Raw genomic sequence first — 72,089 nt, 5'->3', positions numbered from 1 at the left:
CGTTACTGAACGCTCATGCACAATGGCTGTAGGCTCATGCGTCCTTTTGCGGAGGTGACAAACCTGGTCAGTCAAACCCAAGGCAACATCATCGACCTCATCCCATATGCGTTTTTTTCTGGAGCGTGCCCTGCGAAGAGTGCTGGATCAGGCCGTAGATGAGCATGAAGAGGAAGAGTTGTGGTCACCATCACCACCAGAAGCAGCCTTGTCGTCGTCGATTGCTGGACCTGCGGCAACGCAGAGAGAGGAGTCTGAAGAAGAGGAGTCAGAGGAGGAAGGTGGTTTTGAGGAGGTGGAAGACCAACCACAGCAGGCGTCCCAGGGGGCTTGTTGTCACCTTTCGGGGACGCTTGGTGTTGTACGTGGCTGGGTGGAGGAAGAGACCTTCAATGACGTCAGTGAGGACAAGGAACGGGACATGGCTAGCTTGGTATCCAACCTTGTGCAAATGGGGAGTTTGCGGTTGTGCAAATGGACTGTTTGGGGTTGCGTTAAACGGGGAGTTTGGTCTGTCAGAGTTTGGTCTGTCACTCTGAAGCGGGCGTAACCCTTACACTACCTAAACGATACAACATCATACCTGATCGTATACACACACTGGATGTTTTAAAGCACGTTATTCCAAACAATTTAGGAATGTTAGGTGATTTATGCCCTTTATGGATTAAAACCCGACTCTGCGTCAACTACGTAATTTTCCATGGGAGTTTTGCCATGGATCCCCCTCCGGCATGCCACAGTCCAGGTGTTAGTCCCCTTGAAACAACTTTTCCATCACTATTGTGGCCAGAAAGAGTCCCTGTGGGTTTTAAAATTTGCCTGCCTATTGAAGTCTATGGCGGTTCGCCCGTTCGCGAACATTTGCGGAAATTCACGTTCGCCTTTCGTGAACGGAATATTTTATGTTCGTGACATCTCTAATCAACATGCTTATTAGGTTGCCCTCGCTCCTAATGTTTTAGAGTGTCAGCTCAGCAGCGGGACCTCATCCATAATGTTTTTAGAGGGTCACCACCAGGCCTTCACCCATAATGTTTTTGAGGGTCACCAGCAGGCCCTCAACCATGATTTTTTAGAGGGTCAGCTCAGCATCAGACCCTCACCCCTAAATTTTTAGATGGTCAGCTTGGCAGCAGGCCCTCGCCCACAAAATGTTTTAGATGGTCAGCTTGGCAGCAGGCCCTCGCCAACAAAATCTTTTTAGATGTTCAGCTCGGCAGCACGGCCACAACATTTTTTAGATGGTCAGCTCAGCAGCAGGCCCACGCCCACAAATTTTTTTAGATGGTCAGCTCGGCAGCAGGCCCTCACCCATAATGTTTTAGATGGTCAGCTCAGCAGCAGGCCCCCACCCACAAAATATTTTAGATGGTCAGCTCGGCAGTAGGCCCTCAGCCATAAAATATTTTAGATGGTTAGCTTGGCAGCAGGCTCTCCCCCCTAATGTTTTAGATGGTTAGCTCGGCAGCAGACCGTCACCCCTAATGTTTTAGATGGTCAGATCAGCAGCAGGCCCTTGCCCCTAAGGTTTTAGAGGGTCACCAGCAGGCCCTTGCTCCTAATGTTTTTGAAGGTCACCAGCAGGCCATCAATCATAATTTTTCAAGGGTGTGTATGATGCCCTCCTTTATGTGTAATAAAGGGTGTGTTGGAGTGCCGGTTCCTTGTAATTTTTGGCAGCTCTTTCCCTTAGTGCATAGACTTTATGAGTTTAGGAGTCCCACTACCTGAACAATTGTACCACAATGTGAATGAGGCTCTCCTTTATGTGATATACAGGTTGTATCGGAGTGCCTCTTCCTTGTAATTTTTGGCAGCACTTGCACTTTATATACAAGTAAATATACAGGAAAGAATGTTTACTAACAATTTTTCATCTAAAATCGATTTTATCTTCGGTTTGGGGCGTATTATTGTCAGTCTGTAAAAGTGGCGTACTACTCAGACAACATTGTTTCCAGCAGCGACCTGGGAGTCCAAGATGCATCCCAACATCCTCCCCATGCTGCTCCCGAACCATTTCAGTGGTGTTTCCATAAATTTTTGACCTTTTACTATGAACCTGACAGCCTCTCCTCTTCAGAGCAGGGGGTGCCTGTTTTAATGCTCGGGTTCTCCCATTAACTTCCATTGTGCATCCCGAGGTGTTCTACTCGAGCACTCGAGCACTTTGGTGCTCGACCAACACTAATAAGGACCTTATTATATTAGATCAAAAAAACTAAATTAGCTCGAACCATGGCTCAATGTAGAGATGGCAACTACAGGGAGTGCAGAATTATTAGGCAAGTTGTATTTTTGAGGATTAATTTTATTATTGAACAACAACCATGTTCTCAATGAACCCAAAAAACTCATTAATATCAAAGCTGAATATTTTTGTAAGTAGTTTTTAGTTTGTTTTTAGTTTTAGCTATTTTAGGGGGATATCTGTGTGTGCAGGTGACTATTACTGTGCATAATTATTAGGCAACTTAACAAAAAACAAATATATACCCATTTCAATTATTTATTTTTACCAGTGAAACCAATATAACATCTCAACATTCACAAATATACATTTCTGACATTCAAAAACAAAACAAAAACAAATCAGTGACCAATATAGCCACCTTTCTTTGCAAGGACACTCAAAAGCCTGCCATCCATGGATTCTGTCAGTGTTTTGATCTGTTCACCATCAACATTGCGTGCAGCAGCAACCACAGCCTCCCAGACACTGTTCAGAGAGGTGTACTGTTTTCCCTCCTTGTAAATCTCACATTTGATGATGAACCACAGGTTCTCAATGGGGTTCAGATCAGGTGAACAAGGAGGCCATGTCATTAGATTTTCTTCTTTTATACCCTTTCTTGCCAGCCACGCTGTGGAGTACTTGGATGCGTGTGATGGAGCATTGTCCTGCATGAAAATCATGTTTTTCTTGAAGGATGCAGACTTCTTCCTGTACCACTGCTTGAAGAAGGTGTCTTCCAGAAACTGGCAGTAGGACTGGGAGTTGAGCTTGACTCCATCCTCAACCCGAAAAGGCCCCACAAGCTCATCTTTGATGATACCAGCCCAAACCAGTACTCCACCTCCACCTTGCTGGCGTCTGAGTCGGACTGGAGCTCTCTGCCCTTTACCAATCCAGCCACGGGCCCATCCATCTGGCCCATCAAGACTCACTCTCATTTCATCAGTCCATAAAACCTTAGAAAAATCAGTCTTGAGATATCTCTTGGCCCAGTCTTGACGTTTCAGCTTGTGTGTCTTGTTCAGTGGTGGTCGTCTTTCAGCCTTTCTTACCTTGGCCATGTCTGTGAGTATTGCACACCTTGTGCTTTTGGGCACTCCAGTGATGTTGCAGCTCTGAAATATGGCCAAACTGGTGGCAAGTGGCATCTTGGCAGCTGCACGCTTGACTTTTCTCAGTTCATGGGCAGTTATTTTGCGCCTTGGTTTTTCCACACGCTTCTTGCGACCCTGTTGACTATTTTGAATGAAACGCTTGATTGTTCGATGATCACGCTTCAGAAGCTTTGCAATTTTAAGAGTGCTGCATCCCTCTGCAAGATATCTCACTATTTTTGACTTTTCTGAGCCTGTCATGTCCTTCTTTTGACCCATTTTGCCAAAGGAAAGGAAGTTGCCTAATAATTATGCACACCTAATATAAGGTGTTGATGTCATTAGACCACACCCCTTCTCATTACAGAGATGCACATCACCTAATATGCTTAATTGGTAGTAGGCTTTCGAGCCTATACAGCTTGGAGTAAGACAACATGCATAAAGAGGATGATGTGGTCAAAATACTCATTTGCCTAATAATTCTGCACGCAGTGTATGTTAATCCAGTCACCAGTCGGCACCTTGGTCATTTGCAGTGGCTGAGGATTGCCAACAATTGTGCCTACCACGTTGGGGCTGGAAAACATTATCATGGTACATTATAACCACAGATTTAGGGTAAGTATGAAAGGTATTATAAAGCACACTTGTCACGATAGGTAGGTAAGCGGGGAAATAACCAAACACAGAAAAACAAACAGAACAAATGACTAGGCCCAAAAGCTAGGGAGAAAAGGGTCACCTCCTAGCGATCCCTAAACGTTTTTCCTAAACTGCTGTGCCCATGTGCATACCCTAATGGTGGATATGCACATGCCCTCGTGCCTAAACCTATAAACCCTAGGCAAACCCTAAGCTGTAGGGAAAAGGGAAGAGGCAACCTGCTTCTTTAAACGCGGAGAAAGCAAGCGTCTCCCTAGAGGCCTAGATAAAAGACACAATGGGAAATAACAGAGAGGACTTATCTAGAGCAGAGCTGGAGTAGACGATCCACCACACATCCAGTGCTCACAGGAAAGAACTATAACCCGCACAGGCCACTGGGGGAAAGAGGGATATATAGCCTCACTAACAATCAAACCCAGTACACCTGAGGGAAGATGGATCCAGCTCAAACCCAAACCAAAACAAACAGAGAAGTCAGACATGTGCAGCCAGTCTGACAGACCTCTGCACATTCACAGGGCAAGGCACTAGGTTCTTGTATAGCCCAAAAAGTATCCAACTTCCCTTATATATATTTAACCTGACACTTAGGACAGGGATATCGATCGCACAGTACCGGGTAATTATAAATCTCAGAAAAGAGAAACTGTAGCCCACCTTGGTTGTAAGTGTCTGTGTCTCAATAAAAAAATTAAATTAAATTAAAATATAAAAAAGTGGTCCACCATTTTCTACATACTGGAGTGCTGCCTCATTCTATAATCTTTTGGATATATATATATATATATATATACTTATATATATTAGTTCAAAGGAAATAAGTGTGATGTGAATAAAGAACAGTACGTTCCCTGTTCCTGTGATTTTTTTGGAATATGCATGATTGAAGACTCCATGTAGAGAATAACATTTACAAAAACTAAGCAGCCTTTAGTCCATGCCATACGTGCCAGGCCAGAAGTTATTATGACCTTGTGAGAACACCTGTGTTACTTATAGTATAGTGATAGGGCTATATATACACTTATATATGCACCTACTCCTCCCCTTGCATACCAAGGTTGGAATGCTGCTAAAAGTAGGATTTGAAAAGAGCTGTCATACCGACACAAACACATTATACACAGGTCTTTACAGACACTGTACTAAACAACCCTCAAGCCACAGTACTTCTCGCAGATACTTCAATCAGTGTCCTTATTATTCTCCAAGCGGCTGGTTGTGACTCTTCCTCTGGATCAGTGTGGTGAGTGTGGACAAATTACTGACTTAGCTACCATACTAAAATCAAAATGCACAGCTCTTATCTTTATTCTACTATACTTGGAAGATATTTGCATGCTTTAATTTGTTGTCTACATAATTTGTTGTCATGTAATTTCTTCACATATATTTAAAAAGTTGTCTCTATCCGTCTCCATAATGTTTGTTCAGTAACTTAGGCTACTTTCACACTCGCGCTTTGTGCGGATCAGTCATGCACGGATCCGTTCAGATAATACAACCGCATGCATCTGTTCAGAACGGATCCGTTTGTATTATCTTTAACATAGCCAAGACGGATCCGTCTTGAACACCACTGAAAGTCAATGGAGGACGGATCCGTTTTCTATTGTGCCAGATTGTGTCAGTGAAAACGTATCCGTCCCCATTAACTTACATTGTGTGCTAGGACGGATCCGTTTGGCACAGTTTTAAGCAGTTGCAAGCAGCGTTTTGGTGTCCGTCTCCAAAGCGTAATGGAGACTGAACTGATGCATTCTGAGCAGATCCTTTTCCATTCAGAATGCATTAGAATGCAAACTGATCAATTTTGGACCGCTTTTGAGAGCCCTGAACGGATCTCACAAACGGAAAGCCAAAATGCCAGTGTGAAAGTAGACTTAGCTATAGAGACTGCGGTGAAGGTCTTGACACATGGCTAAGACACTCCTACGGCACCTTATGTTACAAAACCCTGCAGAACATAGACGTACTTTACATGCCTCAGGGTAGGTACTGTTCTGTTGTAAGTGTACAGAGCAATGAAGATAAGGAAATCTACAAGATTAGGCAGAAAGAGGCCAAGCAAGTTATAAGAACTTCTAAAGCGCAGGCAGAAGAAAAACTAGCTCAGTCTATGAAAAAAGGGGATAAGACATTCTTCAGATATATAAATGAAAAAAGGAAATTAAAACAAGGAATAACTAAATTAAAAACAAAGGACGGAAGGTATGTAGAAGAGAATAAAGGGCTAGCCGACTGCCTTAATGAATACTTCTGTTCAGTTTTTACAAAAGAAAAAGAAGGAGAAGGACCTCCACTAGAAAGGATGACTAATAAATCGTTTGATGCATGTGTCTTTACAGAGGAAGATGTTCTAAGTTTGCTGTCTAAAGTGAAGACAAATAAGTCACAGGGGCCTGATGAGATACATCCAAAATTATTAAAAGAGCTTAGTGGTGAGCTGGCAAAACCGTTAACAGATTTATTTAACCAATCATTAGTAACAGGAGTCGTCCCGGAAGATTGGAAATTGGCAAATGTCGTGCCCATTCACAAGAAAGGTAGTAGGGAGGAATCGAGCAACTATAGACCAGTGAGTCTGACATCAATAGTAGGCAAATTAATGGAAACCCTATTAAAGGATAGGATTGTGGAACATCTAAAATCCCATGGATTGCAAGATGAAAAACAACATGGGTTTACTTCAGGGAGATCATGTCAAACAAATCTTATAGATTTTTTTGACTGGATGACTAAAATAATAGACGGTGGAGGTGCAGTAGACATCGCATATCTAGATTTTAGTAAGGCTTTTGACACTGTCCCACATAGAAGACTTATCAATAAACTGCAGTCATTGAGCATGGACTCCCATATTGTTGAGTGGATTAGGCAGTGGCTGAGTGACAGACAGCAGAGGGTTGTAGTCAATGGAGAACATTCAAAACAAGGTCATGTTACCAGTGGGGTTCCACAGGGATCTGTACTGGGACCAATTTTGTTTAATATCTTCATAAGTGATATTGCAAAAGGCCTCGATGGTAAGGTTTGTCTTTTTGCTGATGACACAAAGATATGTAACAGGGTTGATGTTCCTGGAGGGAAACGCCAAATGGAAAAGGATTTAGGAAAACTAGAAGAATGGTCAGAACTCTGGCAACTGAAATTTAATGTGGATAAGTGCAAGATAATGCACCTGGGGCGTAAAAACCCAAGGGCAGAATATAGAATATTTGACACAGTCCTGACCTCAGTATCTGAGGAAAGGGATTTAGGAGTAATTATTTCAGAAGACTTAAAGGTGGGAAGACAATGTAATAGGGCAGCACAAAATGCCAGCAGAATACTTGGATGTATAGGGAGAGGTATAAGCAGTAGAGAGTGAAGTGCTTATGCCGCTGTACAGAACACTGGTGAGACCTCACTTGGAGTATTGTGCGCAGTACTGGAGGCCATATCTCCAGAAGGATATAGATACTCTAGAGAGAGTTCAGAGAAGAGCTACTAAACTAGTACATGGATTGCAGGATAAAACTTACCAGGAAAGGTTAAAGGACCTTAATATGTATAGTTTGGAAGAAAGAAGAGACAGAGGGGATATGATAGAAACTTTTAAATACATAAAGGGAATCAACTCGGTAAAGGAGGAGAGCATATTTAAAAGAAGAAAAACTACCACAAGAGGACACAGTTTTAAATTAGAGGGGCAAAAGTTTAAAAGTAATATAAGGAAGTATTACTTTACTGAGAGAGTAGTGGATGCATGGAATAGCCTTCCTGCAGAAGTGGTAGCTGCAAATACAGTGAAGGAGTTTAAGCATGCATGGGATAGGCATAAGGCTATCCTTCATATAAGATAGGGCCAGGGACTATTAATAGGATTCAGATATATTGGGCAGACTAGATGGGCCAAATGGTTCTTATCTGCCGACACATTCTATGTTTCTATGTTTTACTCAAGATAATGTTTTTGGCACGTCTTTTGATAGCACGTTCCTGGTTTTTGCGAAAGAGTCCCACTATGAATACATGGTTAAATCTGGTAAACATTACTAAGAGATATGAGTATATTCTGTATAAGCAGAGAAAGTATTGAGAGTATTGCTGGATGATTAATAAAAATATTTAATTAAAAAAAAAAATATGATTGTAATTACTAAACCCAGTCTCCCCATAGTTCACATAAAACTCAATAAAAGCAGATGCTTCCCCCACACAAAAAAAAAAGAAAAAAAAAAGAAATCTAATTTTTTTCAACCTAAAAAAATCATTATAGGACTGGAGAATCCCTTTATCTCCACAGAATACCCCAAAACCGCATATTGTTGCCCATATAACTGCTTTTCACGTCAGCACTTTCCTTCTCCTGTTCTTGTCATCACTGCATCCTGACAGGATGTTTACATGCAGAACTTCCTGTTTCATCAGCTTCCTGTTAGGTCTGCTAAGCAAAACCAGCAAGGACCGGGCCATTTTTCACCTTTCTGCCGAGGCCATTTTTAGCAAATCTGACATGTGTCACTTTATGTGGTAATAACTTTAAAATGCTTTTACTTATCTAGGCCATTCTGAGTGTTTTCTTGTCACATATTGTACTTCATGACAGTAAAATGGAGTCAAAAAATTTCATTCCAATTTTTTTTTGAATACAAAATTTACCAAAAATTGGGAAAAATTTGCAGATTTCAAAATTTCAATTTCTCTACTTTTATAATAGTAATACCTCCAAAAATAGTTATAACGTTAGATTCCCCATATGTCTATTTAATGTTTGGATAATTTTATGAATGCCATTTTATTTTTTGGGCACTTTAGAAGAAAATTTCCAAAACCCACTTTTTAAGGACCAGTTCAGGTCATCCATAGCAGTATTATACAGAATATTACCATTCTTAATTTCCCAAATTTCAAAATCCTACTTTCCCATTATACTCAGGACACTAGACTAAGATATCGTAAGGGTTTATCCACATAGACCATATTTTATAAAAAAAAAAATATTGTTCCCTCAGATTTTCCATTTTAATTTAAAAAAATTCCGCTAACAAAGCAAGGGTTAACAGCCAAACAAAACTCAATATTTATTGCCCTGATTCTGTAGTTTACAGAAACACCCCATATGTGGTCGTAAACTGCTGTACAGGCACACGGCAAAGCGCAGAAGGAAAGAAGCGCCATTTGGTTTTTGGAAGACAGATTTTGTTGGACTGTTTTTTTGACACCATGTCCCATTTGAAGCTCCCCTAATGCACCCCTAGAGTAGAAACTCCAAAAAAGTGACCCCGTTTTGGAAACTACAAGATAAGGTGGTAGTTTTGTTGGTACTATTTTAGGGTACATATGATTTTTGGTTGCTCTATATTACACTTTTTGTGAGGCAAGGTAACAAAAAATAGCTTTTTTGGCACCGTTTTTATTTTTTGTTATTTACAATGTTCATCTGACAGGTTAGATCATGTGGTATTTTTATAGAGCAGGTTGTTACGGACGCGACAATACCAAATATGTATACTTTTTTTGGTTGTTTCAGTTTCACATAATAAAGCATTTTTTAAAAAAATCATGTTTTAGTGTCTGCATATTCTGAGAGCCATATTTTATTTTTATTTTTTTATCGGCGACTGTCTAGGTAGGGTCTCATTTTTTGCGGTATGAGATTGGTACTAATTTAGGGTGCATATGACTTTTTGATCGCTTGGTATTACACTTTTTGTGATGTAAGGTGAGCAGGTCGTTACGGACGTGGCAATACCTAATATGTATACTTTTTTTTATTTATGTAAGTTTTACACAATGATATAATTTTTGAAACAATAAAATCATGTTTTAGTGTCTTCATAGTCTGAAAGCCAATTTTTTTTTATTTTTTTGGGCGATTATCTTAGGTAGAGTCTCATTTGTTGCAGGATGAGATGACTGTTTTATTGGTATGATTTTGGGGTGCGTATGACTTTTTGATCGCTTGCTATTGCACTTTTTGTGATGTAAGGTGACAAAAAAATTGCTTTTTTTACATCTTTTTTTTTTTTACGGTGTTCATCTGAGGGGTTACTTCATGTGATATTTTTATAGAGCAGGTTCTTACGGATGTGTCAATACCTAATATGTATACTTTTTTATTTACTAAAGTTTTACACGATATCTTTTTTGAAACAAAAGAAAATTAATGTTTTAGTGTCTCCATAGTCTGAGAGCCATAGTTTTTTTTTATTTTTTGGGCGATTGTCTTAGGTAGGGGCAAATTTTTCGCGGGATGAGGTGACGGTTAGATTGGTACTATTCTGGGCAGCATACGCCTTTTTGATCGCATGGTGTTGCACTTTTAGTGATGTAAAGTGACCAAAAAATGTTTTTTTAGCACAGTTTTTATTTTAAGTTTTATGGTGTCCACCTGAGGGGTTAGGTCATGTGATATTTTTAAAGAGCCGGTTGATACGGACACGGCGATACCTAGTATGTCTACTTTTCTTTTTTTCCCTATTTAACCTTTTTCTACACTTTATTTTTTGTCCCACTCTGGGACTTGGGGTCTGATCCCCTTCACAATGCATAATTCTGTATTGTGATGCATTGGCTGTAAGTGTATTACAGCCCTTTGGATTTCACAGACTCTCCCAAAGGCAGCCACGATGCCTAAGTAAGGCATCGGGCTGCCTTCCCTGCCATCGTGTCCCCATCACAGCAGCGCGGGAACCCGATGGAAGCTCCGATCCCCGCAAGGACATCGCACGTGCCGCGGTCAGCGCTGACCACGGCACATCAAGGGTTAATGCACCGGCATCAGTGTTTTCACCGATGCCGGCGCATACAGCAGGGGTGCGGCTATCAGTGAGCTCCTGCACCCGCCCGATCAGCGGCGCTGTGCGTTAAGTTACGTCCTGTTGCGCCGTACATTCAGGGGTTAACGTGTAATGTTTCCCAAGGCTTGCTCTGCCTGTAGAGGACCACCTTATGCAAAACTGCTGTATATTAACGTTTTTTCTTTCCCCCTCGATTGCAGGATTTCTGCAGGAATAGCTGTAACTAAAAGCCACTGGTCTGGATACCAACGCTGGGCATGCGGACCAGTGTCTTCTATTAGCCCCCTCTGAGCTATACAGTGTAAATTTACAAGCTAATAGCATGTTTTCTGTGCCAGTAGGGAACTAATAGATAGTGTGTTACCTGATAACCTGTGCCCCTTAGTGTGTGATTCCTGCTGTCAGTGAGTGCAGGGCTCCCGTGGTGTTCCGGTGGAGGCTAAAAGTGTAGCCTGTGTGGAATTGTTCAGTTCCAGGATTGAATAGGACCTGTAACTTCTCCTGACATATCTGTTTTTGCAACTACTTGCATTCCCCATGTAATAATTCTGGGGAATCTAGTCTTATGGCTCTGTGTCATGCCATTCATTTATTATTCTTTCTAGAAGTTATGAATGAATTGCTAGCAGTTTTGCAATGAAGGTCCAGGCGGGTGTTATCATTTGGGAGTGTGTCCCTGCTCAGTCAGACACTATCCTATCAGAATTGCCAGTGGCAGACTATGCAGAGATACACCCCCAACTGGAAATACCCATTGCAAACTGCTGGCAATTTATTCTTAACTTCTAGCAGGAATAATAAAAGAATGGCACAAAATAGTGTCATGAGAATAGATACTCCAGAATTGTTATTACGTGGGGAATGTAGGGAGAGGTGACAGGTCCTCTTTTATCCTGGTGCAGGTCATCAGAGACTGAACAGACTCTCCACAGGCTGCGCTGTTAGGGAATGTTCAGATGAGGGATTTTGTACGCAACAACATCCGACGCGTATTCCATGGCAGAAACCGCTGCGCTTTGTGCAGTGGGCTTGTATCTTGTATGGCACAGAACTGAATGGAGCTAAACCACGAGCAGGCTCCCGCTGCGTCTTTGTGGGGGGTCCACGCAGTAACTGTGCCAAGAATGGACCTGTGCAGTCTGGAAAACCACGCAGCGGCATGAACTGTGGCACAGCCTTCCAATGAAAACAAGGGAGGTGGTTTCTGAGAGTCAACCTTGGATTTCCAGCATGGATCATCTTGCAAATACATCTCTGTGGCAAATCTGTGACTGGTGAACATGCCCTTAGTTATCAGGTTCTCGCCATTGTCATCATTGAGTTGCGGCTAGCAAAAGTAATATGAAAATTTGATCTTTTACTTACCGTAAAATCCGTTTCTCGTTCAATTCATTGGAGGACACAGCACCATGGGTATACGCCCAGTTACCACTATGAGACGACACTAGATATGAAAAAGATTGGCTCTACCCAGGTGGGCTATACCCTCTCCACAGACACTAGGCTAATCAGTTTGTACCAATAGCAGTAGGAGAGAGAAACAAACGCAAAGAACCAACATGTCCTAGACCGGGGAAGGAAGAAGAACAGCAGCCTGGTGACAGAAGAGAAATTAAAACAAAGAGTGGGATCTGTGTCCCCCAATGAAATGAACGAGAAACAAATTTTACGGTAAGTACAAAAATCAAAATTCTCGTTAATGTCATTGGGGGACACAGCACCATGGGACGTCCCAAAGCAGTCCCCGAGGGTGGGAAGGAAATCTCATGCAAAAAGTTAGGCGCACAGGTGCAGGAGAACCATGTGACCCAACAGGACCAGAAGAGACCATAGCATGAAATGGTAGATAGAAAACTAAGGAAGTGAGCCGAGAGGCTCCAGGACCAGGAAGAATCCAAAGAAAAAAATTGTGGGAGTGGGCCAGGATCCCAAGGACAAGTGCCTTGGAAAAAAGGCCATATGCAAGAAAGGAACAAAGGGAAACACCCAGCTCCACCCAAGGTGGGAAAAATAAAGCTAGAGGATAGGGAGCAGGGCCCTGCGCAAGAACTGAGAGTTAAACAAGTGCGCACTAGAAGGCCAGAGGAAGGATCTGGAAGAACCAGGGCTCCCCCTGAAGAAACAGGAGAGCAGCACAACTAGAAGGCGTCTGTTGGTAATGGCCTAGCGCTCTGCATATAGAAGGATGCTCTAGGAGGAGGATCTATGAGGACAGACCCAACAAGAAAAATTAGACCATGAGGGAACCTGGCAGGAGATAAAATGCCTGGGAAAAGCAGTCTTGAACCAAGGAAAATAACTTCCTGGAGACAAACTAAAGGAAGACCCTGTGGACCACCCCTCAGTAAAAGGAAGGCGATTCCATAAGGCCTGGAAGCAAAGGAACCCGACCAGTAAGAGGACCCGGCAAGGAAAAAACTCTAAATTGTCTCAGACCAAAACATGGCCTGTCCGTGGCAAACACCATGTAAAGGACAGGGTAGAGAGGAAACAAGGAAGCACTGGAGGCTGAACAATTGAGAAAAAGAATAGCAAAGACTCACGATGGGAACGGAAGCAAGCCTTCTTCCACTGCAAGGCAGGTGGGAAAAGAGAAACACCCTGTGAGAAGGTGGAAACCCCATCCTGCCAGAGAAAGAATCCAACCTCTGGGGGAGAAGGATGTCCTTGGTAATGGCCAGAAGGGAACGTAAAGACATGGTTCCCACACAAAGAAGGCAAAATAGCACTGTGAAATGTAAGACCAGAGAAATCCCTGGCTAAATGAAGTCTCAGGAAAAAAGGAACCAGTCACAGGCCCTGGTAATACAAGTGGGAACACACTCGTCTGAGAGATATTGGAGTAGAAGAGAAAGGACTCAAAACAGCCTAAGGACAAACAGTTCTCAAATCGAGGGAAAGCTCCATCCCAGAAGTGGCCAATATAAATGTACATTGCAAACCGGAGCAACAAACTCCCAGGTACCAGGACACAGGACTGGGGAGACGGGAAGAGAAGTTAGAAACAAGCCTATGAGGACCCAGGAGGGACAAGAACCATCAGGGCCCAAAGAAGCAGCTGTCATACAGAGCATGTACTGTCAGAGATGCCATGAGTAACTTCCCCAGAGGGAACCAGCCAGTTAGATAGTCTAAGAATCATTGGGGCAGAGACTCCAAGCAGGATTACCCAGTCAGAGGCTCAAGTAGGGTCCACAGAACTGGACCACATGAGGACAATATGTCACGGTCATATTGTTTGACCATGACGCGGTTGCCGTGCAGACTGGTTGTTTTCGGTTTGCACATGCACTTCCCCTTAGGTGATTCTTCCTGTTGTTTGGTGAGTGTGGGGTTAATTTCCTGACTAGGTGTGGATCAGGGTGTGGTCTCTTGGAGCTATTTAGCCTAGGCTTGTTGCATGGAGGGTAGTTGTGCTCTAGCCTTACTCTGGGCTAGAAGCTATGCTTCTTTCTGTGGCTATTCCATCTGCCCAGTCATTGAGGGCCACCTTGTTGGACATCAAGGTCTTTTAGCATTGTCATCCCTATGTCTTCTCCATGTCTCCACCCATCCTTATGTGTCTATGTTTGGTGTGGGTTTGATTTGGGATTTGGTTTATATGTCTTGTGCGTTGTTACATATCTGGTCTGTTGATGTTGTGTCCAGCATGTCTGCTAGACATTTCCCCTGTTCGTCTTCGGAACCTAAAGACATTAGCAGCCTTGCCTGGAGCCACCTTCCTTCGGTGTCCGCATGGGGGTCCAGGTTGTTGTTGTGTGGTTATTCCATCTTTGCTGCGGCAGGTAAGTGTTTGATGCTCCGTTGTTACATTGTGTTCTTACTTGCCGTGCAGTTGCTGCATTGTCTTTCTCCCTGTCTGCTACTGGGCCGCTGGAGACGCCTTTCATCCGTGGTGATGGATGAAACATAGAATGTGTCTGCAGATAAGAACCATTTGGCCAATCTAGTCTGCCCAATATACTGAATATGAACAGGAGGTCTCTGCCCTGTCACTATGTTGAGGGCGATGCAGGGATTCCTAGACCTTTAGGTTCGTAGGTATGAGCCCCCTTACCTTTGAAGGCGGCTCATACAGCCAGGAGTCTAGGGCAATTTTAGGGAAGCTTTAGGACGTGACCAGCTCCCTTTTCCCTGCCTACGGCTTAGTACCTGGTGACAATGTACGGTGGGGAGTTTCCCCCACTCCCCACCGTGACACAATAATAGCCAGATTATCAAAGGAAAAATGAAATGTAGCAACCATAGGGGAAAAAAAAACATCAACCATCTAGTGACTAGCATACTGTATACAGGTTAAACTCGAAAAATTAGAATATCGTGCAAAAGTCCATTTATTTCAGTAATGCAAATTAAAAGGAATTGCATTAATGCAGCTTAAAATTAGAATTTTGTGAAAAGATTCAATATTCTAGGCTCAAAGTGCCACAAAGTGACTAGAATAGTCAGCTAATTAAACCATACCCCCTGAGCAAAGGGTACCTCAAAATTGAGACTTTGGGGTTTCATAAGCGGTAAGCCATAATCATCCAAATTATAACAAGTAAAGGCTTGAAATATCTCGCTTTGCATGTAATGAGTCTATCTCATATATTAGTTTCACCTTTTAAGTTGTATTACTGAAAAAAATTAACTTTGCACGATATTCAAATTTTTCGAGTTGCACCTGTAACACTGCCCCGGAAGGGGCAAGTACTTTGTAAAAGAATCGCCAGACATCCATATGTCAGAAAAGGATGCGGAATTCACCAGGGGAAGCCGGGAGAGACTACACTGACATGTAGAAACCAGCTACCAGCAGAGCACAATGAAACCCCCAAGGAAGGGGGAAGGAACTAACAGGTGCAGACAATGGCAAGGCCCAAGCGTACGGCACTTCTGTCATATAGCACAACTAATCAGAGAACATAAGGGAGTACCAAGAACGCCCGAACCATGGAAGAACTATGGGACCATGTCCGATACCAGATCGAGCAGCGGAAAATTCCACCCACCAAGTAGGTGTGTGGCACTCACTAGTCCTGTCACAGCCATATCAGAGAGGACGTCCAGCGATGACCTGAAAACTGCAGTAGCGGCTGGTGCTCACAATGCTGCGTATCACTGCAGGATAGAGCATCCAGTGGTCATCCAGGTACTCTGCCAGGACTGGGTCATGTAACTCTGTAAAAACAAAGCAGAGAGGCAGTACTAACAACAACGCGAGTACTCCATCCATGAAATGGGGTAACGCGACTGTGCGGAATACAGTAGTACTTTATAGTGAACAAACCTAGCATGATAGCCAACAACCTGCCCATGGCGGAGGGAGTCTGGTTGGCTGGTGCATAACAGGACTGAGAAGTCCTGTTAAGTAATGCGTCAAGCAATAAAGTAAAAATCATGCCTAGTACAGGGGCATTGAGAAGACTTGGTGCACTCAGAGGGCCTGGCTCAGGAGGTACTGCACCGGGTGTCAGATCTGAGCAGGCCAGCCATATACTGGATCTAACAATTGCAACTCTACTCCGCCCAAGAAGGAGGGGAACATATGGTTACCAGGTACATACTACAACCAGGAAGGTTTGTCGGATACAGCGCCTTGAGATAGTACAAGTACACCGCCGAGGACGATGGTAATGGGATGCCAGATGCATACTAGAACCAGAAAAGAGTGATGAATACAATGTCTGGGGATAGTACCATCACTCCGCATGAAGAGGGGCCACATGACTGCCTAGGACATATTAGAGCCAGGAAAGGGCAATGCAGGAGCCGTATGGGCCACAGATTGTACCAATAGGACACAGCACTTGGAGATACTACAAATACTCCGCCTGAGAATAGGAGTAATCTGGCTTCATGATGCACACTATAATGAGAGTGGAGACATGGCTACAGCATCTGGAAATGGTATAGGTACTCCGCTTGATAAAGGAGTAATATGACTGCGTGATGCACACTAGAACCAGACAGGTGTGATGGCTACAGCATTTGGAGATGGTACAGGTACTCTAGCTAATAAATAGTGAAATTACTCCAGCTGAAAAAGAGATACATTGGAACCAGGAAAGTCTGCCGGATACAGCATTCGGCAGTGGTACAAGTACCCCCCTGTGAAGGGGAAGGCATACGTACTTGGGACACCACATAGGTGTGCTAAACACGGTGCGGGAAAAGCACCACCTACTGGAGAGGTGGCAAGGTGACTTACCTGTGTGGATAATTACCTGTGCAACCAGGGGAGTGCCATCTGAAAATCCACTAAAGGGGATACCAACCCTGGAAAGAAGAGGCTCCTCAGTGGACATTTGTCTTTGACCACCCAGAGAGTTTCTGTATGGTGGAAGACCGCCTGATGCTCTGTTGCGAGTCAGAATTGGTGCAGAGGAGTCCTCCGATGAGGCGGAAGAAACCTAAGGAATTACTTTAGTGCTAGTCCCGTCCTGGGAGGAAACCAGGATGCAGGCGATGAGCGGGAGACCCTAGGCCACTATTGGACTCTGCCCCCTGATATGGACCAAGGCAGGAAGCAAAGGACTCCCGGGGGGGATGGAACGCAAGGGGAGGGATGGAGGGCAAGGGGACCTGCCACAACGTGAACCACCGAACAGGGGATCAAGATAATACGTCCCACCAATGATGCTACATGCAGGCGGGGGGCACTGTGAAGATGGGTAAAGCACCCTCTGGGAAGAAGGACATCCCGTCCTCCCACTGGAAATTACGTGCAGAGACCTCTAAAAACAGGAAGCAAGAAAAAATGGTGGGAAAGAGTTTGGCCTAGTCCCAGCAGAAGCCGGGGGTTAGAGTATATAGTGTAGCCGAAAATGAGGCACCCCCGGCGAACTGATGCTGCAGGGTGCTGGGAAGCGGAAAAAAGCTCCAAAAGGCTACAAAAAAGAGTAGGCATGGAAAGGGGGACAAAGAAACCCCCATTGGTTAGAAAATTGACCCAATAGAACCCCTGGATGGTAGGGAAAAATCGGAAAACAGATACGGCTTTGTCAAAGCCAGAGCTGGGGACTAAAGTAAATGCCGCAGCCGAAAATGAAGCACCTTAAGCGGGCGGACACTGCGAGACCTGGGAAGGGGAGGAAGGAATGCCCTGAGGGGGGAGGGAAGGGGGGGTCATAGCAACCCCCATATAGAGAAAAAATGAGCCACAGAGATCCGGGATGCCAGGAAAAAGGCGGGAACTGGCGCAGCCTAGTCCAGGCACAAGCCGGGGACTAGAGTAATTAGGAGGCCGAGGAAGGGAAGGACGGTCAGGGGGGATGGGGCACCGATGGAGGATGGATGGGAGGGAAGGAGTCCCTAACTAGGGTAGGGAGCATACTCACCATCTGGCGTCTTCAGGCGCCGCAGGGTCACCCCTTCGGTAAATTCACACAAGAGTGGGATTAACGGTACTCCACTGCGGATGCAGTAATGGGGGACTGGGTGACTGGGAAGGCACCGAGGTACGCGCCCGCAGGGGGTGCTACTAAAGTGGACTTCCATGATAAAGACCACCGGCTGCAGGATAAAACCTGCACATGTAAAGTGAAGAGAAAAAATAAAGAAAAAAGCAAAAAAAAAGTAGCAGCAAGACCTGCAGAAGAAAAGCCGTGTCTGCCTCTACGGACACTAGACGAAAACTGATTAGCCTAGTGTCTGTGGAGAGGGTATAGCCCACCTGGGCGGAAACAACCTTTTTCATATCTAGTATCGTCTCCTAGTGGTAGCTGGGTGTATACCCATGGTTCTGTCTCCTCAATGACATTAACGAGAAAAAAGTTGTTTTGTTTGTAATTGTACATTTTTAATAACCTTTTGTATCTTTCTATTGATCAGTCCCATTCCTGGGCTAGTTCATTTGTTATCTTTACAAGTCAGCTGGACTGAGAATATCTTGAGGGGGATTCCTGAACACCACTCAAGTTCTTCTGGTTTTACTACGTGTCTGCAGTGGAAAATAGCTAAAGCACTAGCTATACAATTTATTTTTATTATCGTAGTATATGATTTTACGATATTCTGCTGACAATTCTCTGGTCACATGACTGAAAACGTTAACCTCCAATTTTTAGCTTATCCTGTGAGACAACGTATCACTCTCCCACCGCTAGTTTTCTGGCAGAAAAAAGTCACAAAAACTATTGTGCAAGTTGTGTTTCTCTGTGGCCCTTGCCGCTTTTCCGGAAAAGGGGGCATAGCAAGGGAAATCTCTGATAAATAAACTCGCACACTCAAATGCAATAGAGATGAACTTTTAATTCAAGACATAGGCCACTTCCACATGTTCAGTATTTGGTCAGTATTTTGTATCAGTATTTTTAAGCCAAAACCAGGAGTGGAACCTACAGAGATGAGGTATAATGGTAATATTTCTACTTTGTACGTCTTCCATGTTTTGGACTATCTCCTGGTTTTTGCTTACAAAGGCCTCATGCACACGGCCGTAGTTTATGTCCGCAGTTTTGGCGGCTCGGATGCAGACCCACTCACTTCAATGGGGCCGCAAAAGATGCGGACAGCACTCCGTGTGCTGTCCGCATCCATTGCTCCGTTCCGTGGTCCGCAAAAAAATAAAATAACGTCCTATTCTTGTCTGCGCTTTGCGGACAAGAATAGGCAGTTATATTAAAGGCTATCCGTGCCGTTCCGTAAAATTGCGGAACGCACACGGACGCAAAACACACAATGGTCATGTGCATGAGGCCTTATACTGATGCAAAATACTGACCAAATACCAACTGTGTGAAAGTGGCCTATGTCTTGAATTAGAAAGTTAATCTCCACTGCATTTGAGTGTGCGAGTTTATTGGGTTGGAAACCTACTTCAAGTAATTCAGAATATCCTAGAGTGCCCTGAACATACTGTATATACCACAATATTAAAATATCTAGCCCAATTATAATGTTGCTTAAGGCTACTTTCACACTTGCGTTGTTAATTCCGGTATTGAGATCCAGCAGAAGATCTCAATACCGGAATTAAACGGATCCATTTTGATTCTGCACATCAAGATGCATGTTTCGTTAGGATGCAGTTGTGTGAGATCAAAACAGAAAAAAACGGATTTGTCACTAAATAAATTGAAAGTCAATGGGTGATGGATCCGCTTTTTTAGGCTCCTAAAAAAATAGATCCGTCACAATTGACTTACATTGTTTTCTGCGTGTTATTTTTTTCAGTTTTTATGACCGGACACAAAACCTGTAGCTTGCAGTGTTTTTTTTGTCCTGTCACAAAACAGAATGCTGAACAGAAGACATCCTGAACTGATCTCTTTCCATTCAGAATGTGTGGGGACTAAACAGAAATGTTTTTTTCCAGTATTGAGATCCTCTGCTGGATCTCAATACTGGAAAACAACGACGCAAGTGTGAAAGTAGCCTTACACAATCACATCCCATGGTCTCTGTGTCCATTGTGCATCCTGTGACAATCTCACTCACAGACCCTGCTTATCGAGGGTTCTGTCCACCCATATGTTCTTTCCAAGATATGTTCAGCAGGCAATCTGACTACATGACAGTCCACAGGGATCTCCTTTAGCTCCCAACAGGATTTAACTAAAGCCTCTACCTGGTTCCAACAAAGCGCTGCTCATGTCACCACTGGTTCTCCTACTGGGCTAGCTATTCCCACACCCATAGCACTCTCCAGAGCTAAGCAGTGGTGTCCCACACAATACACCAGTAGGCCCACCTTCTCCACGGCTAGACTATCAGCCCACAGATCTATAATGGTCTCCCTACATGTGCTTATTAAGAGCCTGATTGACCAAGCAACCATATTGCTCCTCTTTCAATGGCGCACTCATTCTCTGGCAGGTGACCATTCTTGTGAGCTCTGCACAGGCCCTACATTGTGACTCCCGACCTCCAATCCTCTTTAGATACAGCTTCCAGTTCCAGTCCACCCCTATCTCACTGCAGAGTGACGTCGTCTTCCAGTGGTAACCATGGTCCAGTCTTTCTTTTTCACAGACGTATAGCACATAGTTCATCCACATTCCCTCCTGTTGCTGCTATGCTAAGCCATTTCTGGTAGGTTGTAACTAGTGATAACAGAGCTCACCAGCCCAAAGGCTGTGTCCAGCAGGTTCTCCTTGCATACCATGTGGTAACTTCTACTTACTTGCCCTCAGGTGCTCCTTCCAGCTCACTATATATACCTGCCACAATGGATTCATCTAGTTGCCAAAGTCAACTATTATAGCATAGACACAGGTCATATACAATATACATGCAATGTATATCAAGCAATACATACAAGGCAAAACAAATAGACAAAGGAACATCCCATATAGTGTTTATTCCTCTTTCTCTGACATACTCTGCACTGCTTTACAGTGGGGGTCATTCACTGTCTGTAGCTACTGTGCTGTATGTATGAGAGGGGTTAGTGGTTTCCCTCTACACGTCAAATACTAGGAGTTGTAGTTTTTACTTCTCACTCACTGTAATGTCCTCCGATAGCCCCTAACAACATCCTAGATATTTTGGGAATTGTAGTTCTCACAGTTCTTATATCCCGGTTCATGTAGTGTCCACTGATGCCCCATAACAGTATTGAGATGCTGGGACTTGTAGGTCTCTCCTCTTATAGCCCTCTCCATATAATGTCCACTGATGCCCCATAATAGCCTTACACAGTTGCGTAATGAGGAATAATGATAAAAACTAGAGAGCAAAATTTGATAGATTTCTTACAGATGGGGAAGGTTTACATTAGAACAGACATTTTCTCTCACTGACTGTCACTACAGACCCTTGTCTGGGTTATTTGAGATGGGAGTGGCTTTATCTTGGCAGATTTAGTACACTACAGTCTCTATTACAGCTCCACATGGTGGTAACCCAGCTTTCCCAGGAACCTAAAAGACAAATATGCCTAGCTGTAGCACTATTTAGGAGGGAGGAGGGGGATTTATCTTGTTAGATTTGTATTCTGCAGTCTATTACAGCTCCACATGGTTGTAAACCAAATCTATTTTGTACTATTACTAATTAAAAGATTCCTTCCAACAAAATGTCCAGTCTCGCTGTGAGTGACAAAAGTTATTCAGCCCTCTCCTCCTTAACTTCCTGCCTCACATGCATCAGAATATGAGGGGGAAGAAGGTGGTGTAGGAGACATGGCTGCAGCCTGAGACAACAATGCACTGCTTTTCTATTGTATTTTTCATGCTCTGCAATTATGATATCAAAGAAAATAAGAGTAAATAAAGACACATAAGGAGATTATAATTCAGTCTGTTGGTTGTTCTGTTTTGTGTTTGTATTCTGGCTTGAGTTCCCCTTTAACAAGCTGTTTTGGGGTAACTGCTCACTCGGCAATGTTGTCAGACTTTATCCCCATGACATGAAAAGGCCTTCTCATGGTTTCTCAGCTGCATGTTATACCAGTAAAGGGATGATGTGGGAAATCAGGGATGCAATTAATGAGTGAAAGCTCAATTTTATTGTATTCACCAGTTTAAGAGGACTACACAATTACCACTGATCATACTGGTATGATAAAAGTAGCACAGAAGCAATGTCCTTTCACTAGGATTAATTGACATAATTGGTATTGCTGTACATAGGGAATGTTATGTCATTCATAATCTGCAGCTCAGTTCTGAAAGGATGAAACCAGTAACTGGAATGGACCCTGTCCATATGCCACCAGTATGGAAAACATTCTGATTATATGGCTGCCAATAGGATAAGCATTCCTTGTCCTGTGCTATAATGTGAGATTTGTAAACATATTTTGCACATAAGAACAAAATGCCACAATAGCGCTGTCTGGATTCTTTCTCTCATCTCCCTGTTTAACCTACATTTTTCTTCTGTCCTCACGTTCCCCTCTGGCTGTATTAAACAGCCAATGGTCTGATCTCTTCTGACAGCTGTTCTTTTTGGGAGGGGCTATGCTTCTAACAAGGAGGAGGGGTCTGAAGTCTTAGATAAACTGAAGAGCAGCATCTGGTCATTTTAGGCAAACCTTTAGAGGACACGGCACAGAGCTGCATGAATAAGGTGAAATGGAAACCCACTTTTGTAGGTAGGAAGGCAACAGCGCAACGATGGTCCTAGGATAAAATACTGAAACGGTCATATTTAGTGTTGCACAATCAGAAGAACGGATGAACCCAAGATATGATGACAGAAAGCTGGAAACGGACGGACAGGTATTATAAGTAGTCATTGGACAAATATTGAGGGTTAGGAAGAACCTTAGTTCTGTCTCATGAATCAGAACCCTTCCTTTGGTATTGGCAATATAAATTTTGTATACTGCATGCAATTTTATTCACACGCTAAATCTTTTTATAATACGCAATATTCTTCCACAGCATCATTTATCACAAACGTCTTTGACCTGGATACAAAGGCTATCAGATTCTAAAGGCAGAATGTTAATCCGCCTTGGACGGCTCACCCCTGGATACTTCCGACTGCTGCAGGTACCTTATGTATGAGGTCCATTATCCCACAGACAGAAAATATGATGTTATTTTTTTCACTAAGATTGAGAATATATCTTATGTCAGCTAATGGGCAGATGTCACTGTATCTAGAAAAACCTACCTGTGTTATCCCATTTCAGTTGCAGGTTTCTGGAGAACTGGCAGCAGAGCCCAAAGACAGACTAGTAAATCACCTGGCATTACTCTTTGCCCTTATGGGCCTTGGACTCTCCTACTACAGTGTTCGGCAGATGGCGCAGAAATCAAACCTCCCACCTTCAAAATTAGAACACCAGTAGAAAGACGTGAGAGACCCCCAAAACTGCATATATATGTAAAAGAAAGCTACATATTCCATCTCCCGGTCTTTAGTAACGTTCTGTAAATGACAGGGGTGAAGTTGATGAGTTATGGAAAGAATGTATTTTGAGGACTGAGAATGTACGAAGGCCATAGTAAGTTGTACAGATAAACTGCACCCGTCGTAAAGAAGGCCATTCTTCTGAATGTGTCCTTTATTTCTTAGTATAATGGCTCATGCACACGAACGTATTTTCTTTCCGTTTCCGTTCTTTTCGTTCCGACCGTATGCGGAACCATTCACTTCAATGGGTCTGCAAAAACAACGGAAGATACTTCGTGTGCATTCCGTTTCCGTATTTCCTTTCCGCAAAAAAGTAGTGCATGTCCTATTATTGTCTGCAAATCACGGTCCGAGGCCCCATTCAAGTCAATGGGTCCGCAAAAAATACAGAACGCACACGGAACACATCTGTATGTCATCCGTATTTTGCGGATCCATACTGTAGAAATGCCATGCAAAGCCCATATTGCTCATGTGTTTGGTGATTAAATAAGTTACTGCTTCCGATCTGCAAAAAACGGATCACATATGGAAACCATACAGATATGTTTTGTGGAATATTGGAACGGAAGAGGACTTAAATCAGAGAGAAAAAAAAAACCCCTCAGATACGGAACAACTGATCTGTGAAAAACGGACCGCAAAACAAGTCGCGTGCATGAGCCCCAAGGCTGAAGTCCTAGAGATCTCATCTGTGATATAATAGAGCACCTGCTGCACATTTGTCTGTCCCTTTGTAGTTGGTGACCACGACAGCAGGTATGACACCAAGTGGCTATGTTATCTATTTATTGGTAAGCTAGACCCCTTTTACTAAATGTTCTATACCAGTTATGGCTAACCTCCGGTACTCCAGCTGTGGTGAAACTACGACGTAGTTTTACCACAGCTGGCGTGCCGGAGGTTAGCCATCACAGGTCTACACTGTATACATTTACCAATCTGGCTGCAGAATCCCACTGTGCAGAAACTGACATATTAGGGACATTATTCACTCACAACAATAGTAGTGATCAGGCTATAATTGTACAGAGACAACTTTACAGACTGAACTGGAACTTACTGTTTGTCTTTAGTCAAATGTATTAAATCTCAGTCACAAAAAGAAAATCTTGTTCTTTCTTAATCACATGAGTTCATTTGTGTAATTATCACTTAAAGTGAGCCTTCAATTCACTGCTAAAAATATATACACCCTCTTTCGGAAAGGGTTCCTCTTTAGTGTTAACCGCAATGCAAAGGTTAAACACCATAGAGTACTAATTGTGCATCCGTGCGAGATGAGTGAGCAGACGGGAGTGGAAGTGACAAGCGGACGTGTTTCTGGATGCCTGAGCAAGACGCACATTCATTCCCACCCTTGCAAAGAGGTCTTCTTGTTATATAACTCATGAATGGATAAATATCATCCACAGCGACTTTCAGATAAACCGTAAGGTACGTACAGCAGGACCTGAAAGGCAAAGGTCATCACGAAAATAAGGACTCGTGTTTTGGAAATATAGATGTTTATCATCATATCATATACAGACAATGAACAGGCGTTGGGAACACTTTATGGGTTTCATAGCAATTCACACCATTTCCATATAATACACTACAGCTGCTGCAAGCTTACAGCCAGAATGGTAGATCAGTGGGATTGCACCACGACGCTACACCAGCAGTGGTCTCCACTGAAAGTTCCCAGTTCAATGGCAAGAGGAAAGTCTATGTGGCAATAAGTACTATTCCATCGTCACCTCCTGGGTCTGGACCTCAATCTGCTTGGGTGCTTTGTAAGAGCCCATCCCTGCTGCTCTTTCGGCTTCTTCTTGTGTGTAAGGTTCATCTTTCAGCTGCTTCAGTCTGTAAGAGAGAGATCACATCCACTGTAAGACCCATCATTCTCACTTCTCAGCCACGTTAGGCACACCCGCAGCAATTCAGCAAACCTCCCACATGAGAGGTGCTCATTTAGACAAGCTTCCACAAGTTCCTTTCTGCATAGTAACATATCTTTACCTGCGTTTATGCACTTTGGTTTTGAAATGATCCCTCAAAGTCTTCAGGTCCACAAAGTATCTCCTTAAAAAAAGAAGAAATAACTTCTAGTGAGAACAACTGGCTTAGATGAATAGATTTGATTTCAGTTACATATGTATACAGTGTAGACCTGTTCATTGTCTGCATGGTATCAAAATACCATAATCTTTGGTATAACCTATATATCTACAGGCATAAAAAGGCATGCTACACACAAAGAAAAAAACACACTTTTTGTAATGGACCAGGTGCAAGAGACTCTATGGAATTGTTCCGCATGTGTGGCAGAAGCTTTCCTGAAGCATAAGCTGGAGGTAAAAAAACAAAAAAAAAAAAACAGACAAATATGTAAATTATATACCGTATTTTTGCCATATAAGATGCACCTAGATTTTAGAAGAGGAAAATAAGAAAAAAAATATTTTCATCAGACCCCCAATGTTAATCAGACCTTAGATCAGACCCTCAATGTCAACGAGACCGCCAATCAGACCTCAGATCAGACTACCAATGTCAGGACCCCTATTCAGGCCACAGATCAGACCACCAATGTCAGGACCCCTATTCAGGCCACAGATCAGACCCGCATGTTAATAAGACCCCTATTCAGACTGGCATGTTAATAAGACACTTTTACAGATACTCCGATCAGACCCCGAACAATGATCGTCCTCACGCTGTGTGCAGTCACTGCACAGCGAGCAGCCAAGGACCAGGAACTAGCGAGTACAGTGCCCAGGGAGCGCTACATCCCCTGTTTCCCGGTCCTCCTGTACTAATGAAATCTTCCATAATGGAAGCGCTCATTAGTATTCGCCCAATAAGATGCACTGACTTTCCCCCCCCCACTTTGAAGTGCCCCTCAGAGGGTGAAAAATACGGTATTTAGCAGGAGGGAAACACTCCTTCTCCTCCTCCTAAGGCTGGGTTCACACTTGAGCGTTTTACAGCGCGTTCAAACGCGCTGTAAAACGCTCAACACATGAAAACCAATGCTTCCCTATGGCCCTGGTTCTCACTTGAGCGTTTTACAGCGCTGAAAAACGCGCTGTAAAACGCCCTACGCTCAAACAAGTACTTGAGCTTCTTTGGGGCGTTTTGACGCGCGTTTGTGGCCATAGGACATTGCAGTCAATCACACAAACGCGCGTTAAAAAAACGCTGTAGCGTGTCTATAACCGTGGGAGCAATTCCTCCGCATGCGGTCCGCAGACAACGGAAGTCCCCAGTCTGTTGTCTGCGGACCGCATGCGGAGGAATTGCCTTCCCCCCGGTTATAGACATGCTACGGTGTCTGGGTTTGGAGAATTTTCACCCGTTTAGGCCACTTTTTTCAGTGAGTTTTTGTCTTTATGTGTATGGAATGTGCCACTTTATTTTGTTGGTAACGTTCTTTTGCACCTGGTAGCTTCTGTGTCACATGGTCTGTTGTGGGTGCGGCTCACAGCTTTATCCTACCTCACAGTGCATTGGTGATACCACTATGGAGGCATGTGAGAGACTGGCTTTGAGTTGGTTTCTAGCACTGATTCAGACTCTGTTCACACACCACGGGCAGTTGAGTGGTAGGACCCCATGCGTGCCGAGACACCGTGACGTGGTGCATGAGGGGCTCCGATATGTTCCTGATTGGAAGATATTGACAAAGTTCTCAGCATTTAACATCAGCCTGAGGAATTAGCTAATATTGTCAGTTGCATATAATTTTGGTGCATTTTTTGGTAGTGATTTTTGTATGTATATTTTTTCATCTCCACAATGTATCATTTTGTGTAAGATGTTCTTGTGGTGCATGCGGTCTGCACCGGCATCCTCCATTGTACGCATTTTCTGCTGGGGATTGCCATTGCCTGCGGACCGCATGCAGAGAAATTGTTCCCCCGGTTAAAGACACGCCACAATGTCTGGGTTTGGAGCATTTTCACCCGTTTAAGCCACTTTTTTCTGTGAGTTTTTAGAATTCACGTTGCTTTCAAGTGTCATTCTACCACTCTCGGCGTCCAAGCTGTATTAGACAGGATCAATAGATGGTCATAGACAATATCAATAGGATAGTCCTCTATGAAAAATGTAATAAAACCTTTGAAGCTTTTCGGAAGTTCTGGGAACCCTGGCCATCTTCCTCCTATTCTACAGATTTTCAATACTGCCTTAGGGCTCCATGCACATATAGAATGATCCGCAAGATAAGGCAAAAGATAGGACATGTCCTATCTTTGTGGAGCAGAGGCACGGATCAGAAGCCAACGGTAACATTCTGAAGCGCTTCCATGGACTTTGGGGTTTGTGCCTCTGCACCGCAAAAGACAGGACATGTCAATGGGTCTGCATCCGCAGCACGGAGTGCACAATTGGAGACCATAGCACAGGCACAGAGCCCTTTTATTCGTGTGCATGAGCTCTTACTTTATAACCTCACTTGCTTTTTCTTTCTTTTTTAAACTAATGACAACCAAATGTACCCAGTTTGCTGTATCCAACTCTTTTTGTATTGAAGGACTGAATTGATCTGACAGAATGACAGCATTATCTTCAGTACATGGGAAGATATCACTGAAATTGGGATGCAGTGAATGCAGCTGAAAGTTAAAGTAAAAGCAGGTTTTACCCCAGATTATTCTTGATTTCTAACCGTGACATCTCGTGCTTATCTTAGGCTAATACTGTCATTTTGGTCAAATACCAGCTTTCAAACAAGACCAAGCCCCATGCTTCTAGCTGCTACCATTCAGGAGATATACAGTTGCAAGAAAAAGTATGTGAACCCTTTGGAATGATATGGATTTCTGCACAAATTGGTCATAAAATGTGATCTGATCTTCAACAATAGACAACAATAATAATCACAGTCTTCTTAAACTAATAACACACAAAGAATTAAATGTTACCATGTTTTTATTGAACACACCATGTAAACATTCACAGTGCAGGTGGAAAAAGTATATGAACCCCTAGACCAGGCATGCTCAACCTGCGGCCCTCCAGCTGTTGTAAAACTACAACTCCCACAATGCCCTGCTATAGGCTGATAGCTGTGGGCTGTCCGGGCATGCTGGGAGTTGTAGTTTTGCAACAGCTGGAGGGCCGCAGGTTGAGCATGCCTGCCCTAGACTAATGACATCTCCAAGAGCTAATTGGAGTGAGGTGTCAGCCAACTGGAGTCCAATCAATGAGATGAGATTGGAGGTGTATAAAAAACACACACCAGTTCTGGGTTTGCTTTTCACAAGAAGCATTGTTTGATGTGAATGATGCCTCGCACAAAAGAGCTCTCAGAAGACCTACGATTAACCACCTCCGGACCGCCTAACGCAGGATCGCGTTCCGGAGGTGGCAGCCCTGCGCACAGTCACGCATATATGCGTCATCTCGCGAGACGCGAGATTTCCTGTGAACGCGCGCACACAGGCGCGCGCGCTCACAGGAACGGAAGGTAAGAGAGTGGATCTCCAGCCTGCCAACGGCGATCGTTCGCTGGCAGGCTGGAGATGTGATTTTTTTAACCCCTAACAGGTATATTAGACGCTGTTTTGATAACAGCGTCTAATATACCTGCTACCTGGTCCTCTGGTGGTCCCCTTTGTTTGGATCGACCACCAGAGGACACAGGTAGCTCAGTAATATGTTGCACCAAGCACCACTACACTACACTCCCCCCCCCCTGTCACTTATTAACCCCTTATTCACCCTTGATCACCCCATATAGACTCCCTGATCACCCCCCTGTCATTGATTACCCCCCTGTCATTGATCACCCCCCTGTAAAGCTCCATTCAGATGTCCGCATGATTTTTACGGATCCACTGATAGATGGATCGGATCCGCAAAACACATACAGGCGTCTCCCTGGAGCCTTCCGGGGGGGTGATCACCCCATTTAGACTCCCTGATCACCCCCCTGTCATTGATCACCCCCCCCTGTCATTGATCACCCCCCCTGTCAGGCTGCATTCAGATGTCCGTATGATTTTTACGGATCCACGGATCGGATCCGCAAAACAAATACGGACATCTGAATGGAGCCTTATAGGGGGGTGATCAATGACAGGGGGGTGATCACCCCATATAGACTCCCTGATCACCCCCCTGTCATTGATCACCCCCCTGTCATTGATCACCCCCCTGTCATTGATCACCCCCCTGTCATTGATCACCCCTCTGTAAGGCTCCATTCAGACATTTTTTTGGCCCAAGTTAGCGGAAATTATTATTTTTTTCTTACAAAGTCTCATATTCCACTAACTTGTGTCAAAAAATAAAATCTCACATGAAGTCACCCTACCCCTCACGGAATCCAAATGCGTAAAAATTTTTAGACATTTAGATTCCAGACTTCTTCTCACGCTTTAGGGCCCCTAGAATGCCAGGGCATTATAAATACCCCACATGTGACCCCATTTCGGAAAGAAGACACCCCCAGGTATTCCGTGAGGGGCATATTGAGTCCATGAAAGATTGAAATTTTTGTCCCAAGTTAGCGGAAAGGGAGACTTTGTGAGAAAAAAATAAATAAAATCAATTTCCGCTAACTTGTGTCAAAAAAATAAATTTCTATGAACTCGCCATGCCCCTCATTGAATACCTTGGGGTGTCTTCTTTCCAAAATGGGGTCAAATGTGGGGTATTTATACTGCCCTGGCATTTTAGGGGCCCCAAAGCGTGAGAAGAAGTCTGGGATCCAAATGTCTAAAAATGCCCTCATAAAAGGAATGTGGGCCCCTTTGCCCACCTAGGCTGCAAAAAAGTGCCACACATGTGGTATCGCCGTATTCAGGAGAAGTTGGGGAATGTGTTTTGGGGTGTCATTTTACATATACCCATGCTGGGTGAGATAAATATCTTGGTCAAATGCCAACTTTGTATAAAAAAAAAATGGGAAAAGTTGTCTTTTGCCAAGATATTTCTCTTATCCAGCATGAGTATATGTAAAAAGACACCCCAAAACACATTGCCCAACTTCTCCTGAATACGGCGATACCACATGTGTGACACTTTTTTGCAGCCTAGGTGGGCAAAGGGGCCCACATTCCAAAGAGCACCTTTAGGATTTCACAGGTCATTTACCTACTTACCACACATTAGGGCCCCTGGAAAATGCCAGGGCAGTATAACTACCCCACAAGTGACGCCATTTTGGAAAGAAGACACCCCAAGGTATTCCGTGAGGGGCATGGCGAGTTCCTAGAATTTTTTATTTTTTGTCACAAGTTAGTGGAAAATGATGATTTTTTTTATTTATTTATTTTTTCTTACAAAGTCTCATATTCCACTAACTTGTGACAAAAAATAAAAACTTCCATGAACTCACTATGCCCATCAGCGAATACCTTGGGGTCACTTCTTCCAAAAATGGGGTCACTTGTGGGGTAGTTATACTGCCCTGGCATTCTAGGGGCCAAAATGTGTGGTAAGGAGTTTGAAATCAAATTCTGTAAAAAATGACCAGTGAAATCCGAAAGGTGCTCTTTGGAATATGGGCCCCTTTGCCCACCTAGGCTGCAAAAAAGTGTCACACATGTGGTATCTCCGTATTCAGGAGAAGTTGGGGAATGTGTTTTGGGGTGTCATTTTACATATACCCATGCTGGGTGAGAGAAATATCTTGGCAAAAGACAACTTTTCCCATTTTTTTATACAAAGTTGGCATTTGACCAAGATATTTATCTCACCCAGCATGGGTATATGTAAAATGACACCCCAAAACACATTCCCCAACTTCTCCTGAATACGGAGATACCACATGTGTGACACTTTTTTGCAGCCTAGGTGGGCAAAGGGGCCCACATTCCAAAGAGCACCTTTCGGATTTCACCGGCCATTTATTACATATTTTGATTTCAAACTCCTTACCACACATTTGGGCCCCTAGAATGCCAGGGCAGTATAACTACCCCACAAGTGACCCCATTTTGGAAAGAAGACACCCCAAGGTATTCGCTGATGGGCATAGTGAGTTCATGGATATTTTTATTTTTTGTCACAAGTTAGTGGAATATGAGACTTTGTAAGAAAAAAAAAAAAATCATCATCATTTTCCGCTAACTTGTGACAAAAAATAAAAAGTTCTATGAACTCACTATACCCATCAGCGAATACCTTAGGGTGTCTACTTTCCGAAATGGGGTCATTTGTGGGGTGTTTGTACTGTCTGGCCATTGTAGAACCTCAGGAAACATGACAGGTGCTCAGAAAGTCAGAGCTGCTTCAAAAAGCGGAAATTCACATTTTTGTACCATAGTTTGTAACGCTATAACTTTTACCCAAACCATTTTTTTTTTTTTACCCAAACATTTTTTTTTTATCAAAGACATGTAGAACAATAAATTTAGAGCAAAATTTATATATGGATCTCGTTTTTTTTGCAAAATTTTACAACTGAAAAATTTCATTTTTTTGCAAAAAAATCGTTAAATTTCGATTAATAACAAAAAAAGTAAAAAATGTCAGCAGCAATGAAATACCACCAAATGAAAGCTCTATTAGTGAGAAGAAAAGGAGGTAAAATTCATTTGGGTGGTAAGTTGCATGACCGAGCAATAAACGGTGAAAGTAGTGTAGTGCAGAAGTGTAAAAAGTGGCCTGGTCTTTCAGGGTGTTTAAGCCATAGGGGCTGAGGTGGTTAAGAATTGTTGACTTGCATAAATCTGTAAAGGGTTATAAAAGTATGTCCAAAAGCCTTGCTGTTCATCAGTCCACGGTAAGACAAATTGTCTATAAATGGAGAAAGTTCAGCACTGCTGCTACTCTCCCTAGGAGTGGCCATCCTGTAAAGATGACTGCAAGAGCACAGTGCAGACTGCTCAATGAGGTGAAGAAGAATCCTAGAGTGTCAGCTAAAGACTTACAAAAGTCTCTGGCATATGCTAACATCCCTGTTAGCGAATCTACGATACGTAAAACACTAACCAAGAATGGATTTCATGGAAGGATACCACAGAGGAAGCCACTGCTGCATGTTTACAGTTTGCACAAGAGCACCTGGATGTTCCACAGCAGTACTGGCAAAACATTCTGTGGACAGATGAAACCAAAGTTGAGTTGTTTAGAAGAAACACACAACACTATGTGTGGAGAAAAAGAGGCACAGCACACCAACATCAAAACCTCATCCCAACTGTCAAGTATGGTGGTGGGGGCATCATGGTTTGGGGCTGCTTTGCTGCGTCAGGGCCTGGATGGATTGCTATCATCGAAGGAAAAATTAATTCCCAAGTTTATCAAGACATTTTGCAGGAGAACTTGAGGCCACCTGTCCACCAGCTGAAGCTCAACAGAAGATGGATGTTGCAACAGGACAACGACCCAAAGCATAGAAGTAAATCAACAACAGAATGGCTTAAACAGAAGAAAATACGCCTTCTGGAGTGGCCCAGTCAGAGTCCTGACCTCAACCCGTTCGAGATGCTGTGGCATGACCTCAAGAAAGCGATTCACACCGGACATCCCAAGAATATTGCTGAACTGAAACAGTTCTGTAAAGAGGAATGGTCAAGAATTACTCCTGACCGTTGTGCACGTCTGATCTGCAACTACAGGAAACGTCTGGTTGAAGTTATTGCTGCTAAAGCAGGTTCAACCAGTTATTAAACTTTTTCCACCTGCACTGTGAATGTTTACATGGTGGGTTCAATAAAAACATGGTAACATTTCATTCTTTGTGTGTTATTAGTTTAAGCAGACTGTGATTGTCTATTGTTGTGACTTAGATGAAGATCAGATCACATTTTATGACCAATTTGTGCAGAAATCCATATCATTCCAAAGGGTTCACATACATTTCTATTGGGATTTTTCTTGCTGTCAGTAAAAAGAAAATCTCATGTTCACGGGGACATGGAATGTCATCGATGCCAAGTGTAGGCTGTAGCTAGAGCAAAGTGCTAGTCAGTGGCTATTGTAACCGTCACTACAAGAGACATTTGCAGATGTCACTTAAAGGAAATGTGTCATCAGAAAATTAACTGTTACGGTATTTAAATACCTTTTATGTTCAAATTTTTTTTAAGAATTTTATATTTATTTTATTTTTAATTTTCTATCTATATTTAGACAAAAAAAAACAAATTCCTGCAACTTTAGCACTAGCCACTAAGCCTAATAATAGGCACCACTTATTGCTCTATACAGATCACTTTACTGCAGTTACCTGCTTATCTATACAGAGGTGATATCATTACAGGCAGGATTAGTTTTACAGATAAAACAGAATCCACCATTTATAATGGGCGATTGTCAAATCTTATCTATTCTTTCCTTGTAAAATGACCTCTACACAGGTCACAGAGCATGCCTACAAAGCTCTTCCATAAAAGTCAATCATGTCCCCTCCTGACCGCTGTGTTCTATGGGCCATGTGGCTGCCGTAAAGCAATTTTTTTTAATGCTATGTAAATGCTGTTAAGAACAGCTCAGGCAAGATGGCTGCCCCCTATAACCATGTTCATAAAATAGAAGAAATAAATCTACAAAATAGAAAATCAAAACAGATTAATGACCTATCATCTTTTATCACTGATCTTTTTCTGTATTCACAATGGCCAATTATGGATACAAATCAAGCAGAAACTAGAGAATCATGATGATACCTGGCCACTGTAAACCACTCTTGGGGTCCATTCACACAATCATATGGCCTCCATGCCCATGTTACACTGGCCCTGTGAACTCTGTTTTTTGGACTGACTTGAATGGATCTCCAAAATACGGCAAAAGATAAGACATTGTCTTATCTTTTGTGGTGCGGAGACACGGACCCGAAATCCCACGGAAGCGCTTCCGAGTGTTTCTGTGGGCTTCTGATCCATGTCTCTGGTCCGCAAAAGATGGGACAAATGTTCGTGTGAATGGACCCTTAAGCGGCACAAGCCATCACATGTCTCTGCTGTGTGAACTACTGTACAAAGCAATCAGCACAAGAAATAAAGAAAATCTGGCCATCATGAAAAAGTATCAGCTGAACACGATGTTTACTGATCCTCCTCTATAAAGTATATGAATGGGGGGGGGGGGGGATAGGGGCGCAAGCTGCTGGCAGTCACCAATGGCAGTGGCTTATCTCATGAGATCAAAAGGATCAGGCAGTTGAAATCCAACAATCCTTGTCTACCCTGACATCAGGTGTAAGTGGAGAACTGGGAGGCCTGTGAAAGAGTGAAGGTGATCGCTGCATTTACATACAACGATCATCTTCACTGTATGAGGACGAGGGATCGCTATGGCGATCCCTCGTCCTCATACAGATGATTCATGGTTTCTGAGCAGCAGATCGCTGTTTAGACAGCAGGATCTGCTGACCAGAAACTATGATTGGTGATGTCTGCATGAACGACCGGATCACCCAGTGAACAAGTGTTTTGCTCGTTCATCGGGTGATTGGTGGCACATTTACATGGGCAGGATTGTTGGGAACAACAGTTCGCAGGAACAGCAGTTCCCATTAATTTTGAAGATTATTGGCTTGTGTATTGGCTTGCAGCTTTGGAATGTAAAAATAAACTAAGTAATATCTTAATTCTACACTATTCCTGTTCTCTGCTGGGCCTAAACCCTTACGGTCTACAAAATGATGTCTATATGATGATACTAAGCAGATGATTCACAAATGTCAAACATATCAATTCAGTAAAAATGAAAAATCTGGGCCCAGCAGGTAGCACAGTAATACATCAGAATTAATAAAGGTATTATATGTATGTTAAACATTTCTTATTTTTATATAGCAAAAAAAAAAAAAAAAGCTCTAAGGAGGTGCAGATGATAATTCTACATTATAATAGTAGTTGATGTGACATATTAAATAAGCACATACAGGTTAATTTCAGTAATTCAAGAAGTGAAACTCATTTTATAAAGAATTATTACACACAGACTAAACTATTTCAAGTGTTTAGTTCTTTTGATGATAATGGCTTACAGCTAATGAAATCCCAAAATGTAGCATTTCAGAAAATTAGAACATCAGCTACTCAACACAAAACACCTGCAAAAGTTTCCTAAGCCTTTAAATGGTCTCTGTCTGGTTCAGTAAGCTACACAATCATGGGGAAAGACTGATGACTTGACAGTCGTCCAGAAAACAGTCATTGACACCCTCTACGAGGAGGCTAAGCCACTAAAGGTCATTGCTAAAGAAGCTGGCTATTCACAGAGTGCTGTATCCAAGTATACTGATGGAGAGTGGAGTGGAAGAAAAGGATGTGAATCTCCTCCAAATTCATGAACAGAAGGAGTGGCCTAAGACTGGAGTTAGTACTTCAAGAGCCACCACACACAGATGTATCCAGGGCATGGGTTACAACTGTCACATTCCTTGTGTCAAGCCACTCATGACCCATAGACAATGTCAGAAGTGTCTTACCTTGACTGAGGAGAAAAAGAACTGTACTGTTGCTCAGGTCAACAGTCCTGTTTTCAGATGAAAGTCAATTTTGTATTTCATTTGGAAATGAAGGTCCCAGTGTCTGGAGGAAGAGTGACACAGACCAAGTTGCTTGAGGTCCAGTATGAAGTTTCCACAGTCAGTGATGGTTTGGGGAGCCATGTCATCTGCTAGTGTTGGTCCACTGTGTTATACCAAGTCCAAAGTCAGTGCAGCTGTCTACCAGGAAATTTTAGAGCACTTCCCTCTGCTGACAAGTTTTATGGAGATGCCGATTTAATTCTCTAGCATCTTGTCCACACTGCCAAAAGTACTAAATACCTGGTTTACGGTAATAACGACGGTATCACTGTACTTGATTGGCCAGAAAATTTGCCTCACCTAAACATTATATGTGAACAGGGCACTACTGTAGGGGGGAGAGGGGGTGTTATATGTACATAGGGTAATACGGAGGGGGCATAATGGGGATGATTACTAAGTAGGGGCATAAAAAGAGGCTTTCCCAATGCACGGGAAAATTGTCTTGCATGAAACTGGCCCCTGCTGCAAAAAAGCTTAGGGACCACTGGTTCAGAGAATATGACTTCCAGTGTTTTAATTGTAATAATAGTAATTAATAGACAAGTGTAAGAATTTGTCCAACATCTCACTACCATTCAACTAACTTCCTGTATTGTAAAGAAGAAGATGAGACCCAACAATGCCGACAAGCTGAAGGCCTCTATCAAAGCAACCTGGGCTTCCATAACACCTCAGCAGTGCCACAGTCTGATCTCCTTTATGCCACACCTCACTGATGCAGTAATTCCTGCAAAAGGAGCCTCGACCAAGAATTGCGTAATATACAGTACATACTTTTCAGTGGGCTAACATTTCTGTAGCAAAAATCACTTTTTAATTGGCGTTATATAAAAATCTAATTTTCTGAGATACTGACAGGTTTTCGTTAGCTGTAAGCGATAATCATCAACATTAAAAGAAATCATGCTTGTTCCGGGGTTTACCCACACAAAGGAAAGGCCTTTATCCTACAATTCCCTTTTCATTCCAGAACCAACCATTAAACCTCATTTCATGTTCGCATGGGAAACAGAGTTGGGTACATCCTTTTCACTAGATCAATGGAATAATCGTTTATTGTAGGCATTGGTGGATCACCTTGCATAAACCACGCAGAACAAAATCTCAAGATACAACTCTGCTGTGGTATCTAACACCCCTGATAAACTTTCACATTCTATTCTGGGCTACTCTCCAAATTGCTGGAGGGGCTGCAGTCAGCGTGGAACAGCACCACATATTGTGGTGGTTGGTTGCTCCATTATGGGCACACGTTTCACACATGATGCTTCAGCTTCTCACCAACCACTTACCAGCTCTTTCCCCTGCCTTAGCTATCTTAGTATATACTTAGTATTGGTATTGCTGAAATTTCTCCCTGTTTGGATTTGGGCACATATTTTGACTGTCAATCGCAAGGTCATAGCTAGGCAATGGAAACAGTCCTACACTCTGAGGTCATCTCTCTTGTAAATCAAAATTTGCAACAGGAGATAAATTACCCAGGATTTGCGTGCCAGAGTGAAAGTTATCTCTAGGTGGAAGGTGTGGAGAGATGGCCCTTTTAGTTAGATACTTCCAAGTGCAGCCTTCTAGTATCTTGCCCCACTTGGGGTCCCTTCCCCCTGTACCCTACTTAGTGTTTAGACTCTCTCTAGCAGCATTTTCTGAGGGCGAGGTTATTACTGTTATGTTACTGTTTGTTCTGTATGTCGTGTTTGCTACCACACAATTTTCTCTATGAATCAAGGACAACTGAAGAATCATGGCTTTGGACGATTTTCTGTACACCGATTTTGTACTGCGCACATCACGCTTTACCCATCCTTTTAACTTATTCAACAAACGAATGCCTCAGACTCCTGCCATACAGTGGCATCCGTTCACTAAAAAGTTCCATTGTATAAATAAATAAAAAATCTGCAGGATACAAGAACATGGTGTGCTGCGTTTTTGGATCTTTTTTTTCTTCTTTTTAACGTATACGTCAGAGACATAAAACATGATGTGAACCGACCCTTTGAACTAGCCATTTCTGTTTGTAACAGTTGCTTTTTGAAATACAAATTCTAAAATGCAAATACCGTATATAATCGAGTATAAGCCGACCCGAGTATAAGCCGAGCCCCTAATTTTACCCCCAAAAAATGGGAAAAATTATTGACTCGAGTATAAGACTAGGGTGGGAAATGCAGAGTGTATGTGTATATAATGCACACACTCTACATTATATACACACATCTGCAAGAGGGTGACTCCCTGTATTTAATGCAGAGTGTGTGCATTATATACACACACACTCTGCATTAAATACAGGGAGCCATCCACAGATCTCCCCCCTAAACAGTGCCATCCACAGATCCCCCCTCCCCCTACAGTGCCATCCACAGATCCCCCTACAGTGCCATCCACAGATCCCCCTACAGTGCCATCCACAGATCCCCCTACAGTGCCATCCACAGATCCCCCTACAGTGCCATCCACAGATCCCCCTACAGTGCCATCCACAGATCCCCCTACAGTGCCATCCACAGATCCCCCTACAGTGCCATCCACACATCCCCCTACAGTGCCATCCACAGATCCCCCTACAGTGCCATCCACAGATCCCCCTACAGTGCCATCCACAGATCCCCCTACAGTGCCATCCACAGATCCCCCTACAGTGCCATCCACAGATCCCCCTACAGTGCCATCCACAGATCCCCCTCCCCGACGCTCACAGCAGTATTCTTACTTTGTCTTTGCTCCGGTAATACAGGCAGTGCGGGGAGCGGCGCTCACTCACTGACGTCACGCGCCTTCTCCCACTAGGCGGCACAGGCGCGTGACGTCAGTGATTGAGCGCCGCCCCCCGCACTGCCTGTATTACCGGAGCTAGACTAGACTCGAGTATAAGACGAGGAGGCTTTTTGAGCACAAAAATATGTGCCAAAAAACTCGTCTTATACTCGAGTATATACGGTAAATAAAAAAATAAATAAATGCTTGAAATAGATCAGTGTGTGTAATGAATCAATAGAATATACGAGTTTCACTTTTTGAATTCAATTGCTGAAATAAATTATATATTCTATCACATATTCCAATTTATTGAGATGCATTTGTGTTCTCCAGTCTACCGACCGGAAGCAATGACTTGCTACACTGGCACAAGTCTCCTCCAGTCAATCACTAGCTATCATTGCCAGGAGGTCACGTGCAGGTATGGTATGACATTACTTTAGCAAGGGAAATACAGACTGATTGGGTAGGACTAGACTAACAGAACTAGACTAGACTAACAGAACTTTAAGGGATTTTTTGCCTATGACATTTGCAAATAGCACTTTTTTAACCCATTTGAGTAAACTAATTTAAGAGTAATTCTTGGAATTTTTGTTAAAGGGGTTGTCTCACTTCATCAAATAGCATTCATTATGTTGCAATGCTCCAGATGGCGACCAAAATGGTCGCCAATGTGGCTTAGAATTCGCAGATGGCGACAAGACTTTTTAGCCATTTGCGACAGGGCTGCTGTGCTGTAGCTGAATATTGCAGCGGAGCATGGGAGCCAATAATTTCTTGCCCCGCTGCCCCAGCGCAGGCGTTCGCTCAGCAGCACAGGGGAGAAGGAAGCAGTCTCTCCCTCCACCAATGAAAAGACAGAGGGGCTGTGGCCACTGCCCCACCAATGATGTTAACTCACCCATTAATTCAAATACAGGAAGCGGGTACTGGCTGCAGAAACACATAGCTGGCACCCGACCTCTATGACAGGGAGCTGCGATCAGCGGCAGTTAACCCCTCAGGTACAGCACCTGAGGGGTTAACTGCCGCGGATCGCAGCTATCTCTCATAGAGGTCGGGTGCCGGCTATGTGTTTCTGCAGCCAGTACCCGCCTCCTGTATTTGAATTAATGGGCGAGTTAACATCATTGGTGGTGCTGGGTTATTACTGTGACCTGCGTCTCATCTTCTACAAGTCTTTTTTTATTTTTTATTATAATTATATATATTTTCAATTTGGTTCCTAAAATTTTTCAGCTTAGGAGCCAATGGCTCCTGTTTATTTTTTTTTAGTCTGGAGCACTTAGTTAAGAAAGCTAATACAAGGCACTTACTAATGCAGTGCTCCAACCATAGGCTCCTAACCTGAAAAATTTAGGAGCCAAATGAAATTTTTAGTTGCCAAATTTAAAAAGCAAATAATTATGGTATAATAAAAAAATAAAAAATAAAAAGACATGTCTTACCTTGTGTAGTTGCCCATTTGTCTCTACCTTTGATTCGTACTTCTAACCCCATCAATCTTGAGGGGTTGTGCACTAATTTCTATGAACTCTCAGACTAGCCAGATTCACGTTGCTGATCATGCTTCATTGATCCCTAGGTGCTGGGCCTTGGCTTATTTGCTTCCAGGCCTCCGCCGCTTGTCATGGGTTTCTCCAAGAAAACTTTTATCTTGATGCCACTGCAGCCAATAACTGGCCACAGTGGAGATCTGCTCCCCTTGCATCACATGACCATTAAACATAATGCAAGGGAAGCAGTGATCAGTTATTGGCTGTAACGGCGTCAAACAGGAAGTTTTCATGAAGGGACTCTGTAATGTATTGTTATTATCCATATTGCTTCCTTTGCCGGCTGGATTCGTTTTTACATCACATTATACATGGTCGTAACTATGGAAACGAACAAACCAGCAATCCATCAGCAGTGCTCATGCTTGTACACTATAGGAAAAAGCACCAGACTATTTGGTGGCCGGGACTGTGGGAGCTCACATAGCCTGGCACTTTTTTCTATAGTGTGTAAGCACTGCCACTGCTGCTGGATTCCAGGGTGGTCGTAACCATGGCAACAAGATGTGTATAATATGATGGAAAAATGAATCCAGCCAGCAAAGGAAGCAATATGGATTGTAACAATACATTAGTAAGTGGCTTGTATTAACTTCCTATACATAACAAATGCTATTTGCCGAAGTGAGAAAACCCCTTTAAGGGGTAGGTGTTTAATACTTGAATTATACTTCAGTAGTCCATGGCATCAGAAAAATGTAATTGAACATAAAGCATCAAATGTGCAGAGTAGGTAATTTATTTAAGCCAACTCCAGAGGTGAAGATCACCGCAACAATGTATAGTTATATTACAGAACAAGAACCCACATTATGAGATTAAGGGTACTTTCACACTTGCGTTTTTCTTTTCCGGCATAGCGTTCGGTCCTAGGGGCTCAATACCGGAAAAGGACTGATCAGTTTTATCCTAATGCATTCGGAATTGAGAGCAATCCGTTCAGGATGTCTTCAGTTCAGTCTTTTTGACTGATCAGGTCGGAGATAATACCGCAGCATGCTACGGTTTTATCTCCGGCCAAAAAAAACTGAACACTTGCCTGATTAGGAATGTATCATTCAAAATACCGGAACGCCGGATCCGTCCTTGCGCAGACCGAAAAAAAATGTAAAATAATAAATGCTGGATCCGTTTTACCGGATGACACCGGAAAGACGGATCCAGCATTTCAATACATTTGTAAAACGGATCAGTTGGCATACGTTTTGCTAGATCACTCTGCCGCAAGTGTGTAAGTAGCCTTAACCAAGTTTCCATTGCTCTGACACCCAGAAAAGCATTGCACAGTTCCTCCATATTTATTGTATTCATAACATTTCAAGATCAATCCCACCATACAAAAATCCTCACATGAGACAGAGCTGAGGAATGCATGAATCTATTTACGCTATTACTCACGCGCAGTGTATACAGTAATGCTGTGCATTGCCAGGAAGACCGTAGTCAATTTCCTGGTTTAGTAAACGACGGGCATTTTCAGGCCGCAGATCTTCATGAATCTGATCTATGTCTTTAACTCTCCTTTTGGTTTTCCAGAGTTTTGAAATATTCTTCTTTTTATCATTTTTGTGATTCCCAATCTGCTTTGAGCGAGTCATGTTTGTGATCTTGGCCTAGAAAGAAAATATATTCAAAATAATAATAAAACCTATTAAAAAGAAAAAAAAAAAAAATAGCATAAAAAATTACTAATACAGGGAGCTGATTAGACCCCAGGAGGCAAGTAACTAATAATTGAAAGGGCTTACACACATCCATCTCCATTTTTTGGATGGAAATACTAGTATATTGCATCAGAGGTTTGCATTTGCAAAAGCACAAACACAAGGGTGATCGTGTAGAGAACCACAATCCTGTCCACAATGAGTGCAGCTTGCTGGATGTGGTTGTGCTAGGGGTGGGCGATATAGACGATATAGGCGATATGCGATATAAATTTGTGCCACGATATGGATTTTGAGCATATCGCCTATATCGCCGGACCGCGATATGATCCTGAGCCGGCACAGTGGACAAGGAGAGAGTCCCTCCCTCCCCACTGTGCGCGGCTGCCGCTGACCACCAATGACAAAAGAGGAGGAGGGGAGGGACTGACAGTAAATCATTGAGTTTTCACGATCTCAGTGAGTGCGTGAAAACTCAAATCCGATGGTATATTCTAACCCCCAGGCGTTCCCATGGTGACAGGGACGCTTGCCTGGGGGTTAGAATATACAGAGCCACGCCGCTGACAGTAGAACATTTAAAAACTAATCAGTAACTTTAACTTTATTAATTGGTGATCTCTTTACTGTATACCTTACTAGGTCTTAGCTCCGGTAACTAGTGATGTCCGGTTCATGAACGAATCGTTCATTTGAATCGATTCAGTTCAGTGAACCGGAGGAGTCGATTCACTTGAATGATCCGATCCGTTTGAATCGGCTCTCAGTCCCAGCACACAGACAATGCAGACAGAGACGCTCAGCTCACCTCACGCTGGCAGCAGGAGTAATATGATCTTTTAGAGTGGAAGAGCTGCTTCTGCCAGCCCCACCCCTCCCCACCCACCAACCAATCACCGACCAGAGCTGAGGGGGCGAGGCCAGCACAGCACAGTAGCAGCTCTGACGCGAGTCCTCTGAGTAGTACAGGGTCAGGGAGTCTAAAGGAATCGAATGAGTCATAAGAATCTAAAGATCCGACTCAGTTAGTGACTCATTCTATTCATTGAGCTAGAAGAGCCGCGAGTCAGACTGTAGAGCAGGTTAGGCCTCTTTCACACTTGCGTTGTCCGGATCCGGCATGTACTCCACTTGCCGGAATTACACTCCGGATCCGGAAAAACGCAAGTGTACTGAAAGCATTTGAAGACGGAACCGTCTTCCAAATGCGTTCAGTGTTACTATGGCACCCAGGACGCTATTAAAGTCCTGGTTGCCATAGTAGTAGTGGGGAGCGGGGGAGCGGTATACTTACAGTCCGTGCGGCTCCCGGGGCGCTCCAGAGTGACGTCAGAGCGCCCCATGCGCATGGATGACGTGATCCATGTGATCACGTGATCCATGCGCTTGGGGCGCCCTGACGTCACTCTGGAGCGCCCGGGGAGCCGCACGGACGGTAAGTACACTGCTCCCCGCTACACTTACCATGGCTGCCAGGACTTTAGCGTCCCGGCAGCCATGGTAACCATTCAGAAAAAGCTAAATGTCGGATGCGGCAATGCGCCGAAACGACGTTTAGCTTAAGGCCGGATCCGGATCAATGCCTTTCAATGGGCATTAATTCCGGATCCGGCCTTGCGGCAAGTGTTCCGGATTTTTGGCCGGAGCAAAAAGCGCAGCATGCTGCGGTATTTTCTCCGGCCAAAAAACGTTCCGTTCCGGAACTGAAGACATCCTGATGCATCCTGAACGGATTTTTCTCCATTCAGAATGCATTAGGATAATCCTGATCAGGATTCTTCCGGCATAGAGCCCCGACGACGGAACTCTATGCCGGAAGACAACAACGCAGGTGTGAAAGAGCCCTTACACTGAGGCTGTCGGCTCTTGTTGCAGCAGTGATAAGGAGCAGAGAGATAAGAGAAGGGACAGATGACACAGAGTTTAGATTACAGGATGAATTAAATTAACCCTTTAGAATCAAATTGGCTTCTCAGGAGATATATATGTTAAAGGCATATATAGGCAGTACTACTGAATGAGATTCCTTTAACATATATATCTCCTGAGAAGCCAATTTGATTTGTGGGATCTGTGGATGGCACCGTTTAGGGGAGGGGGGGGGGGATCTGTGGATGGCACCTTTTAGGGGAGGGGGGGATCTGTGGATGGCACTGTTTAGGGGAGGGGGGGGATCTGTGGATGGCACCGTTTAGGGGAGGGGGGGGATCTGTGGATGGCACCGTTTAGGGGAGGGGGGGGGATCTGTGGATGGCACCGTTTAGGGGAGGGGGGATCTGTGGATGGCACCGTTTAGGGGAGGGGGGGGGATCTGTGGATGGCACCGTTTAGGGGAGGGGGGGGGATCTGTGGATGGCACCTTTTAGGGGAGGGGGGGGGGGGATCTGTGGATGGCACTGTTTAGGGGAGGGGGGGGATCTGTGGATGGCACTGTTTAGGGGAGGGGGGGGATCTGTGGATGGCACCGTTTAGGGGAGGGGGGGGATCTGTGGATGGCACCGTTTAGGGGAGGGGGGGGATCTGTGGATGGCACCGTTTAGGGGAGGGGGGGGGATCTGTGGATGGCACCGTTTAGGGGAGGGGGGGGGGATCTGTGGATGGCACCGTTTAGGGGAGGGAGGGGGATCAGCTCCCTGCTGCTGTGTGCACAAAGCACAGGGCAGCAGGGAGAGTGTAAAGTCCTATTCACCCTAATAGAGCTCTATTAGGATGAATATGACAAGGGTTCTACGTTCTAGCCCTTAAGGAGACTAATAGTTATTAAATAAAAAGTAAAAAAAAGTTTAAACACGCCCCCCCAAATATAGAAAACAATATATCGCAATATATATCGCATATCGCACATGCTTAAAATTATATCGCAATATAGATTTTAGGCCATATCGCCCACCCCTAGGTTGTGCAACCCCAGGCCCAACACCAGTGAACGCGTATATATGATAAGGGTAGTTGCTGATCCTCTCCTCAGCATCAGGACACCGGTCCTGCCAATGCAATGCAAAAATATGGGGTTGGAGAGAAAAAAAAAAAAAAGTATATGGGTGCTACTGCCATAAAACTACAAAAAAAAATACATAGATTAAACTACTATAACAATAAACCCAAATGGGTGTGACGCATTTCAGGGGCCGTCTGTCCAATTTCTCAAGCACCTACAGTACAGCTGCAGAATATAAATACCAAGTAGGCAGAAAACGAATTTCAATCGACTTCAAAGATTTGTAAAAAATATATAATAATTATATATATAAAAAAAAAAAAATATTATATCAAATATTCCTCAACATTATCAATAAAAAGAACAGCCCAGATTTATTCCTAGGTGAAACTTCACATGTCCTTTAATAGGTCCTGGTTTAATAGATAGCACAGACTTACCTTATACATTCTACCAATTAATCCAGAGCAGGGTGGATTTGATTTAAATCACTAGTCAGTAAGGCCTGATTTAAATCATAGTTTTCTACATGAAGACTAATTCTTGCTGGTATAACTTATAATATGCAAGTAGATGAAGATTTTTAGAATAACAACTTTTCATATTAGTTTGATTAGGTTGATTCTGCATTCATAGGTTTGTAGAAGTTAGGATTAAGGTCTTTTTCTCAACTCTGTTCATGTTATAACATTTTTGCTGTGAAGAAGAGGCATGTGATCTCTGCCGAGTCAAAAGTCAAAAGTAAACCAAGCATCTGTGATAATATCTTGTAGGTAGAGAAACTGCCCAGTAATCTTACAAAAACCTCTGGAAGAGCATGACATTGTGAATGGATTAATGGAATTACCCAAAAAATTTAACATATACAGCCTTATTCTACATAATTAAAAAAAACTTATCTTTATTTCATAATGGAATAACCTTTGGATGGTAATATATTTTCCTCAAAAAGCATTTTATATTAACCCCTTAAGGACTTAGGACGTACCGGTACGGCATGGTTCCCGAATCCTTAAGGACCCATGACGTACCGGTACGTCATGGCTTTAATTTGCTATTCCGTCGCCGCGGGGGTTAATCGGAACGGGATTTCGGCTGAAATCATTCAGCCGGCATCCCGTAACAATGCAGGGGGGGGTCATTTGACCCCCCCGTATCGACGATCGCAGAAAACCGCAGGTCAATTCAGACCTGCGGTTTTCTGCGTTTCCGGTCCATTCGGGTGTCCTGTGACCCGATGAACCGGAAAAAGACTGCGATCGGTGGCGTAATTATACACCACCTATCGCAGTCCGAGGATTTGGAGAGGCGGCGCTGGCCCTGGTGCTGAACGCTGCTGTCCAGGGTGCTGATTGGTGCAGGGGAGAGAGGCGCGAGATTCAAACTTCCTGCGCTCCTCTCTCCCCTCCTCTTCCTGTCCAGCACCCTGACCGTGCAGCACCGTCCAGCGTCCAGCTCCTGAGTCCCCCTAATCGTAGTCCATCACCCTCCTGCACCCATCGCCACCCAGGTAGGTTAGGGTCAGTGAGGGAGAGGCACCGTTAGGAAGGGAAAGAAGGGAAAAGTTAGGGAAAAAAAAAAAACTTTTACTAAACTTTCTTTTCTTTCTTTCTTTCTGATCCATCTAATCCCCAGACCCCCCCCTGCCACTTGCCCCCCCCCACCAACCCCCCACCACCACCAGCGCCCCCACCCTTCCCCCCACCAGCCCCCACCTCACCACCCCCCCCCCCCCCCCCCCCCCCCCTTACCACCCCCCCCCCCTACCACCACTTTTTTTTTTATTTTTTTTTTCTGCGTGCGCTGACTGTCCGGCACTTTTCTTTTTTTGTCCGGCCACTGTTAGCGCATCGCCCGCCTCACCGCCCCACCGCTGATCAGCGTTGTACCGCTGATCAGCAACTTTGAACTTTTTTTTTTTTCTAAACACTTGCCCCTTTTTTTTCCTTATTTAGTACGCGAACACCCGTTGCCCCCACACACACGCACATATAATAAAGTTTGCCACACACGCACACATACACGCACACACACCCATGGCCCGCCGGATGTTCTCGGCCGAGGAGGCATACGCCCAGATTGCCTCCGACTCCGAGAGCCCCAGTGAGGATGAGGATGACCCCACGTTCCTTTTGTCATCCGCATCCTCCTCATCATCATCGGATGACGATGAGCCACCAAGGCGGCGGAGACGCCGCCAGGCGGAGCCAGGGGCCCCACATGCTAGGGATCCTGTGGCCCACCCTAGTACGAGCCGCCCTGGGGTTCGTACTGGTTTCCCGGCCCACCAAATAAGTCCACCGGAGCCCCCTGCCGATGAACTTAGCTGGTGTCCCCCAGTGGACTTTGAGCCTGAGATTCCGGATTTTGCTGGCAATCCTGGAATCCAGATTCCCACAGTGGGGTTTACTGAAATTGACTATTTTAGTTTTTTTTTCAGTAACCCACTGGTGAATCTGATGGTGGAGCAGACGAATCTGTATGCCCAACAGTTCGTCGCTCAAAACCCAGGCTCATTTTTGGCTAGACCCGGTGGCTGGACGCCGGTCAGTGCAGCCGAGATGAGGACATTTTGGGGCCTCGTGCTGCATATGGGTCTAGTCCAAAAACGCAGTGTCAGACAATACTGGAGTGGGGACGTCCTATACCAGACCCCACTGTACAGTATGGTTATGACACGTCCCCGGTTTGAGGCCATCCGGAAATGTCTGCATTATTCCGATAATGCAGCATGTCCACCCCGAGGTGATCCTGCCTATGACCGGCTGTATAAGATACGGCCGGTCATCGATCACTTTGGGGCCACATTTCAGCAGGCCTACGTACCTGGAAGGGAGGTCGCGGTTGATGAGTCTCTCGTTGCGTTCAAGGGGAGACTCAGTTTCCGCCAATATATTCCCACAAAGCGGGCGAGGTATGGCGTGAAGCTATACAAAATTTGTGAGAGTACCTCAGGGTACACTTACAAATTTCGTGTGTACGAGGGGCGAGATTCCCGGATTCAACCCCCAGAATGTCCCCCCACTCTGGGTGTTACCGGGAAACTCGTGTGGGACCTTATGTACCCACTGCTGGATAACGGTTACCACTTGTACGTGGACAACTTTTATACCAGCATTCCCTTGTTCAGGTCCCTTGCCGCCAGATCCACGTTCGCTTGTGGGACCGTGCGGAAAAATCAACGCGGCCTCCCTGCCCACCCCCTCCAGGTACCTATCCCCAGGGGTGAGACCCGTGCACTTACCAGTGGAAACCTGTTGCTGGTCAGATATAAGGACAAGAGGGATGTCCTTATGCTGTCCACAATCCACGGTAACAGCACCACCCCAGTCCCTGTGCGAGGTACCGCGGCAACGGTCCTCAAGCCCGATTGTATCGTCGACTACAATCGGTATATGGGAGGAGTTGATCTCTCTGATCAAGTCCTCAAGCCATATAATGCCATGCGCAAAACCCGGGCATGGTACAAAAAAGTTGCGGTCTACTTGGTGCAGGTTGCCATGTACAACTCTTTTGTACTATCCCGAAGCGCTGGCAGCACAGGGACATTCCTCCAATTCTATGAGGCAGTCCTCAAAGACCTGATCTTTTCGGACCGGGAAAGAGCAGGCCGGAGTACCTCGGGAATTGGAGGCGCCCGGATCGTCCCTGGCCAACACTTTCCAGGTGTGGTCCCCCATACTGGAAAGAAGGGACGAACCCAAAAAAGATGCAGAGTGTGTCACAAGAGGGGGATACGGAAGGACACCACTACTCAATGTGACACGTGCCCCGATCATCCGGGCCTCTGCATTATCAATTGCTTCAGGGAGTATCACACTTCCATGGAGTACTAAATTTTTATAATCCCCAACAGTCCACTAGAGAACATAAAAAACTATGGCTCTCAGACTTTGGAGACACGGAAACAATTTTTTTTCCCCAAAAAAATATTAGTTTTAGAGCAGGCATCCTCAAACTGCGGCCCTCCAGATGTTGTAAAACTATAACTCCCAGCATGCCCAGACAACCTACAGCCATCAGCAGGGCATGGTGGGAATTGTAGTTTTACAACATCTGGAGGGCCGCAGTTTTTAGGATGCCTGCTTAGTGTCTCCAAAGTCTGAGAGCCATACATATTGGGCATCGTCGCGTGCGTAAAAGTCGTCGCTATAAAAATAACTTTTGACCAAACGCCTCGGATGAACGGTGTTAAAAATATAAAATAAAAACGGTGCCAAAACACCCATTTTTGGGCAAAATTTCCATTTGAATCCTTTTTGCCGGTAATAAAGCAAGGGTTAACAGCCAAACAAAACTCAATATTTATGGCCCTGATTCTGTAGTTTGCAGAAACACCCCATATGTGGTCGTAAATGGCTATATAGCCGCACGGCAGGGCATAGAACGAAGGGAACTCCATACGGTTTCTGGAAGGCAGATTTTGATGGACAGTTTTTTTTTTGACACCATGTTCCATTAGAAGCCCCCCCTGATGTAGCCTAGACTAGAAACTCCAAAAAAGTGACCCCATCTAAGAAACTACACCCCTCAAGGTATTCAAAAGTTACTTTACAAACTATGTTAACCCTTTAGGTGTTCCACAAAACTAAATAGCGAATGTAGAAACAATTTTTAATTTTTTTTTTTGTTACATTGCCTCAAAAAAGCGTAATGAAGAGCAACTAAAAATCATATTTACCCCTAAAATAGTCCCAAAACAACAACCACCTGATCCCGTAGTTTCCTAGATGGGGTCACTTTTATGGAGTTTCTACTCTAGGGGTGCATCAGGGGGCTTGAAAGGGTACATGATGTAAATAAACCAGTCCAGCAAAATCTGCCTTCCAAAAACCATATGACGTTCCCCTTCTTCTATGTCCTGCCGTTTAGCCAAATAGTAGTTTACGACCACATATGGGGTGTTTCTGCAAACTACAGAATCAGGGCAACCCATTTTAAGTTTTGTTTGGCAGTTAACTCTTGTTTTACTCCTGGAATAAATTGATTATATTGGAAAATTTTCCAAAAAATAGAAATTTCTAAATTGTTTCTCCATCTGTCAATAACTCTTGTGGAACACCTAAAGGGTTAACAAAGTTTGTAAACCCAGTTTTGAATACCTTGAGGGGTGTACTTTCTTAGATGGAGTCACTTTTTTGAAATTTCTATTCTAGGGGTGCAACAGGGGGCTTCAAATGGGACATGGTATAAACAAAACCAGTCCTGCAAAATCTGCCTTCCAAAACCCATATGGTGTTCCCCTCCTTCTATGTGCTCCCGTTTGGCCAAACAGTAGTTTACGACCACATATGGGGTGTTTTTGCAAACTACAGAATCAGGGCAACCCATTTTGAGTTTTGTTTGGCAGTTAACCCCTGTTTTACTCCTGGAAAAAATTGATTATATTGGAAAATTTTCCAAAAAATTGAAATTTCTAAATTGTTTCTCCATCTGCCAATAACTCTTGTGGAGCACCTAAAGGGTTAACAAAGTTTGTAAACCCAGTTTTGAATACCTTGAGGGGTGTACTTTCTTAGATGGAGTCACTTTTTTGAAATTTCTATTCTAGGGGTGCAACAGGGGGCTTCAAATGGGACATGGTATAAACAAAACCAGTCCTGCAAAATCTGCCTTCCAAAACCCATATGGTGTTCCCCTCCTTCTATGTGCTCCCGTTTGGCCAAACAGTAGTTTACGACCACATATGGGGTGTTTTTGCAAACTACAGAATCAGGGCAACCCATTTTGAGTTTTGTTTGGCAGTTAACCCCTGTTTTACTCCTGGAAAAAATTGATTATATTGGAAAATTTTCCAAAAAAATTGAAATTTCTAAATTGTTTCTCCATCTGCCAATAACTCTTGTGGAGCACCTAAAGGGTTAACAAAGTTTGTAAACCCAGTTTTGAATACCTTGAGGGGTGTACTTTCTTAGATGGAGTCACTTTTTTGAAATTTCTATTCTAGGGGTGCAACAGGGGGCTTCAAATGGGACATGGTATAAACAAAACCAGTCCTGCAAAATCTGCCTTCCAAAACCCATATGGTGTTCCCCTCCTTCTATGTGCTCCCGTTTGGCCAAACAGTAGTTTACGACCACATATGGGGTGTTTTTGCAAACTACAGAATCAGGGCAACCCATTTTGAGTTTTGTTTGGCAGTTAACCCCTGTTTTACTCCTGGAAAAAATTGATTATATTGGAAAATTTTCCAAAAAATTGAAATTTCTAAATTGTTTCTCCATCGGCCAATAACTCTTGTGGACCACCTAAAGGGTTAACAAAGTTTGTAAACCCAGTTTTGAATACCTTGAGGGGTGTACTTTCTTAGATGGAGTCACTTTTTTGAAATTTCTATTCTAGGGGTGCAACAGGGGGCTTCAAATGGGACATGGTATAAACAAAACCAGTCCTGCAAAATCTGCCTTCCAAAACCCATATGGTGTTCCCCTTCTTCTATGTGCTCCCGTTCGGCCAAACAGTAGTTTACGACCACATATGGGGTGTTTCTGCAAACTACAGAATCGGGGCAACCCATTTTGAGTTTTGTTTGGCAGTTAACCCTTGTTTTACTCATGGAAAAAATTGATTATATTGGAAAATTTTCCAAAAAATTTAAATTTCAAAATTGTTTCTCCATCTGCCATTAACTCTTGTGGAAGACCTAAAGGGTTAATAAAGTTTGAAAAAACAGTTTTGAATACCTTGAGGGGTGTAGTTTCTAGAATGGGGTCATTTTTGGGAGGTTTCTATTATCTAAGCCTCACAATATGACTTCAAACCTGAACTGGTCCATAAAAAGTGGGATTTTGAAGATTTCTGAAAATTTCAAAATTTGCTTCTAAACTTCTAAGCCTTGTAACATCCCCAAAAAATAAAATATCATTCCCAAAATGCTGCAAACATGAAGTAGACATATGGGGAATGTAAAGTCATCACAATTTTTGGGGGTATTACTATGTATTACAGAGGTAGAGAAACTGAAACTTTGAAATTTGCTAATTTTTAAAAATTTTCGGTAAAAATTGTATTTTTTTATGCAAAAAAATTAACTTTTTTGACCCAATTTTAGCAGTGTCATGAAGTACAATATGTGACGAAAAAACAATCTCAGAACGGCCTGGGTAAGTCAAAGCGTTTTAAAGTTATGAGCACTTAAAGTGACACTGGTCAGATTTGCAAAAAATGGCCAAGTCCTTAAGGTGAAATAGGGCCGAGTCCTTAAGGGGTTAAAAAAAAAAATCCGATTTTTTTTATTTATTTTTTAAAATCATAGATTTTTATCCACCCTGATCCAGAGTAACGAGTTTATATATAGAGTAGATTCTCTGGTCACTAGTGTTTGAATCCTATTCCTGATCCTGCTAGATATCTGTACTTATAAGATAAGCCTGACCTGGGTGGGATCTTTATTGAGATACAGTTTGGTTACTCCCTTCAGAATATTAGAACGGCATTTATCAAGAAAATTACCACTGTATACTAAAACTGGTTTTATGGTTGTAGAGCCCATATACTCATTTTCCCCTAAATATTTTTGCACTGCATTGTAGGACCTCTGTCCTGATCCTGGAGAGTAGACCTTTACCATATCTACATTTTCACTGGTGCTGTGCCTGTGGTTGCACAACCAGATCCGTTAATATTGTGGGCCAGACTTCTCTACACGATCACCCAGGGAAGCACCCTTGTGTTTTTAATTTCTTCATACAGGGACAGCTGGAAATTTACCAGGTTGGTGAACCGAAAGTTTTGTTTTTTTCACCATTATTGGCTGCTGGACCCTGGATTGAACACTTACATTATAGATTTCTTCCTCAACAGAACCTCAGCCTGGGATAACTTATGGCTGTGTTACACCTGCCGATTCTGCAGGCAATTGTCGGGAAGGAAGCATTTACTTCCCGGCAATTGCCTGCTCGCTAGCGGAGGAGACCACTGTCATTATATGCGATCTCCTCCTCACTATAGGGAGGAGTGATTATTATGCCATCGCTCGTCTCCATGCTGTCTAGTTACTTGCCGACAACAGATCGTGATTAGACAGAACCATCTGCCCAATGAACGAGCGTTTGCTCGTACATCAGGTAGGCGCCGGCAGTATTAGGCCTCATGCACACGACCGTTGTGTGCATCCGCGTCCGTTCCGTCATTTTTCACAGTTTAGCGGAGGTCCCATTCATTTCTATGGAGCTGTGAAAAAAACTGATAGTCCTCAGTTTTTTCTCCGCGTCCGTGATTCCAGTCCGTCAAAAAAATATAACCTTTCCTTCCTATTCTTGTCAGTGGAAAACAGAGGACGGACCCATTCAAGTCAATGGGTCCGTCAAAAATAACAGATGCACAACTGGTATGTCATCCGTGTCCGTTTTTTTCTACAAGACCTTGGTGCAATAAAACCACACTTTTCATTAACCTTCCTTTTTTTTCCCCTGTCAGACAAAAAAAAAAAAAAGACACAAGGAAACACAACTGAAGCAAAATCGGACACGGACCACTGAAGCCAAATCACTGACAGTCAAAAAACACTGTGTCTGCATGAGGCCTTACACTGCTAGATCATCGCTAATGAGTGTTACTACGAACACCCATCAGCAATCATATGGCATAAAATCTGCCAATGCAATACAGGCTTAAAGGCTATGTACACATTCAGAGGCAATTTTTGTTTATGACTGCATTTTACTCATTTTTGGCTAAAAATCATATTTTCAATTGGCTTTTATTAAAAATATTGAGCGTTTCTGTCACAAGTACCCCCCGTGGCAGTATTGCGGCCCGCAATACACGGGGCACCGACCGTGTGCATTCCGCATCACGGAACGGATCCCTATGGAAGCACTACGGAGTGCTTTCGTGGGGTTTCGTTCTGTGCTTCCGTTCCGCAAAAAGATAGAACTTGTCCTATCTTTTTGCGGGACGGACGGATCGGAGACCCACATTCAAGTGAATGGGGTCGAGATCCGCATGCGGCATCCTCGCGGTCGGTGCCCGTGCATTGCGGACCACAATTTTCGTGTGCAAGAGGCCTAACTGCGTGACTGGTACTTTCACTTTGTGCTGGTCATCTAATAACCCTCATCTCTAAACTATTAAGAGGTCGTAAACACTTATTTAAGCCACATTCTTATCAGTAAGATAAAGATTGAGCTTTAATAAGTGTTTATAAGGTCTGAGAGCAGAGATAAGGAGCCCGTCAGCTCCCCAACTGATGGAAAAGACAGAAAATTCAGAGGTTGCTACTAGAGCATCTCATCTCTGTACAGAAAAATAGGGCTCAATATTTTTAATAAAGACCAATTCAAAAAAATGATTTTTAGTTCAAAATCAGTACAATGCAATAATAAAAAAAAGTCGCCACAAAAGTGTACATAGCCTTTAAATAATTGAACTTACCAATGCAGATCTGAATGGGACTCAAAGGGTAATCTGTATGGCTCAAACTTCGGCTGCCAATATAAAATTGTTGACTAACTTATTTTTGGAGTTAGAAGACTATTAAAAAACATGCAGTTGATGTCAGGTTTTTCAAACTGTATTTGAAGGACATCATCCCAAGGACTTAGAATTCCTTTTTTGTCTTTCTTCCAGGATGCTGCCGAATTTACCAAACAGTGGAAGGAATATTTAGAAACCTGCTCCAGGTGTATCACCAAACGCTCCTCCTTGGCTTCCATTGTCCTAGTTAGGAGCATAATGGATTCATTGCTGCCATTCAGCGGAGTTCGGCACACTGAATAAAACTACATCGAACAGACTTGAGAAATTTGAATTTAAATTTAATACATAAAAAAAAGCAAATAAATGTAATAGAAATAAGAGACTACTCAGCCAGTCAAATTAGGAAGTGGCCTAGGAATACTAGTGAATGTGATAATATTAATCGGGGACATATACATAAATGGGGTCAGTCATCAAACTGATGTAAAGTAGAACTGGCTTAGGCTACTTTCACACTTGCGGCAGTGTGATCCGGCGGGCAGTTCCATCGTCGGAACTGCCCGCCGGATCCGCCGCTGACTGAAAGCATTTGTGAGACGGATCCGGGTGCGGATCCGTCTCACAAATGCATTGCAAGGACGGATCCGTCTCTCCGCTTGTCATGCGGACCGACGGATCCGTCTTGTAAATTTTTTAACATTTTTACCGATCTGCGCATGCGCATACCGGAAGGACGGATCCGGCGCTAATTCATTCCTATGGGAAAAAATGCCGGATCCGGCGTTCAGGCAAGTCTTCAGTTTTTTTCGCCGGAGAGAAAACCGTAGCATGCTGCGGTTTTCTCTTTTGCCTGATCAGTCAAAACGACTGAATTGAAGACATCCTGATGCAAACTGAACGGATTACTCTCCATTCAGAATGCATGGGGATATACCTGATCAGTTATTTTCCGGTATAGAGCCCCTTTGACGGAACTCTATGCCGGAAAAGAACAACGCAAGTGTGAAAGTAGCCTAAGGGCTCTTTCACACCTGCGTTATTGTCTTCCGGCATAGAGTTCCGTCGTCGGGGCTCTATGCCGGAAGAATCCTGATCAGGATTATCCTAATGCATTCTGAATGGAGAGTAATCCGTTCAGGATGCATCAGGATGTCTTCAGTTCCGGTACGGAACGTTTGTTGGCCGGAGAAAATACCGCAGCATGCTGCGCTTTTTGCTCCGGCCAAAAATCCGGAACACTTGCCGCAAGGCCGGATCCGGAATTAATGCCCATTGGAAGGCATTGATCCGGATCCGGCCTTAAGCTAAACGTCGTTTCGGCGCATTGCCGGAGCCGACATTTAGCTTTTTCAGAGTGGTTACCATGGCTGCCGGGACGCTAAAGTCCTGACAGCCATGGTAAGTGTAGTGGGGAGCGGGGGAGCAGTGTACTTACCGTCCGTGCGGCTCCCCGGGCGCTCCAGAGTGACGTCAGGGCGCCCCAAGCGCATGGATCACGTGATCGCATGGATCACGTCATCCATGCGCATGGGGCGCTCTGACGTCATTCTGGAGCGCCCCGGGAGCCGCACGGACTGTAAGTATACCGCTCCCCTGCTCCCCGCTCCTACTATGGCAACCAGGACTTTAATAGCGTCCTGGGTGCCATAGTAACACTGAAAGCATTTGGAAGACGGTTCCGTCTTCAAATGCTTTCAGTACACTTGCGTTTTTCCGGATCCGGAGTGTAATTCCGGCAAGTGGAGTACACGCCGGATCCGGACAACGCAAGTGTGAAAGAGGCCTTAGCCAACCTTTCATTTTCCAAAGGAGTTGTCAAAAATGAAAGGTGGAATTTGGGCAAGCCAATTCTACTTTACACCAGTTTGGTAAATGACCCCATAAATACCTAAACATACCACAAAATCTGGATCTAGCAGTGGCAATACCCCTACTTCACATGGCCGCACTGTTGTTAATTCCAAGATGAAGAAAAATACCAAAATGAATGCCAAAAATACATTTCTCCAGAAGTAAAAAAAAATACTGCATTGCCTGAACAGAGTTCTGCTTTAAAAAAAATCTAAAGGAGAGAACTTCGGTGTCAGGCAGGGAGAGAACGTCCATGTGGTAGGGCCATATCTCTGCACTGCCATTTTAAACCATCAGTGCAAAGATCAAGTGTGCAATTAACATGCAGCTGCTAGAGCGGGAAGCCGCCATCAGTGACAGGAGGGCTCCCCGTAGAGACTACGGCAAGGAGCGGATGTATACAGATCAGGAACTGCAATGCTGCTTTCTGGATCCAGTCCCTGCAGTCATGTGATCACCCGGGTCAGGAGCTGCTGGGCGTTAGAAGACCCAGCTCAGCTCTGCAGGAGTAGAACGCTGGAGGTTGCTGCTATGTCTGCCCCAGTTACCGATGAAATCAGAAAGTAATGTTAAATGTCCCCCAAAGGGCTTGTATGACCTTATTGGGGGAGGGGGCACAAAGTGTAAAAAAGAAATGAATAAAAAGTGTTTAAGGGCTCATTCAGACAAAGGTATATTTGTGCCCGTATCCGTGGATAATGGATGCAGACCCATTCATTTCCAGATGCTGTCCGCATCTGTACTCCCGTCCCATTACCCTGCAAAAAAGATAGAACATGTCCTATTCTTGTCGGACAAGAAAAGGCATTTCTATCAGAAGGCTGGCTGTTCTGCAAAATGCAGAATGTACACGGCCGGTATCAGTGTTTTGCGGACCACAAAAACTAATACGGTCATCTGAATGAGCCCTTATAAAATCAACTAGTGTAAAAAAATAAAAAATAAAAACCTCTTCCCCTCATTGAGTCATTTATTACTGTAAAAAATAGATAGACTAGATATTACTGCTTCCATAACAACCGGCTCTATTAAAAATATCACATAATCTATCCTTTCAGATGGATGCCATAAAAGAAATTTAAAACCTGTTAGAACAACCATTTTTTGGTCACCTCACCTCCAAAAAAAAACATGACAATCTGCACCATAAAAATATCAAATGATCAACCCCATCAGGTGTACATCATTTATAAGAAAAAAAATATATTGAGTCACCTCAGGCTTTCACACTAGCGTTGTTTAAATCCGGCGTTCAATTCCGACACCGGAACTGCCCGCCGGATCCGGAAAAACGTGTGAAAATGGATTACATTTGAATCCTGATCAAGATTTTGATCACAATGAAAAAATGCATTGGAAAAAACGGATCCGCCATTTATGGACTTTAACTTTTTTTTCACATTTTTCGGGTTTAACATGCAAAAGCCGGATCCGGTTTGACTGAACACACAGCGCCGGATCCGGCGTTAATGCAAGTCAATGAGAAAAAGACCGGATCCAGCGTTCAGTCAAAGTGTTCAGGATTTTTGGCCAGAGGTAAAAATACAACATGCTACGTTTTTCTGAAAAGCCTGATCAGTCAAAAAGACTGAACTGAAGACATCCTGATGCATCCTGAACGGATTACTCTCCATTCAGAATGCATTAGGGCTCTTTCACACTTGCGTTCTTGTCTTCCGGCATAGAGTTCCGTCGTCGGGGCTCTATGCCGGAAGAATCCTGATCAGTTTTATCCTAATGCATTCTGAATGGAGAGAAATCCGTTCAGGATGCATCAGGATGTCTTCAGTTCCGGAACGGAACGTTTGTTGGCCGGAGAAAATACTGAAGCATGCTGCGCTTTTTGCTCCGGCCAAAAATCCGGAACACTTGCCGCAAGGCCGGATCCGGAATTAATGCCCATTGGAAAGCATTGATCCGGATCCGGCCTTAAGCTAAACGTCGTTTCGGCGCATTGCCGGAGCCGACATTTAGCTTTTTCTGAATGGTTACCATGGCTGCCGGGACGCTAAAGTCCTGGCAGCCATGGTAAGTGTAGTGGGGAGCGGGGGAGCAGTGTACTTACCGTCCGTGCGGCTCCCCGGGCGCTCCAGAGTGACGTCAGGGCGCCCCAAGCGCATGGATCACGTGATCCATGCGCTTGGGGCGCCCTGACGTCATTCTGGAGCGCCCGGGGAGCCGAACGGACTGCAAGTATACTGCTCCCCCGATCCCCACTACTACTATGGCAACCAGGACTTTAATAGCGTCCTGGGTGCCATAGTAACACTAAAAGCATTTGGAAGACGGCTCCGTCTTCAAATGCTTTCAGTACACTTGCGTTTTTCCGGATCCGGCAGGCACCTCCGGCAACGGAAGTGCACGCCGGATCCCAACAACGCAAGTGTGAAAGAGGCCTTAGGATAAAACTGATCAGTTCTTTTCCGGTATTGAGCCCCTAGGACGGAACTCAGCGCCGGAAAAGAAAAACGCTAGTGTGAAAGTACCCTCACCTTCCAAAAAACATAATATTAAGCGATCCAAAAATCTTATATACCCTAAAGTGGTACCAATGAAATCAACTCACACAAAAATTAACTGCAATAATTTCACCGCAATCTCCTTTTCCGACTATATGGCTTTATACTACACCGCCCAACGTGGCTGAAAGGGCCAAGATGAGACAATCCACCAGGAAACGCTTCTCAGGTACACAGCCACATGTATTTTGTGGTCTGCAAAATATGTATGACGTTGGTGATGTCCCTATTACATCTGTTTGTTTGTTTTTTGGTGGACACATTGATTACATTGAAGTCAATGCTCCCGCTCCCGTATGGAATTGTTGGTTGAGCAATTCTACGATCTTACAAACATTCACCATGAAATTCAGACTGAATCCTAACAATTTCTATCAAATTTTTTTTACTAAGCAGGTGACAGCAATAGCAAAATGAGATCCACTCAGCATTACTACTACATCCTGCGCCTGTGGTGACAGAAAACCTTGTCTTCCACACAACAACTCACCTAACTTCAGTACTGTTCGGGCTCGTCACCATGCTGCAAAGAAAGAAGCGTTTTAACACTAGAGAACACATCACTAATTGTCTCCTCATTTGCCTTTTACGCTATAGCCTAGTGGCCATTTTACCGTGGTCTATGTCATACACAATACATTGTATCACTACAAGAAAATGTCCTCCTCCATCGAAGACAGCGGAACGCTCACCACAGCCAGTGACTCATAATAATAGCGCAGCTAGAATGGAGTTGTTTAGAGGTCTGTGACGTCACTGGTCACATGACCAAATGCAGGAAGTGCAGACAAATTCCGACTGCAGGAGCTTGTGAAAGGAGGAGGGGCTGTGTGTGCCTGCAAGTAGACCTGTAAGGGCTGTTTCACACAAGCGAGTCCATTGCGGGACTCACGCTCCGTGTGTGAGTGTGATCCTCCACTCTGGACTTGCAGCATTATCATGATTTATTAATGCGATGTGTCTCTGAATGGCCTTATTTCTACAGAATCATACTGACAGCTTTATGTCACTGTGATTCTGTGGAAAAAAGGCCATGAAGAGACACCGCATTATAAATCATGATAATGCCGTTGTTCCGTTAGATTTCCCTACCCTCGTCACTTCCTGCTGTGACGCGGCCGCATCAGACATGACATGAAGGAGGTGTGCCGCGCAGGCGCACAACAACGGGGTAGGGAAATTTCACAGCAGAGTTAGCTAGACACCGGCCGACACTGCGCATGCGCCGGGAGCCTCACCAGTGGTTAGGGTAGGGAAAAATTACGGGCCAGTGATTTTTCCCTACCCTAACTGCTGGTGAGGCTCCCTGCGCATGCGCAGTGTCGGACGGTGTCCAGCTGAGAACATCCATCCAATCACCGCGCCTGCGGACTGGTCCGTAATTTTTCCCTACCCTAACTGCTGGTGAGGCTCCCTGCGCATGCGCAGTGTCGGCCGGTGTCCAGCTGAGAACATCCATCCGATCACCGCGCTGGCGGACTGGTCCGTAATTTTTCCCTACCCTAACTGCTGGTGAGGCTCCTGGCGCATGCGCAGTGTCGGCCGGTGTCCAGCTGAGAACATCCATCCGATCACCGTGCCTGCGGACTGGTCCGTAATTTTTCCCTACCCTAACCGCTGGTGAGGCTCCCGGCGCATGCGCAGTGTCGGCCGGTGTCCAGCTGAGAACATCCATCCGATCACCGCGCCTGCGGACTGGTCCGTAATTTTTCCCTACCCTAACCGCTGGTGAGGCTCCTGGCGCATGCGCAGTGTCGGCCGGTGTCCAGCTGAGAACATCCATCCGATCACCACGTGCCTGCGGACTGGTCCGTAATTTTTCCCTACCCTAACCGCTGGTGAGGCTCCCGGCGCATGCGCAGTGTCGGCCGGTGTCCAGCTGAGAACATCCATCCGATCACCGCGCCTGCGGACTGGTCCGTAATTTTTCCCTACCATAACCGCTGGTGAGGCTCCCGGCGCATGCGCAGTGTCGGCCGGTGTCCAGATAACTCTGCTGTGAAATTTCTCTACCCCGTAGTTGTGCGCCTGCGCGGCACACCTCCTCACGTCATGTCCGGTGAGGGAAATCTAACGGAACACCGTGCGCTCCTCCAAGTCCAGAGCAGAGGATCACACTCGCACACGGAGTGTGAGTCCCGCAATGGACTAAGGGAAGATGTGGTGCAGTCCTGGAGTACACAAAGCTTCATGGGGAGCAGGTGAGGGACAGCATATGGAGCTCATATATTGGGGGGCAGGTGGAGCACTCAGGGGCTGTGGGGTTCAAGTGGAGTGGAATCTGGTGCAATTACGGGGGTTTATAGTACAGATCCGGGTGTATTCTGGGGGGCAGATCTTGGGGGGGGGCTTTATGGGGTGTAAATCTTTGAGTATGGGGCATGTGGTGTATTCTTGGGACATGAGGGGCAGATCTTGGGGGGGCTTTATGGGGTGTAAATCTGTGAGGGGGGCATGTGGTGTATTTTCGGGCCATGAGGGAGGGTATAGATCTGTGGAAGAGCTTTATGTAGTGTAAATCTGTGGGGAATGTGGTGTATTCTGGGGCTATGAGAGAGCAGATCTGGGGTGGGGGTTATGGGGTGTAAGGGTCCATTCACACATTGCTGGTGTCCGTGTTTTGGCGACCTATTCGGGGGGGTACTATCTGTACCTTGGGGACCGTTCGCTGAAGAGGCATGAGCAGCAGTCGGTGGATGTGGGGTGCAGACTATGGTGTGCATATCTTCTGTCAGGTCTATGTGAGAGAAGGGCACATGGTGAGAATTGTGTGTTTTGTAGGACACATGATCAGACAGTAGTACTTGGGGGAGCAGTCTAGCTAGATGGGGTGACCTGGGGTGCAGTACCTGGTCCTGGGGCATATGGGGTCAGCAGGGAGTATTGTGTGGAAGCCATTAAGATCAGACAAGGAGATTGAGTGCAAGAGTGAGGTCATATGTGGGGGCAGTGTGTGTGGGAAAAGAGGTCAGTGGGGACTACGGTGTGTGGGACCCATGCAGATCAAACAAGGGGTTCTCGTGCTGCTGTCTGTGGGAGTGGGTTGACATGAGTGGCCCTGGCAATGTGCAGTATGTTTGGGTATATGTGACCCATGCAGGGGTACTTGTCCATCTGCCTGCTAGAGTGGGGTGGCATGAGGAGTGGTCCTAGGACTTTTTAGTGTAGTCTCTAAAGTCAGGGGGCCGTCAGTTGTAGTATGTTTATGGGGAATAGGAACTACACCGTCTGGAGTAGGGAGTGTTGCTCTGAATTAGCTCAAGGCAGTTACAGGGAATTGTACGGCATGTATGTCTCTAATACCTCATCTTAAATTTTCTACTTATGTGGCTGTGTGGGGACATGTTTGTGTTTTTGCAACCCATAAATCTTATTCCTAGTAGCTGAATGGTACAGTCACTAAAGCCAGGGGAGAGGAGCACTCCAGCGCTGGATCCTGTACAGATGCAGAGGAGCGCTTCCGCGCTGGATCCTGTACAGATGCAGAGGAGCACTCCAGCGCTAGATCCTGTACAGATGCAGAGGAGCGCTCCAGGGCTGTACAGACAGACAGGCAGACAGTGTGATAACAGGATGTATAGGGCTGTGTGCAGAGGTCGCAATAACGCCTGTACAAGCGTCATAGATGCCTGTTCAGGCCATTTTACTCCCTAGAGGAAGCAGCCACAGTCTGTTCATAAGTCATAACCCTATCCATCAGCCACATTACCCCCAGAACAGTGCCAATCTGCCAGATAGCAGAAATAAGAGGAATGGTGCAATATAAAGTCATAAGAATAGATGCTCCAGGATTGTTATTACATGGGGGGTGCAAGTAGTTTTTCCGAAACAGACAACTTCGGAGAGGTGAGGGGTCCTTTTTAACGACAGGTGAAAAATATCAATCTTAGGACAAACCCTTTAAACCTCATAAAACCACTGCAATAGTGACCTCAGTGGTGCCGACCCCTCAGTGCAACAGTGACCTCAGTGGTGCCGACCCCTCAGTGCAACAGTGATCTCAGTGGTACCGACCCCTCAGCGCAACAGTGACCTCAGTGGTGCCGACCCCTCAGCGCAACAGTGACCTCAGTGGTGCCGACCCCTCAGCGCAACAGTGACCTCAGTGGTGCCGACCCCCTCAGAGCAATAGTGACCTCAGTGGTGCCGACCCCTGAGAGAAACAGTGACCTCAGTGGTGCCGACCCCTCAGTGCAACAGTGACCTCAGTGGTGCCGACCCCTCAGCGCAACAGTGATCTCAGTGGTACCGACCCCTCAGCGCAACAGTGACCTCAGTGGTGCCGACCCCTCAGCGCAACAGTGACCTCAGTGGTGCCGACCCCCTCAGAGCAACAGTGACCTCAGTGGTGCTGACCCCTCAGAGCAACAGTGACCTCAGTGGTGCTGACCCCTCAGAGCAACAGTGACCTCAGTGGTGCCGACCCCCTCAGAGCAACAGTGACCTCAGTGGTACCGACCCCTCAGAGCAACAGTGACCTCAGTGGTGCCGACCCCCTCAGAGCAACAGTGACCTCAGTGGTGCCGACCCCCCTCAGAGCAACAGTGACCTCAGTGGTATCGACCCCTCAGAGCAACAGTGACCTCAGCTAAATTTAAAATTGTCTAAATTAGCTATTTATGCATGGACAGTTCTAGAGTACTAGTAATGGTTTCCCTGCATAAATAGCACCCCCTAATGTTATGTAGGCCTTCGTATTAACGGTTTGAATTACTGTAACTTTCGTACTCCTCATCAGCTGAAAATACTCCTCAAAAATGGTAAGAGGAGTATTTTTACTCTTCCAGAAAAAATGTAGCGCGACCTCTGGCTGTGTGGTTGAGTCTCTGAGCCGGATATGTCAGTCCAGTGCCTTTGGATTATAGTTTTCTAGAGTGCTAACATTGGACGATGCAGTTTGTGAGGGGGTGAGCGGAATGGAGAGCAGTCAGGAGGCTGTGTGTGCGTGGTCATGGAGGTGTATTCTGTGTGAGGCAAGGATACTCTATAGAGAGCTGTTCAGGTTTCGGGATGATAAAGTGGGTCTAAGTATGGGGACCAGTGATGGTATTAGCGATCACCCCTACTCCCATCGCTGCATGTAATACAGTCCTCATCAAAAGTTTAAGACCACTTGAAAAATGGCAAAAAATCATATTTTACATTGTTGGATCTTAACAAGGTTCCAAGTAGAGCTTCAACATGCAACAAGAAGAAATGAGAGTGAGACAAAACATTTTTTGAGCATTCAATTAATTGAAAATAACGATTAAACTGAAACAGGCTGTTTTTCAGCTGATCCAAATTTTAGGACCACATGCCTTTAAAAGGCCAAATCTGTGCAAAGATGTGGATTCATTGTCATTTTCTGTCAGGTAGTCACACGTTGTGATGGCAAAGGCAAAAAAACTTTCCCTTTTTGAACGTGGTCGGGTTGTTGAACTGCATAAGCAGGGTCTCTCACAGCGTGCCATCGCTGCTGAGGTGGGACGCAGTGAGACATTTATTTGGAATTTCTTAAATTATCCTGAGGTTATGAAACAAAAAAGTCAAGTGGAAGACCCAAAAAAATGTAATCAGCACTGAGCCGGAGGATCCAATTGGCTGTCCGTCAAGACACTGGACGATCCTCGACCCAAATTAAGGCCCTTACTGGTGCTGACTGCAGGCCCATAACCATCAGACGGCATCTGAGACTGAAGGGCTTCAAAAACAAAAAACGTCTTCAAAGACCTCGTCTCCTTGAACGCCACAGAACTGCTCGTTTGGACTTTGCAAGAGAGCACCAGACATGGGACATTCAATGGTGGAAGAAAGTTTTATTCTCTGATGAGAATTTTTTTTAACCCTGATGGTTTCCAACGTTACTGGCATGACAAGCAGATCCCACCTGAGATGTTTTCTATGCGCCACAGTGGAGGGGGCGCCATAATGGTCTGGGGTGCTTTTTCCATCAGTGGAACAATGGAGCTTCAGGAAGTGCAGGGGCGTAAAACGGCCGCTGGCTATGTCCAGATGTTGCAGAGAGCATTACTTATGACTGAGGGCCCTCGTCTGTGTGGTAACGACTGGGTTTTTCAACAGGACAACGCTACAGTACACAATGCCCGCAGGACAAGGGACTTCTTCCAGGAGAATAACATCACTCTTTTGGCCCATCCTGCATGTTCCCCTGATCAAAATCCAATTGAGAACCTTTGGGGATGGATGGCAAGGGAAGTTTACAAAAATGGACAACAGTTCCAGACAGTAGATGGCCTTCGTGCGGCCGTCTTCACCACTTGGTGAAATGTTCCCACTCACCTCATAGAAACGCTTGCATGAAGCATGCCGAAACAAATTTTGGAAGTGATAAACAATAACGGCGGAGCTACTCATTACTGAGTTCATGTTTGGAAGTTGGATTTCTGTTTTGGGGGGGTTTAGTTTTTTTTTGGAGGTGTGGTCCTAAACTATTGATCAGCTGAAAAACAGCCTCTTTCAGTTTGTTCGTTGTTTTCATTAAATTGAATGCTCAAAAAATGTTTTGTCTCACTCCCATTTCTTCTTGTTGCATGTTGAAGCTCTACTTGGAACCTTGTTAAGATCCAGCCATGCTAAATATGATTTTTTGCCATTTTTCAAGTGGTCTTAAACTTTTGATCAGGACTGTAGCAACAGTCTCCTCCACTAGTGAGCCAGGTAATTGCTGGGACAGAAAGATTCTGTATGGGGACGAGCAATGACATTAGTGATCACTGCTCCCTATATTGTGGAGCAGATCACTGCATGTAAATGTGTCTCCTCCACTGACGAGCATGCGATTGTCAGGATAGAACGCTTCTCAACGGAGACGAGCGATGATGTTAGTGATCACTGCTCCCCACACAGTGGAGGAGATCACTGCATGTACATGTGTCTCCTCCGCTGATGAGCATGCGATTGCCAGGATAGAATGCTTCTGAACGGAGACGAGCGATGACGTTGGTGATCACTGCTCCCCACACAGTGGAAGAGATCACTGTATGTAAATGTCTCTCCTCTATTAACGAGCAGGCAATTGCCGGGAAGGAATGCTTCCCTCCAGAGAATCTCCAGGTGTAATAGTTTCCTTCGTGAGAAAATTTGATTTAGGTAGCAGTCTTTGAGCATTATGAGGTTAAGTTTTAGTGGCTATGGGGCGCAGTTTGTGAAGGGTGTGGGCACCCAGAGCAGTTGTCAGGTGTCATGTAGTGGGTGCTTAAGGGTGTAGTCTGAGGCGGAGGGCACCATGTGGTGTAGTGTGCAGTCTTTGCTGGGGTAGGGAAGGTGCTAGGATATGTTATAGGTTGGTCTGTTGTCAGGTGGCATCCTTTGTATAATGAGAGCGTTGTGGAAAAGTATGGGATGTAAACTACTAGCTAAAGGGTGGCTTTCAGGGAGTTGAAGGGGGGAACAAAATCATGATATGTACATGTGGTCTGAGATGTTAGGGGTTGTCTCATCTCGCCGTTACTAAGGCAAGATCAGAGCACAGTTCCAACTGTCAACCAGAAACAGTAGAGCGCATTGGTGATTGCTGTTTCAGTAGCTCCTATTGCGATGTGTGGGAGCTACAGAAACAGCATAGCACAGCAAGCTATGTCTATAAATAGTCTTAAGCCCTATTTTTTAACTAGCTGTACAGTTTTACGCTGTGTTTGCCAGTTGGGGAGGATTGCAGGTGTGTCGGGGGCGAGCCAGGACTGGCTTAGTTTTATCTCCTGGCATAAGGGTTGCCATATATTAGGGATCGACCGATATTGATTTTTTAAGGCCGACACCGATAATTTGAGAACTTTCAGGCCGATAGCCGATAATTTATACCGATATTCTGGGTATTTTTATTTTTGAGAAAAAAAAAAAATTCCTACACAAATCTGCTGAAAATTTATGTTTATTGTTAACGTGTATTTTTTTTTTTGTAAATCTTTTTCATTTATACTTAATATATATTTTTTTTTTACTAACTTTTAGCCCCCTTAGGGACTAGAACCCTTGTCCTATTCACCCTGATAGAGATCTATTAGGGTGAATAGGAGCTCACACTGTCCCTGCTGCTCTGTGCTTTGTGCACACAGCAGCAGGGAGCTGAACATGGCAGCCAGGGCTTCAATAGCGTCCTGGCTGCCATGGTAACCGATCGGAGCCCCAGGCTTACACTGCTGGGGCTCCGATCGGAGGAGAAGGGGAGAGGGGATCCTGTGGCCACTGCCACCAATGATTAATACTGGGTGGGGGGCGCACTGCGCCACCAATGTTTTTACTATTGGGATGGGGGTGGGGGGGGGCACTGCGCCACCAATGATTAATACTGGGGGGCTTGGGGGGGGGCGCACTGCGCCACCAATGAAGATAAGTCTCTCATTCATATACAGGAGGCGGGAGCTGGCTGCAGAATCACATAGCCGGCTCCCGACCTCTATGAGCTGTAGCTGCGATCCGCGGCACCTAAGGGGTTAACTACCGCGGATCGCAGCTACAGCTCATAGAGGTCGGGAGCCGGCTATGTGATTCTGCAGCCAGCTCCCGCCTCCTGTATATGAATGAATGAAAGACTCATCTTCATTGGTGGCGCAGCGGCCACAGCCCCTCCCCTCCTCTTGTCTTCTCTCCTGTCATTGGTGGCAGCGGCAGCACAGGGGGAGGGAGACACTGCTTCCTTCTCCCCTGTGCTGCGGAGGGAACACAGAGAGCGCTGAGAGCAGCGCGTTCTGTGTTCCCAATACGTTATCGGTATATCGGCAAAATAGATGCCGATACCGATAACTGTCAAAATCCTCAATATCGGCCGATAATATCGGTAAAACCGATAATCGGTCGATCCCTACCATATATACGCCTAATTTATGACGAGGCTCACCCTTGTCATAAATTGGACTAATCTTATGACTAATCAGAGCAAGGGGAAAACTAAGATTGGCGTAAAATGCAGGTCTTAGTAAACATGAACCATTGGGTCTTGTTTAAGAGACCGTGTAAGACTGGGTTCACACTTTCCTAGAGCTTTCAGCTCTTCTGAATCAGAAAAAAAAATCATTTTATTTTGAGCATCAGTTTGTCCAGGCCCGCACCGCCAATTAGGCGAGGTGAGGCGATCACCTCAGGTGGCGCGGCCTTGGTGATAAGTGTGGGGCAGCGTGAGATGAGCTCTTCCATTGTGAAAGCGTTCTTCTCTATACTCATCTGTATCGCCGTCCTCAGGACAGCTATACAGATGTATGTGCTGCGGGGCAGGGGAGAGGTGTCTCCCTTCCCCGTTCCTCTGATAGGCTGCAGGCACTAGGCTCATTTTTCTACTGTCACATTATAAGGAGAATTATTACTACTGGGGGGCATTATGTGGGTGTCATTACTACTGGGGGACTATGAGGAATATGATTACTAATATGGGCACTATGGGAGCATTATTACTTCTGGGGCACAGTGGGGACATGTTGGGGGCAATATTACTACCCCTACAGTGTGTGCTCTAGCACAGAATTATTAGTTGGGAATTTTGGGAGCACTATTACTGTGGGGGGCACCCTGGCACAGAATCAGCTTAGCACAGTTATTTTTGGGGACATTACAATGTGGGGGGACACTATTTGCTGGGTGCAGTTATTTTAGGACATTGCGTGGTAATAATTATTGAAGGGCACTATCTGCATGGTACTTGTATTATCAGGGGGTTTATCTGGACATCCTGGTGGCAAGTCCACCTTTGATCTGATTTCTCAGAGGTTCTGGTGGCCCGGGTTACTTAAGAGTGTTGAGGATTACGTAGCAGCTTGTGAGACCTGTGCACGGTCAAAGGTTGCTCACACTCGACCTTTGGTTCACTTCTTCCTTTGTCTATTCCATCTCGTCCTTGGACGCACTTGGACTTTATTACTGATCTGCCTAGTTCCTCTGGGAAAACTGTGATTTTGGTGGTTGTTGACCGTTTCAGTAAAATGGCTCACTTTGTATCGTTAGCTAGTCTGCCCAATGCTAAGACTCTTGCTCAGGTTTTTAAGGATAACATCCTGAAATTACATGGCTTTCCCTCGGTTGTGGTTTCTGATAGGGGCACGCAGTTTGTTTCCAGATTTAGGAGGGCGTTCTGCTCTCGTCTTGGTATCCAACTTTTGTTCTCTTCGGCTTTTCATCCGCAGTCGAATGGACAGACAGAGCGTACTAAACAAAACCTGGAGACCTACTTGAGGTGCTTTGTGGCTGAAAACCAGGAGGACTGGTCCTCATTCTTGTCACTAGCAGAATTTGCTTTGAATAACCGTAGGCAGGAGTCCACCGGTAAGTCGCCATTTTTTGGCGCATACGGTTTTCATCCTCAGTTTGGTACCTTTTCTGGGACTATCTCCTCTGGGATGCCAGAGGAGGAGAGATTTTCTTCTGCCTTGTCTTCTATCTGGTGGAAGATTCAATTGAATTTGGAGAGGATGGGTGAGAGGTATAAGCGAATGGCTGACAAGAGACGTATGACTGGTCCGGACCTGTGTGTGGGTGATCTGGTGCGGTTATCTACTAAAAATTTTAAACTGAGAGTACCATCTTGGAAACTGGGTCCAAGATTTATTGGATTTTACAAAATATCTGCAGTGGTCAATCCAGTAGCGTTTCGTCTGGATCTTCCGCAGATCTGGAGGATCCATGATGTGTCCCACAGGTCTTTACTGAAGAAATATGTGGAACCATCGCCATTGCCTCTTCCCCCTGTTCTGGTTGATGGAAATTTAGAGTCCGAGATCTCTAGGGTTCTCGACTCACGTGTTCTTCGGGGTTCCCTTCAGTACCTGGTACACTGGAGGGGCTACGGCCCTGAGGAGAGGATGTGGGTTCCGGCTGTGGATGTTAGTGCCAGCCGACTGGTGAGGGCTTTTCACAGGTCCCACCCGGATAAAGTTGGGCCGGGGTGTCCGGAGGGCACCCGTAGAAAGGGGGGTACTGTCATGCCCTGCTCAGGTTATGTGCAGAGGTCTGCCAGGTTAGCAGCACGTGTGTAGTTTTTTGTTTTTGTTTTGGAGTTGAGCTGTATCCGCCTCCCTTCAGGTGCACTGGGTGGGGTCGTTTGTATGAGTTTAAATTACGCCCCTTCCCAGTGTCCTGTGTGGGTTATAGCTTCTATCTTGCTCAGAGGAAGGAAGGAAGGATTTGCTGTTTCTGCTCAGTAGCAGATAAGTTGGTTTTGTTTTCTTTCTAGGCTGTTAGAGAGACGCCTGCCCCCTCCAGGTCCTGAGGAAGCAGGCTGTCTCTTTCCCCCTATCACCATCTTAGGGATTTTAGGGAATCTTCAGCCTTAGGCACGGGGGCACGTTTATTCCCACCTTTAGGGTCTGAACGTGGGCACAGAAGTCTAGGGAGAGCTGGTAGGGATTAGTCAGGAGGTGACCTTTATCCCCAGCTTCTGGCCAGACACTTGTTTTGTGCTTTTCTGTTGTATCTTGTATCCTGTCCAGCATAACATTTATCTGCTACAATCCAACCAACCACCTGGTCGCACTGATGTGACTTCGAGAGTGGTGTCCTACACCACCCTGCAAACTGGGACATGAAGCTAGGTATCGTGGATGAGTGTATTTCTTGTGCTCTGGCAGCAAGCACAGTTTCACCGGGCTCAGGGCCATGGCCTCTGCGTGCCCCATCAGCAACACGGCCATTTCCCCATCCCTTACTGCTCTCCTTGAGCATATTAAATGGTATATATGCATGCAAGTATGTCACACGTACAGTAGCGCAGGTTTTGTAAGTGTATACGCAAATAAATTAAACTGAATGTCATAGGATGCGCAAACATTATACAGGAGAAGTAGCGCAGGTAATGTCGCTGTCACCAGCGCTGAAAATATTAAACTGAATGTCACAGATATTTAGGATGTGCAAACGTTATACAGAAGATGCAGCGCAGGTAATGTTGCTGTCTCCAGCAGCGAAAAAATTTAACTAAATGTCACAGATATTTAGGATGTGCAAACGTTATACAGAAGATGCAGCGCAGGTAATGTTGCTGTCTCCAGCAGCGAAAAAATTTAACTAAATGTCACAGATATTTAGGATGTGCAAACGTTATACAGGAGATGTAGCACAGGTAGCAGCACGCATCTTACTAGACCTGCAGGAATCCTTATCCTCAACGGTAACACAATCTTTCCTGCAGATGCAAGCGGAGCTCTCTTAGCATGCGCAACACTTAGAAAACCTAGAGGCCAAATATTCAGTGATGGCGATGGAGGTTCTGACCGCACAATCTACATTGAAAGCAGCAGGACAAGGTAGATGATCTAGAGAACCGCTCCACAAGGAGCAACTTGCGCATTGTAGGCCTCCCTGAACATATACTGCCACATGATTTACCATATATATGTGAACATAAATTGCCAGAAGTGATGGGTTTACAGATATCCTGCAGCCCACCGTGTAGGCCCAGACTTGAGATCAGCCTGTGAATAAAGTGGAGGGCAAAACCCAAATAATGAGTTGAGACAAAGACCTAGACAAGTAATTATGAAATATCTGAATTATTCTGATAAGGCTGAGATCCTGAAAGCACATAAAAAAAGTTGTACAATGGTGATGATGCGAGGACATAAAGTGTTGCTATTTAACGACTTTTCTGCAGAGGTCCTCAAACGACGCAAAGCATTCTCAATGATATGCTCCACTTTATACCAACAAAAAGTAAAATTTGCGCTATTATACCCAGCCATATTGAAGGTATATCATGAAGATTGCGCAGTGTCCACTTTTCAAACGCTGAGAGAAGCAGCAGCAACGCTAGACATTGAGGAAGAAATATACAGAGGACAACAACAGACAACTTCGTCAGCAACACGCAGACCAAGAGGGAAGGAGGAACAAGAAGACATAAGACCAGAGGCCAAAGATCCTCCAAAAGAGCAACGAAAAAAATCCAAGCTGGCAACTTAATCATGGGTTACCAGAGTCAAGACACTCACTAAAACTAGAATCTCATGAGATGAGTGGTAACATCTCTGCTCAGAGACTTGGAGTGATAGTGGATGCTTCTTTAATGTCGTGTCCTTATAACGGTTAATGCTATATGTTCATGAAACATAGAAACATAGAATGTGTCGGCAGATGAGAACCATTTGGCCCATCTAGTCTGCCCAATATACTGAATACTATAAATAGCCCCTGGTCCTATCTTATGTGAAGGATGACCTTATGCCTATCCCATGCATGCTTAAACTCCTTCACTGTATTTGCAGCTACCACTTCTGCAGGAAGGCTATTCCATGCATCCACTACTCTCTCAGTAAAGTAATACTTCCTGATATTACTTTTAAACCTTTGCCCCTCTAATTTAAAACGATGTCCTCTTGTAGCAGTT

General features: G+C 44.6%; 1 protein-coding gene across 1 annotated transcript; it reads right to left on the bottom strand.

Annotated features, from left to right (window-relative positions):
* Positions 1–25,067: 25,067 nt before the first annotated feature.
* Positions 25,068–59,350, bottom strand: ZNF593 (zinc finger protein 593). The gene is made up of 4 exons (XM_040424234.1): positions 59,271–59,350; positions 41,787–42,001; positions 25,584–25,646; positions 25,068–25,427 (listed from the first exon to the last, which is right to left on the bottom strand). Exons 2-4 carry the CDS (start codon positions 41,984–41,986, stop codon positions 25,307–25,309), a joined length of 384 nt encoding a protein of 127 aa, XP_040280168.1. The 5' UTR covers positions 41,987–42,001; positions 59,271–59,350; the 3' UTR covers positions 25,068–25,306.
* Between the last annotated feature and the right edge of the window lie 12,739 nt (positions 59,351–72,089).

The sequence above is a fragment of the Bufo bufo genome, chromosome 3 (genome assembly GCF_905171765.1).
Source record: "Bufo bufo chromosome 3, aBufBuf1.1, whole genome shotgun sequence".
In the NCBI taxonomy this organism is placed as follows: Eukaryota; Metazoa; Chordata; class Amphibia; order Anura; family Bufonidae; genus Bufo; species Bufo bufo.
Note: the sequence above shows the minus strand (reverse complement) of the source record. Positions and strands in the feature narration are given on the sequence as shown.

Excerpts from the sequence above, each read along its gene's own strand:
- ZNF593 (XM_040424234.1), bottom strand. The coding sequence starts at position 41,986 with ATGACTCGCTCAAAGCAGATTGGGAATCACAAAAATGATAAAAAGAAG. Across the intron at positions 25,647-41,786 it reads CATTACTGTATACACTGCGC|GAGATACTTTGTGGACCTGA; the intron begins GTGAGTAATAGC and ends TCTTTTTTTAAG. Across the intron at positions 25,428-25,583 it reads ACCAAAGTGCATAAACGCAG|ACTGAAGCAGCTGAAAGATG; the intron begins GTAAAGATATGT and ends TCTCTCTTACAG.